This window comes from Myotis yumanensis, unplaced genomic scaffold (assembly GCF_028538775.1).
Source record: "Myotis yumanensis isolate MYYU_CA2020_CCGP unplaced genomic scaffold, mMyoYum1.0.hap1 SCAF_2, whole genome shotgun sequence".
In the NCBI taxonomy this organism is placed as follows: Eukaryota; Metazoa; Chordata; class Mammalia; order Chiroptera; family Vespertilionidae; genus Myotis; species Myotis yumanensis.
The window spans coordinates 184,565,591-184,637,679 of record NW_027223753.1 but is presented as its reverse complement, the minus strand read 5'-3'; the positions used below and the strand labels follow the sequence as shown (position 1 = coordinate 184,637,679).

The 72,089-nt window shown below is 37.8% G+C and overlaps 1 protein-coding gene and 1 non-coding gene across 3 annotated transcripts; both read left to right on the top strand.

The window, feature by feature from the left end:
• The first annotated feature begins 5,633 nt into the window (after positions 1-5,633).
• LOC139004509 (U6 spliceosomal RNA) lies at positions 5,634-5,740 on the top strand. Its single transcript, XR_011470391.1, has one exon. It is a non-coding gene; the product is annotated as a U6 spliceosomal RNA (small nuclear RNA).
• An 8,467-nt stretch (positions 5,741-14,207) lies between these two features.
• ECT2 (epithelial cell transforming 2) lies at positions 14,208-66,308 on the top strand. Of its 2 annotated transcripts, XM_070403629.1 has the most exons (24): positions 14,208-14,344; positions 15,018-15,097; positions 15,203-15,295; positions 17,065-17,247; positions 18,206-18,295; positions 19,490-19,597; positions 21,136-21,209; positions 22,110-22,240; positions 22,931-23,046; positions 23,145-23,207; positions 25,547-25,769; positions 28,884-29,020; positions 37,068-37,187; positions 38,112-38,180; positions 40,495-40,605; positions 41,233-41,329; positions 42,949-43,030; positions 46,064-46,142; positions 46,308-46,427; positions 50,345-50,483; positions 51,638-51,792; positions 59,136-59,243; positions 60,620-60,766; positions 65,150-66,308. In XM_070403629.1, the coding sequence occupies exons 1-24, from the start codon at positions 14,218-14,220 to the stop codon at positions 65,237-65,239; spliced, it is 2,742 nt and encodes a 913-aa protein (XP_070259730.1). In that variant the 5' UTR covers positions 14,208-14,217; the 3' UTR covers positions 65,240-66,308. The 2 variants fall into 2 exon arrangements, with proteins under 2 accessions (XP_070259730.1, XP_070259731.1); XM_070403630.1 differs by lacking the exon at positions 15,203-15,295.
• The last annotated feature ends 5,781 nt before the right edge of the window (positions 66,309-72,089 follow it).

The following is a 72,089-nucleotide window of genomic DNA, read 5'->3' as shown; positions in this document are numbered from 1 at the left end:
ACTGCGAGAGGGCACAGGCCGGGCTGAGGGACCCCCACTTCCCCCCTGAGTGCACAAATTTTTGTGCACCGGGCCTCTAGTAAATGTAATAATTACTTAATATCATCAAATATCCAGTCTGCATTTACATTTCTTCTATACTCTCATTTTAAAATAAATTTTTATCAAATTTCCCTCCAACATTTTATGAAATTTTTCAAACAGCAAAATTTAAATAATTTCATAGTAAACATCTGTTCACAGACCACCTTAAAAGTGAAATCAGACTATTATTAGGGTTAAATGTTCAACAGCCAGGAAAATAATAATCGTCTACCAAAACACTCATGATAGAGAATTTGAAAAGTGCCCCAAAAGTAGAAAGGAGGAGAAATAATCTCCAATATTTATGTAAGAACATTTTGTATATTTCTGTACAGACAATTGTTTTGTATGTATAGGATTTACATAGAGTTGCATTATGCAGTGGAATATCACTTGCAACACTGTATCTCAACTTTAAAATATCTTCCCCAATGCATTTCTATTGTTTCTTCTATGTGATTTTTTCCTTTCATTATTAAACCTTCAGTTAATCTGCTTTTGTCAAATAGGCATACAATTGAGGTCAACTATCCACATTTTTTTTGGATGACTTGGGTTCCATTTTTATATCAACTGCACTAGCAATTACATTTTTTCCTTCATTTAAACAGCAGCAACATAAATATGGCTAAGGACAAGTAAAGCATTCAAATTGTCTTAGCAAATACTACTCTACAAAGATGGAGTTGCAGTCAAAACTAAATTGGCAGGCAGTATAACTTTGGGATATCCTAAATGTTTGCAAGTCAGTTGGTAGTAAGGAAAAAACAATTTAAGAGTGTCAGTGAGCGCCGAAACTGGTTTGGCTCAGTGGATAGAGCGTCGGCCTGCGGACTGAAGGGTCCCAGGTTCGATTCCGGTCAAGGGCATGTACCTGGGTTGCGGACACATCCCCAGTGGGAGATGTGCAGGAGGCAGCTGGTCGATGTTTCTCTCTCATCGATGTTTCTAGCTCTCTATCCCTCTCCCTTCCTCTCTGTAAGAAATCAATAAAATATATTTAAAAAAAAAAAAAGAGTGTCAGTGAGTAATACATGGAAGTGTAGATTGTAAGAAAATTAAATTTTTGATATGGGTAATTGTCTATGTGCATAAACAGTGGCAAGTCTTAACTGAATCTATTTAGTACCATTAACTTTCTTCCACTCAGCTGGACTAACTATGGTACAAGAATCATTCAATTCTTGGGTAATTTATGCAAATGTCAAAGATGTAAATTATTTTATCCTCCTTTAAATTTATTAATTTTGAAAATATGCCACTCATTTTTTTTAAGTCATAAATAATGGGTTAGAAAGAAGTAAAATAATAGAAACTTTCTTTAGTGTCTTTAAAAAAATTTTTTTTAATGTGTATTTTTATTGATTTCAGAGAGGAGGGGAAAGGAAGAGATAGAAACATCAATGATGAGAGAGAATCATTGATCGGCTGCCTTCTGCATGCCCCACCCTGGATATCAAGCCCACAATCCTGGAATGTGCCCTGACCGGGAATCGAACCAGCAACCTCTTGGTTCTTAGGTCGACGCTCAACCATTGAGCCACACCAGCCGGGCTTTAGTATCTTTGGACAAAGCACCACTGATATTATCTATAATAATAAAAGTGTAATATGCTAATTAGATCAGACAAAGCTGTGGCTGCGAGGGCCAAGCCCCTTGCACGAATTTCATGCATCGGGCCTCTAGTCCTATCTAATAATAGACAAACATGGTAATTGACCGTACCTTTGCTACGCTTCCCATTGGCTAATCAGCGTGATATGCAAATTAACCACCAACAAAGATGGCAGCTAATTTGCATACTGCAGGCAGGGTGGGACAGTGCCAACCGCCAGCCTGCGGCCATTCAGGGCAGGCTGGCCACCCCAGAAAGCCCCAGCAGCCAGCTGTGCCTTGCCACCCTGGGACCCAAGATCGGCAGGTCCCGGGGCAGCAAGGCACACCCACCCCAGAAAGCCCCAGCAGCCGGTGAAGATTAACAAAAACAAAGTAAATGGAGTAAGTAACATTAAAGAGATTATAAGAAAAATATATTCCAAATTTTGTTAGTTGTATAATGGTTATGTTTAAATTATTAACACCTAAGAAATTGGGTGAAGGATACATATAATCTGCCGTAGTATTTTATAGTTTTTTTTACATGTATGAGATTATTTCAAATTAAAATATTAAAAAATTAAAAATTAATAAAATAGTAATTGAAATGTGTATGCATTACATGAAAAATCTCCTAATTGCTTCTAGCATAATTTATTAAATTGTGCTAAAATTTACAAGGGTTCAATTAAAAATATCTTAATTCTAAATGATATAATAGAAAATATATAATAGTGCAGTTATAAGCACTTATCTGAAAATAAAAATTTAAAGAAGTGAATTTAAAGAACGGATTAGCCAAAGAAAATATATGCACAACCCATGGACACAGACAACAGTATGGTGATGGCCAGAGAGAAGTGGGGGGCAAGAGCTGGGTAGACGGGGCAAAAGGGGGGCAATAGGGACATCCTATATAATAATAATAAGAGGCTAATATGCACATTGGCTGAACGGCAGAATGACCGGTTGCTATGATGCACACTGGCCACCAGGGGGCAGACACTCAATTCAGGAGCTGCCCCCTGGTGGTCAGTGCACTTCCATATGGGGAGTGCCACTCAGCCAGAAGCTGGCTCATGGCTGGCCAGAGCAGTGGTGGTGGCAGGAGCCTCTCCCACCTCCGTGGCAGCACTAAGAATGTCCAACTAACGGTTTAGACCTGATCTCTTGGGGGCCTAAGACTTTAGTCGGACATCCCCTGAAGGCTCCCTGGCTTCCAGAAGGATGTCTGAGTACAAGCTTAGGCCTGATCCCCCGGGGAGTGGGCCTAAGTCGACAGGTGGACATCACCCAAGGAGTCCTGGACTGCAAATGGGCGCAGGCTGGGCTGAGGGACCCCCCCCCCCAAGAGTGCACAAATTTTTGTGCACCGGGCCTCTAGTCTACACTATTAAAAGAGAAACATGGTAATTAGCATACGACCGCTACCCTTTTCATTGGCTAATCAGTGAGTATATGCAAATTAACTGTCAGCCAAGATGGCGGCAGGCAGCCAGGCAGCTGAGAACAGGATGCTTGGTTGCCCCAGCGATAGAGGAAACCAACGTTCCCGCCTGTAGCTGCAGGGCTCTGAGCTCCTGAAGCAACAGCTCCAAAAGATACAATGTTTCAATTATAGAAGCTAAAAGATGGCGGTTAATGTGCATACTCAGGCTCCAAGCGGTAGAGCGAAGCCAAACAGCCCTGAAGCTGCAGAGCAGAGAGGCCTCACTGCTCGAGGCCTCCCGGCCCCGGGATCAGTGGAGCCGAGAGGCCTCCCAGCTGCCTGGATCAGCAGAGCCGAGAGGCATCCCGGCCCTGGGATCAGCGGAGCTGAGAGGCCTCCCGGCCCCGGAATGAGCGGAGCCGAGAGGCCTTCCGGCCCTGGGATCAGGGGAGCCGAGAGGCCTCCTGGCCGCCTGGATCAGTGGAGGCTGATGGAAGCCCTGTGTGTTTATGCACCCTGAGGGTTCAGAGGTCCCGTCCTAGGCAGAGACCTATGGCGAAATTTTCGACTCTGAGAAGCAGCCTGCGGGCTGGAAGGCGGCTCCTCTGACCTCAGTGCTGGAGAAGACCATTAAGCAGAAAACTAAAGAAACCGATTTTACATCATTTCCCAGGTGGAGAACAGTTGGCATGTAAGCCCCTGACCAGTGCCCAGCCTCTCCTCTGTCAGTCTATCTCACTCTTAGGTACCATGTTCTTTGTTCTGTCTTAACTGCAACTCATTTTTAAACTAGATTGCTTTTAAAAGAAGACTAAAACAAGTTTCCCTTAAGTTATTTAGGTAGTGCTGGGGCTGCTGGGGCTGCTGGGGGCCTGATAGAAGACACAAACACGCAACGGGGGGCCTGTACCCAGCAGCCCCAAGGCCCGCCACCTTGGTGCTGGGGCTGCTGGGGGTATCAGAGACACAAACCCGCAGGCCCGGCACCCAGCAGACCCAAGGCCTTCGTGGCAGCACTAAGGAGCAGCAAGCCAAGCGGTAGGAAGCAGCAAGCAGGTGGGCAGTAACAAGGGAGGGGTCCCGGGCTGCAAGAGGGCACATGCTGGGCTAAGGGACCCCCCACCCATCCCCAGTGCACGAATTTCATGCTCCGGGCCTCTAGTCCTATATAATAAAAGGCTAATATGCAAATTGACTAAACAGTGGAACGACCGGCTCTATGATGCGCACTGACCACCAGGGGGCAGACGCTCAATGCAGGAGCTGCCCCCTGGTGGTCAGTGCACTCCAATAGGGGGAGTGCCACTCAGCCAGAAGCCCTGAGCCAGGCTCACGGTTGGTGAGCACAGTGACAGTGGTGGGAGCCTCTTTCATATCCAAGGTAGGACTAAGAATGTCCAACTGCTAAGTTAGGCTAGTGCCTGCGGGGAGTGGGCCTAAGCCAGCAGTTGGACATCCCCCAAGGGCTCCTGGATTGCAAGAGGGCGCAGGCTGGGCAGAGGTACCTCTCCCAAGTGCACAAATTTCGTGCACTGGGCATCTAGTAATATAATAAAAGGATAATATGCAAATCGACCGAATGGCAGAATGACCAGTCACTATGATGTGCACTGACCACCAGGGGGTAGATGCTCAATGCAGGAGCTGCCCCTGGTGTTCAATGCGCTCCCACAGGGGGAGCGCCGCTCATCCAGAAGCTGGGCTCATGGCTAGCGAGCACAGCGGTGGTGGCAGGAGCCTTTCCCACCTCTGCGGCAGCGCTAAGGGATGTCCAACTGCCGGCAGTTGGACATACACTGAGGGCTCCCAGACTGTGAGAGGGCGCAGGCTGGGCTGAGGCCCCCCCCACTCCCCCGGCCGAGTGCAAGAATCTTGTACACCGGGCCTCTAGTCTATATACATAAAAGGCTAATATGCAAAGTGTCCCCTCGGGAGTTCAACCAGGAGACCGGCAGACAGGGGGTTTGATCGCTTGCTAAGACATGCACTGACCACCAGGGAGCAGCGCAGAACGAAGGAAGGCTCCAGCCGGCAGCTGAAAGGCCCCGATCGGCCCTGATCGCCGGCCAGGCCTGGGGACCCTACCTGTGTACTGGGCCTCTAGTATTATAATAAAAATAAGTTAATTCATTCATTAATGTATTCACTTGCATTCCAACAAATATTTAATTGAGTACCTTCTATGTGTTAGGCCTTGTGATAGAAGTGGTGGATAAAAAGATGTTTTCCCTACTTTCAACTAGTTTAGACAGTGGAGGAGATAAACATTAATCCAATAATCACATCTTTTATGAGTACCACAAAAGAAATACTCATGGTGCTGGGTATTGTGTAATGGTAGTTCTGATAGTGTGGGTAGTTAGAAAAGACCTTCCTAGGAGTGGTAAATGAGAAAATGCTAAAGGATGAGTAGAAGTTGTCTACCATAGGTTAAAGGGATGAGAATCAGAAGGATTGGTAAAAAGAAGAGCAGGTGTGAAAATCCTTGACAAGGAAGACAGAGAACTCAAGAGAAAGAAAGTGGTTCTTTCTTCAGCAGCACATATACTAAAATTGGAATGATACAGAGAAGATTAGCATGGCCCCTGTGCAAGGATGATATGCAAATTCGTGAAGTGTTCCATATTTTAAAAAAAAGAGACAGAGAGAGAAAGAAAGTGAACATTTTGTAAGATGAAGCTGGAAATGTAGATAGAGGTCAGACCAGGCAGGTGGTGATATGATGAATTAGGATTTGCATAATGTCACTTTGAATGCAGGCTGGAGAATGGACTAGAAGGAGATATAGATTCTTGAAGATCAATTACAATGCTATTCATGCAACTTTTTTTTTTTTAAATATATTTTTATTGATTTTTTACAGAGAGGAAGGGAGAGAAATAGAGAGTTAGAAACATCGATCAGCTGCCTCCTGCACAGCTCCCACTGGGGATGTGCCCGCAACCCAAGTACATGCCCTTGACCGGAATCGAACCCGGGACCCTTCAGTCCGCAGACCGACGCTCTATCCACTGAGCCAAACCAGTTTTGGCATCTTTTTTTTTTTAAATATACATGCAACTCTTGAGAACATATTATGTACCAGGAACTGTTGCTAGGTGCTGGAAATACATTGATGAACAAGTTCAACAAGGCTCTTAGAGAACTGAAAGCACTTTAGTGATTTCGAAGGTAAAAAAAAAAAAATAAGCATTATGAATAAATATATTGGTACTTTTATAAGTAAAATGTAAAATATAAACATTAATATCTTTAATAAAAAGACAGAATCGATTAATGGAAATAAAACTTTTGATCTTAGTTTTGCCACTAATTAGTTACCTGACCTTGGAAAAGGAATATAACCTCTCTGTTGCTACCCTTAGTAAGACTCATCTGTAAAATGAATGAGACTAATGAGCTAAGATATTTTTCCACATCTAAAATTTTATTAATCAAATTAGATAATTTGAAATAATGGCCTCATCACATTTGGAAAATTCTTGCTCCATCAAGGAAAGTGAATTCTATTTGTGAAACTTTAAGTATTAAATCTGTACACTCTTGTAAATCTATGTCAAGTGATTTATAGCCCATTGATTCATATGAATAAAGCAATGATTCATATCTTAATTACTGGCTATTGAAGTGTATAAAATAGCTTCGTTTGGCTCAAAGTGATTATAATTTCTGAAGCTTGTTTTTCAGGCAGAGATGACAGGTTAGAAGATGCTGTATTATAACCAACTTGAAAATATGACATTTTAATTGGAAAATGTTAATAATTCCAAGATAGAACAGAATTCCATGGCTATTCATTAAACATTTTAGAATAAAAATCTTAAGTGATAAATTCTTAGAAGGACTGAATCTTTGTAACTGTACCTAATGTGGCATTATATATGGCTATGTACTTCCTAAATGTCTTGAGGGGTTAAGAATGGTGATAGAGGAGAAAAACAATTATGTGAAATCTATGTGTCATTACAGTGTTAATATTTAGTTACAATAAAACATTTAATCCTATGAGACATTCAAAATTATTATAAAACTAGAGGCCCGGTGCACAAAAATTTGTGCACTGGGGGGGGGGGGGGTCCCTCAGCACGGCCTGTGCCCTCTCGCAGTCAGGGACTCCTCAGGGAATGACCACCTGCTAGCTTAGGCCTGCTCCCCAAGGGATTGGGCCTAAGATGGCAATCAGACATCCCTTTGGCAGCCCACCAGCCTTCAGGGGATATCCACTTGCCAGCGGGGAGCAGACCTAAGCTGCAGTCAGACATCCTTAGTGCTGCTGAGGAGGCAGGAGAGGCTCCCACCACCACCGCTGTACTGGCAGCCATCAGCCTGGCTTGTGGCTGAGCAGAGCTCCCCCATGTGGGAGCGCACTGACCATCAGGGGGCAGCTCCTGCATTGAGCGTCTGCCTCCTGGTGGTCAGTGTGTGTCATAGTGGCCAGTCATTCTCAGTCTTTCTGCTGTTAGGGTCAGTTTGCATATTACCCTTTTACTATATAGGATAGAGGCCTGGTGCACGGGTGGGGGCCAGCCGGTTTGCCCTGAAGGGTGTCCCGGTTCAGGGTGGGGGTCCCGCTTGGGTACCTGGCCAGCCTGGGTGAGGGGCTGATGGCTGTTTGCAGCTAGTCACACCCCCTTCAGAGTGGGGGTCCCCACTGGGGTGCCTGGCCAGCCTGGATGAGGGGCTGATGGCTGTTTGCAGGCTGGCCACACCCCCTTTAGAGTGGGGGTCCCCACTGGGGTGCCTGGCCAGCCTGGGTGAGAGGCTGAGGGCTGTTTTCAGGCTGGCCGGTGACTGAAGCTCCCAGACTCTCCTTTTTTTCTTTTATTCTGGGATTTATTTACCTTCTATATTTGAAACTTTGTTGCTGTCACTGGAGCTGAGAGCCGGCTCCAGCTCCGTGGCCACCGCCGGCTGAAAGCAGGTATCTGGGGTTTGTTTAGCTTCTATAATTGAAACTTTGTTGCGTTCGGAGCTTAGAGCTGGGCCGTGGCAGGTGGGGAACCTTGGCTTCCTCCAACACTGGAGCAAGCAAGCCTTCTGCTGGTTTCAGCTGCATGGCTGCCAGCCGCCATCTTGGTTGGTGGTTAATTTGCATATCACCCTGATTAGCCAATGGGATGAGTAGCGAAGGTATGGTCAATTACCCTTTTTGTCTTTTATTAGATAGGATAGATACTATTATAGGTTGATAACATAACATTTCATATTTATAAGTAACATTAGACAATCTATCTATATATATATATAAAAGCCTAAGCGACCATTACAACCAGTCAAGCAGTCGCTATAATGCACATTGACCACCAGGGAGCAGACTCTCAATGCAGGAGCTGCCCCCTGGTGGTCAGTGTGCTCCCACAACCAACCTCCCATGGCCAGCCAACCACTTGCGGCCCCTCCCCCTGGCTGGCCAACCTCCCACAGCCCCTCCCTGTGGCCGACCGGTCCCCCGTAGGCCTCAATCGCCGGTCAGGCCAAGGGACCCCACCTGTACATGAATTCGTGCACTGGGCCTCTAGTTATAATATATTTCATCATAATTTTAGGTAATAAAAACAAAGACCATTACAACAAATGTTGTCCATTTATTGAAACAAACAATAATTTTTCAGATATATTAGTAGATTCAAACACACTAGAAAAGTGAGAAATCTTGTGCACTCTGATTTGAAGAGTGATTGCATGGGCAGTGTGCACACTTGTGATTGAGGGTGGGTGGAGAAAGACAGTCCATAACCCAAAGCTAACTTTCCCATGCTCTGATTCTCTGCTGCCCCGAAGGAGTATAGATTAAAAAAAGAACATGGAGATGGATGGGGGATGGAGGGAAGGAAAGAAAGAAACTATGAATAAAGAGGAGAGAATAAACTGGAAGAAGAGCAAGTGTGAGAGGGAAGTCAGGAAAGATGGTCCAGCCTGTCATCAAATTCAAAGATGGAGGTGGGGAAGTTGATCCTCCAAAGGAATAATCTCAGTAATTCAATCTTTTACATTTCATTTTCCCCACCTCAGAAATTATTTTATTGCTTGGGGAAAATATGTCACACACTTCAATATACTAAGTACTGAAATTCAGTTCAATTCCTTTAGTATTTTTTGTCTGAAATCTGTTCATTCAGCATCTTAGGAGTTGTGGATGACACTAAGAATCTATTGAATGGTTTATTCTTTCAAGGAACTTCTCATCTTAATTTATCTATCTACCTAGTTAGCTTATACTTTACACAGTTCTGTCCCCTTGACATATGAATTCAATGACTGTATTTCCAGTGAAGGGTCCTGGAGAAAGAGTGTAGCATTTAACATAAGGAATCTTAGCTAGGACCTGCCTTGGAAAGGGACAGAAGCCTGGACAAGGGCACCAGGAAAAAAGCCAAGTCTGCTAGACAAGATAAGATAGCTTGAGTACACAAGGCTTTCGCTTAAAAGAGAAGAGGGAGATTAGGTTTCGTATAGAAGAAGGACTGTCCACCTTCTGGCAGGAAAAGAATGCAATGGAGGTCTTTCTGCATCAAGATTGGTCTGATGTGGCCGGGGGTGGGGGGGGTGGGGTGGGGTGGGGGGGGGCGCGGAGGGGGGAGAGGAGAGGAGGACTTGGGGCTGGAGTAAGGTGAGGCAAAGGGAACAGAAACAGCTGCCATAGCTCCTATGGTCAGGGGTGAGAAGGCAATGTAGAGAACCATCGGTGCCATCAGGAGGTTACAGGGTCTCAGCTGAGAGAACAGGAGTAGTAAAGTAGTAGTGATATTAACAGCTAACATTATTGAATGCTTATGTGCCAGAGTATGTTCTAATCACACACATATAACTCTTTTTTAAAAAAAATATTTTTATTGATTTCAGAAAGGAAGAGAGAGGGAGAGATAGAAACACCATGTCCCCCTCCTGGGGATTGAGCCTGCAACCCAGGCATGTGCCCTGACTGGAAATCGAACCGTGACCTCCTGGTTCATAGGTTGATGTTCAACCACCAAGCCACACCTGCCGGGCCACACATGAACTCTTTTAATCCTCACAACAATACTATGAGTTCAGTACGAACATGCCATTTTATATAAAGATGAACAGGCACAGAGGTTAAATAACTTGCTTGAGGTTAGATGGCTTGGAAATGTTATAAGATTGCACTGCCTGTTTATTTGGTAGTCAAACTGACACACATCCCTTTAGAGGAATCAAGCAGAACTTTTGTTAAGCTAGCATACAACTTGTGCAGTGAAACTATGTGCTCAGTCATTAGGTTTGGGCGCAAAACCTGTCTGATGAGGGAAATAGGCTGCTCTCCTTGCTGGTGTAATGTATTTTCAGTGATGAGAATGTTTGACTTTTGTGTGTGTGTGTGTGGTTAATCCTCACCTGAGGATATCAACCAAGGTACGTGCCCTTAACCAGAATTGAACCCAGGACCTTTCAGTCCTCGGGCCGATGCTCTATCCACTGAGCCAAACCAGCTAGAGTGTGATGAGAATTTTTGGAATGTTGGGCACACCCTAGTTTAAGAATGCAAGCACATTCCAAAGTGAAATTTCAATGACTGTTTTTCTTTTCTTTTGCCATAACAGTTATCTTGGCATTATAATGAAGGGCAGACTGCAAATAGTCTTCAGTTATAAACAGGGAAATCGATAATAACTAGACTGCTTCACTCATTTAGTGTACTGCATTATAAACTTCTCAGGTATTCTAAGGTGGCCTGACAAAATTAGAAAATATTATAAACCCCCATGTCTTGTTTGAGATATTCAGAAGTGTTCAATTTTTTTCTTTTTAATTTTTTGATTTCAGAGAGGAAGGGAGAGGGAGAGATAGAAACATCCATGAGAGAGAAACATCACCCATCTTAGCTGCCTCCTGTACACCCCTACTGGAGATCGAGCCCCCAACCCAGGCACGTGCCCTTGACTGGAATTGAACCCGGGACCCTTCAGTCCACCGCCCGATGCTCTATCCACTGAGCCAAACCAGCTAGGGCCAAAAATGTTCCATTTTCAAGTGTTATGGAACAGTAAGAAGCTAGGAAAATTCCAGGACGAGGGGACCAGGGAAACCAAGACAGACAGTTAAATAGCAATTTGCAGCCACCTAGTAAATCCTATCTTCCCTAAACCAAGGACATTTAAGCGTAAACAGTTTGAGGGACATATGTAATACTTTCAACAATATATATATATATATTTAAAGAGTAAATGGTTTGCACTTCTCCTCCCCAACCAGAGGGTAAATAGCTTAAATCACCCTATTCGGGGAGACAGATAACAGAAATCCAATTAAGTGCCATTTGCCAACCGCATCCAAGGACAGACAAATTAAGAGAATAAATCTTATTTTGGTACATCAGCCTGCAGCTGATGAATATTCTATTGCTCTGCCCCTAAAAGCCCCCTTACATGCCCCGCCTTCAAAACCCCTGAAAATGAAGGCGCCAGGGCACTCCCCCGTCAGGGAGCACACAGGAGCCATCCCCACCCCCCGCGCCCCCCCCCATTTCCCACATGTCCCCTAACCTCTAAGGGACCCCATGCGACCTGCCCCGGGGCGCAAAGGCCCGGTCCTCTGGCTTCCCAGTGAGCTAAGGCAGCCCAGCCTGGGCTCCCCTTCCGTGTTTCCCTCACCTGAGCATATTTTTGCTGCGGTCAATACATTCTTGTTTGCTTTTTTCCTACACTTTGTCTCTTGATTGAAATCTTTCCCTCAGGAAGACAAGAACCGAGGGCTCCTCCTCTCACAGGTAACAAAAGTACAAGTGTTCTTCCTCTTCCCGGGATTGAGTGGGATTCCCCTTTCTTCTTTAGAGTAAACCAGTGAGCAGGTGGGGACCATGCAAAACCCACCTGGGGAGACACAGGGTGTTGTGTTCAGAGAATGCAGAAAACGAAAGCGAAAACAACCTTCGGTTTCATCATAACAACAGTTATTACAGGTAAAACGATAAATTCTTGGCTAGACTTGTAGAGGAAAGTAACAAAAGTTCTCCCGGTGGGGGCGGGGAGAAGACGTCAGGAAGCGACTTACTTTGGCTGCAGGAGAGTAGAATCTCCATAGTCTTCCATTTGTCCAAATGGAAGCGTATGTTAAGAAAATAAAAGCCCAGGACGCATTAAGGAGCTTATTCTGATCTACGAAATCCCCAGCCCCGAGGGCAGGGCTTTACATCAGGGTTTCAATGGGCGGGCTGCCGATTTAAAAAGTGCACCTGCAGAGGCCGAGTTACCCTGCGCTGGGCCCGCTGCGCGCAGGGCTCACCCCACAGCCACCGCAGAAAGCATTCGGGCAGGAGACTACAGATCACAGCCATCACTGAGCGGAAAACCATCTAAGGAGGTCCTGATTTCGTTTAGACTCTAAACTGAGGATTTGGAGCTCTTGGGGGGAAAAAAAAAGCTGCAGGAGAGGCGCGTCCGCTCAAACTTTCCTCGGGAAACGAGCTGTTTACTGAGTAAACAAGCCGTAGCCACAGACACACCTGCTACTCCCAGGGGCGCCCAGGACCCGCCACCGCCACCTGCTGGCCACATCCGGGCACTTCTCTCTACAAAATCCTGACGTCCCGACGTCCGAGACGTTGGGTTCATTTGAAACACAGGCACAACCAATCAGGGGCGGAGGGCAGCGACCAATCCCCGCCCCCTTGGAGGCTCCAGCCTATGGGAAGGAGGTTGACGCCACGCGCCAATCGGCACGGCTTTTAGAGACAGCGGCTCCCTTTTTGAATTGGCCGTGGCTGCCTCCCGCGAGGAATGGCGGTAGCGGTGAGAGGAGCCGGAGTTTGAAGAAGTGGCACTTCCCGGGCGCGTGGTGAGAGCGGTGAGGCCTCTGGGCGGGAGCGGGGGAGCGGGCGTGGGCTCGATCCCGGCAGCCGCGGGCTCCTTTGCGGAGGTCCGACAGCCCCGCCCCGGCGACCGCGAAATCCGGGCTCCCCTGCCGGGTCCCGGCGCCGGGGCGTGGCGCGGGGTGGGAGCCGAAGCCCACCAGGTACCGTGCCCTTCGCCGCCGCTCACCTGCCGGCTGTGTCTTCCGGAGGAGCCCGCGGGTGGAGGGAGGGAGCGGGTGGGGAAGGGGCCTGGGCCAGCCTCGCCGCACCCGCTGGGGCCTTGTCTCAGGACGCAGTGGTTTCGCTCCAGGATCTTTCGGGGCCGGCTTGTCTGCGGGCGGTTCGGTTTGCACATAAAACGCCAGCCCATCCCGCCCCGTCTGCCCCCCCCCCCCGCCCCCCACCCCGTCCGCGCCCGCCGCCCTCCTCGGCGCAGGTGTGCATGGCTTAGCGGTGAGAAGCGCAGTCTCTGGGGTCAGCCCCGGGTTGAACCCCAGCTTCACCACTCACGTGACTTGGGGGAAGTTACTTAACCTTTCTATTCTAGGTTTCTTTCTCAGCTGGGAGCAGTATCAGGGCCCGCCTCTTAGGATTGTTGTAGATACGAAATAAACACAAGGGTGAGAACGATGTCTGCCGCATGTGAAGGGTTAAATAAGTCTTGTTCATCGTAGTGTCATGTCATGTTGTCAGTATTATTGAAGTTGTCAGTTACACCAACGACATACCCACTATTGCATTTAGCTCCCCCACCATGAAAGACGATTGCCTAAACACGAAAAAGAAACCCAGAGTGAATATTTTGGTTAAGTGACAATTTTTAAAAAAATATATATATATTTATTGATCCAGAGAGGAAGGGAGAGAGAAACATCACTGATGAGAACCATTGATCGGCTGCCTCTTGCAGCGCCCCCTCCTGGGGGCAGAACCTCAGGCACCTGCGGAGACCGGGAATCAAGCCGGGACCCCCTGGTTCCCACCTCGATGCTCCACCGCAGAGCCTGCGCGCTTTTGATTGTTATTTGTACCATAGCCCACTGAGTCAGGTACTGGTGGATTTATGTTACAGAAGAGGAAACCGAGGTTCAGAGACGTTGAGTGCACTTTCTTTGGTTCAATATTAAGAAAAATGGGTGCTGATGCTTTTTATTCTTTTATTTTTTAAATTTTTCTTTTGCTGATGCTTTTTATAAACTCTAGTATAAAAGCAGAGTTTTCCCAGAGATCATGTTTGTTTCATGTGTTCTTATTCAAATGTATTCTTTCCCTAGTGAACTTAGAAGAGTACAAACAATGGCTGACAATAGTGTACTGACATGTGCTGGGAGGACAAGCTTGGCAGACTCTTCCATTTTCGATTCTAAAGTTACCGAAGCTTCTAAGGAAAACTTACCTAATGGACCTACTTTGTATGTTGAAGGTAACTGTGCTTTCAAACTGCAAATCACTATTTTAATACTAAACTTATTGACTGGAGACTTTCTTTTCATTTAACTGTAATGCTGTTAAGTTAGAGTACAGGTATTCAGTAAATATTTGTTGACAATCTTTACACGACATAGCTTTAAAAAAATTATCTTTATTGTTGAAAGTATTATAGATGCCTCCTGTCCCCTAACCGTCAGTGACCCCCCTACACTTTTTACTGTATGGATTAATGCGTCCCAACTTTGAAGGGAAGTCATATTGGATATTGCTTTTTCTGTATGTGAGGGCCATCTAGCTGCACCATTGTTAGCTAGACTGTATTCGTTATATCTGGTTAGGTGAAAAGACTTCTTCCCTTACCTCACTATGTAAATGGGTCTTTCCTAAATTTGCATGCACTGTTGATGAAGATGATTGTACAAGATATGGAGTGCTTTCTTTGGTTAGGAGGAGCGTTGATGTTTGTATATATGTTCTCTTCCTTAAAATGGAATGTGGCCAAAATATTTTTTAATAAGCTGGGAATTAAGTAATTTTAATTTTAGAGAATGTTATGATCTCAAAGATGGAAATATATAGTAGATATAGCCAAAAATGGGAATAGGAACTGCTTATTTTGATGTTAATTCCTGGTAAATATATTTAAACATTTTTAATTTTAATAGAAGAAATGCCTCAGGTTGAAACAAGAGTGGTATTGGTTCAAGAAGCTGGAAAACAAGAAGAACTTATAAAGGCCTTAAAGGTATGGAGTTTTAAGTTTTTAACTTTTTTAAAAGGCTGTTTTTCTTCCATTAGGATGTAAATAATTTTATAGTTTTAATCTCATACTTAAGTCTCTTTTCCACAGACTATTAAAATAATGGATGTACCAGTTATAAAGATAAAAGAAAGTTGCCCTGGAAAATCGGATGAAAAATTAATAAAAAGTGTTGTTAATATGGTAGGTTCAGCATTTCATTGCATGTGGCATGCTGCACTTCCCTTGATTGTATTCTTATATTTCACTTATGGTGACGACCTAAATTAGGTGCAAGGTATATTGTGCACTCTGAAACTAGACAAATAGAAACAATTTTAAATTTATTTCTAAAATTTGGGTGTTTCTGAAACCCCAAACTATTGCACCTATTGCAAATAATGAAATCCTTATCATTTGTCATTGTTAAATTTAAATGGCCTATCATGAATTTACAAAGATCTGATACTTTTCTCTAAATTCTTTATCTTTTTTCTCATTACCTTTATATTTATTCTAAATTCTTGCTCTATTTCCAAATTATAAATCATAATTATTGGCAGTCATTGGGGAATTTGCCTCAGCATATGAAATATATTTAATTCTCTATACCAGCTGGAATAGTTTGTGAGGGGTGCCATACAAAATACCACACACTGGGTGACTTAAACATCAGAAATATATTTTCTCATAGTTCCTAGGTCTGGGAGTCCAAGATCAAGATGTTAGTAGGTTTGGCTTCTCTTGAGGCCTTTCTCCTTGTCTTGCAGGTGGCCGCCACTTTCTTACTGTGTCATCACATGACCTTTCTTCTGTGTCAGCACATGGCCTTTCATCCTGCTATCTCTGTTGTATGCCCCCCAAATTTCCTCCTCTTTTAAGGACACAAGACAGATTGGATTAGGGCTCACCCATATGACCTCGTTTTACCTTAATTATCTCTTAAAAGGCCCTATCATCAAACATACAGTCACATTTTAGGGTATAAGGGGGTTAGTTTCAACATGAATCTTGGGGATACATGATTCAGCCCATCACATCAACTACCAAAGAAAGCCCAAATCATTTAACCATTCAGAATTTTGCTTTAAATGGTTCTCTTTTTTGTTACATGGGAGTCATATAGGTACTTAAATATCTTCATTCTTTTTCATTGATGTACAGTATAAAGTGGTAAACAGTAACTTGCTTTTCTATATATCCTTGCCTTGCTGCAACTGCCTACATAGTTCACATCTTTCTCTTATTTTCCTCATATATACTGAAATGATTACATTAATCTATACCCTTTTGGAAGATCTCAAGTGCCATAGTTTTCTATTTTTTCTGAAGACTTGTTTGTACAAGAAGGAACCATATGTATGGCATCATTTTCTTGGTTAGTTTACAGTGGTCGGCAAACTGCAGCTCGCAAGCCACATGCAGCTCTTTGGCCCCTTGAGTGTGGCTCTTCCTAAGCCTTAGGAGTACCCTAATTAATAACAATGTACCTACCTATATAGTTTAAGTTTAAAAAATTTGGCTCTCAAAAGAAATTTCAATCCTTGTACTGTTGATAATTGGCTCTGTTGACTAATGAGTTTGCCGACCACTGGTAGAAGAAAAAGCAATAGCGGTTATCTTAATGCATCCTACTGTCAAAATGTGTGTGCTTAAATTCATCATTTTTATTTTATATGCATACAAGATTTATAATGACTATTAAGTCAAAGCTTAGGCCTTTATAAGAGTAATCTTCAAAATTTAAGATCTTAATATAGATGGAGATATATGTATATGTAAAAATGCAAATCAGCAACTAAAGAAATGACTGTTCACTCTTGAATATAATGTTCATTATGGTATGATTTAAAACTTAAGTTTAACAAATATAAAATTAAAATTTTGGTATTGAATTTGTAGGTCTTATTTAGAGTTATATGAATTAATTATATAATACATTTTATCTCTATAACTACATAAAAAAAATCAAGGAAATTAAAGTGCCCTTTGTAAAGATGGAATCAGTAGAAGAATATGAAAGTTTGGATTCTCCAGAATTTGAAAATGTATTTATAGTCATGGACTTCCAGGATCCTGTCTTTACTGAGTTATACAAGACTGATTGTAGAGTTATTGGACCACCAGTAGTATTAAACTGTGCACAAAAAGGAGAGGTAAGAAGAGTATACATTTATTATGACTTTTCCAGGTTAAATTTTTATTAATGAATGTTGTGAAAATTGATAACTAGAAAATTCCATTAATTGTTGAGAATATGAAATATTTAAAATAGGAATAGTAGTAGCTAGTGTATAATCCTTTCGTTTTTTTTCTATTGTAATTTTCAGTAGTGAAAATCTAAGACCTTTGAAAGTTAGGCAATAAAAACTATATATATAATATATAAGAGTGATAGCAGAGTTAGTCCCTATTCTTTGGTTTTATTGCTATGTTTTGCCATTCTAAAGCTTGCCTTATTAACTTAAAATTGCTGAAGTCATTGTGTTTTTGTTATAGATACTAGTAAGAAGCACATGACAATCTTTAATTCTCTGTTTTGGTTGAGAAATGTTGCTTTCAGTAGCCAAGTAAAAATTTTAAAGCCCAAAATTAAATATACATATATTAAATGTTAAATATCTGTATATTCTTATTCTGATATATATGTGTTAAATTGGTTAAAATATTTACTGATTACTTCCATCTTTTTAGCCCAAAAATTGGGAGCATATTTGGTTCAATTTTATGTTATATATCTAATATTTATAAACATTTGACCTGTTTTAACTTCAATTGGAAGCATTTACAGTAATCTATGGAGTCGGAAATCTTTATTGATAATATTTCACATGTGACAAAGTACATTTTAGAACTAAAGGTTTGAATATATTTGTGTTTAATTTGCAAATCAAAGTGTGCTTAGATTATGTGTATCAAATATGATTTGGGAATTGTGGAAATTTTAATGTGAAACTAGCAATTTTTTTGCTATTTTTATTGCATATTGAAAAATGCAAGTAAATCTTTGGATTGGGATAGTTGATTGATAAGAGGGGAGATATTTTTAACTTGAGAAAGATGTATTCTATTTTCTACTATAAGAAAGCTCATAGATTTAAAATTATTCTTCAGCCTTTGCCGTTTTCATGTCGTCCACTCTATTGTACAAGCATGATGAATCTAGTACTATGCTTTACTGGATTCAGGAAGAAAGAAGAACTAGTAAGTATTTCAAAACATTCTATTCAAAGAATATTTTTTCCAGCAAAATATATTTAAATTGGTACTTTTTGATCATTGTATTCTGGTTTTATTTTCAACGTTTTGGAGAAATTACTATGTCTATACCAGTTTCAAATTTTGTGAAGAAATATTGTGAAGAGCCTTATAAAAAAAACCAAATATTTTGTCTAGGATGGCTAGCATATGAATTAACAGAAAAACTTAGTAACTGTCCAATCTGTTTAAACTATCTTTTCAATATCCTATTGGCCACATTATTTGAAGTTTTTGTGCACACAGTACAATTTTTTTTTTTTCACACAAGTTCAGCCTTATTCTTATTACCCTGGAGAATTCACAGAAACTGCTTTTCTTTTTTTTGTTTTGTTAATCCTCACCTGAAGCTACTTTTCCATTGATCTCTAGAGAGAGTGGAAGGGAGGGAGGGAGACAAGGAGAGAGAAACATTGATTGGTTGCCTCCCACACATGCCCCAACTGAATGTGTTGGGGGTCAGGGATCAAGCCTGCAACCCAGGTATGTGCCCTTGACCAGAATCAAACCTGGGAATCTTCTATCCACTGAGCCAAACTGATATGCTAAGGCCGCTCAACTGTTCACTATGATATGCACTTACTACCAGGGGGCAGACTGTTGACCAGTTGACCAGTCGCTATGTCGCTATGATGTGCACTGATCCCTAGAGGGCAGATGCTCCGACCAGTAGGTTAGCTTGCTGCTGGGGTCCGGCTGATTGAGACTGGGCAAGACAGGCCAGACACGCCATGGAGCCCTCCCACGGTCCCTCTGTGGCTGGCCAACCTCCCACGTCCTTCCCCGGGCCCAATCGTGCACCGGTGGGGTTCCTTGGCTTGGCCTGCACCCTCTTGCAACCCGGGACCCCTCGGGGGATGTCGGAGAGCCGGTTTCGGCCTGATCCTGCAGGCCAGGCTGAGGGACCCCACTGGTGCAGGAATTCATGCACCGGGCCTCTAGTCACTATATATAGTTTTGTGCCAGTAAAACAGATTTTCAATTTTTTTGACGTAAAGTTTATATATACCTTTATAAAAATTCCTATATGTACTTTATAAAATAGAATGTATTCAGTTAATGCTAAATAAGTTGTAAACATAGTTTAAATTTTTATTTAAATTAATTATAAAGCTAATGTTGCTTAATTTTTCTTTTGAGGTCAGATTGGTGACATTGGTCCATCACATGGGTGGAGTTATTCGAAAAGACTTTAATTCCAAAGTAACACATTTGGTGGCAAATTGTACACAAGGAGAAAAATTCAGGGTATGTAAACTTGGGTATTTTTGTGTATTTCAGTATTGCATCATTCAGGATTAGATTTAATAACAACGGTCTCATCTATGTCCTATAATTTACTGAAGTTCAGAAATTCAATTTTTGCTTTATGTACATGTAGCAACATTTTTTTCTTTTTTCAAACACTGTTTTTTGTTGTTAATCCTCACCTGAGGATATTTTATCTTTCTTTTCTTTAAAGCATTTTATTTATATATTTATTTTTAATCCTCTCCAGAGGATATTTTTCCATTGATTTTTAGAGAGAGTGGAGGGGATGGGAAAAGAGAGAGAGAGAAAAAAAAGAGAGACATTGATGTGAGAGAGACATATCAGTTGGTTGCTGCATGAGCCCCAACAGGGCCAGGAATTGAACCTGCATCCCAGGTACCTGCCCTTGACCTGGAATCGAACTCCTGACCCTTTGGTTCTTGGGCCGATGCTCTAACCACTGAGAACACTGGCTACAACACAAAATTTTAAATCATAGGAGTGTGGTCTCAGGTTTTAAGGTGGCAATGGAACTTGATTTAGGTCTTCAAAGATGAGTAGGATTTTGAAGGTTTGTTGATGGATAACATTTCAAGCAGATGAATACTATTTGCAAAGATTACTATGAGCATTAGTAAATGAGGGGGGTTGGGAAGTGTATCTCTCTCATCAAATAAAAGTGGTCTTTTATAAGAACAGAGCAGAGTATCTTCCTATATAATAAAAGGGTAATTTGCAAATTGACTCTAATGGCGGAATGACCAGTCACTATGAGGCACACTGACCACCTCTCAATCCCTTTCCCTGGCCGGCAGGCTTTGATTGCCTGATCGTGAATGGGGAACCGGGGGATGGGTGGCGGTGCGAGCTGGGGCCGGCTGTGGGCAGCCGGGGAAGATGGCCCTGATTGCAGGCCAGGCCTGGGGACCGTACCTGTGCGCTGGGCCACTAGTGTTTTTATAAAATGCTCCTAAGTTTTAACTTGTGGAAATACTAAAACAAGAGAAAGTATCTTTATTAGGATTAAAATCTTAGTTAAGATTATACTTGAATATCTATCTTAGGGAGACTTTATCTCTCTGTTCCAACCCTCTATCAGTGTATTTATAATTTATGTAGCAAATGTTAATTTCAGTTAATTCTAGGGAATTCCTACTTTCTAATTCATACTGAAGTTTTTAGTTAATCAGATGTTTTTTTCTTTAGTGCTATCATGGGAGTCAGTTCTTTCAAGAAAGTAAACATGAAAGGAGAAATAAACTATAATAAAGGTGAACTTCATCAACTTCAGAGATACATTTATTTAAAGTACTAGTAAAATAAGGAAATGGTTTGCACATCATGGAATTTGTTTTAACCTAAGTTGTATGATTGAGAGAGTTTTTTTCCTATTAACTTTTCTTTATATTATGTTACAAAGTAGATGAACAATGATCTAAAACTGCAAAAAAAGTATGTATGTAATTGCTTAGAACTTCCATGAATGCAGTTATTTAAAGTAAAAATTAATAGTAGTTTAATGTTTATATTTTTAGATTGCTGTGAGCCTGGGTACTCCAATTATGAAGCCAGAATGGATTTATAAAGCTTGGGAAAGGCGGAATGAACAGTAAGTGTTTAAAAATTCAGTAGTTCATTATGTGAATTAAATGTGTGGAAGTAATCCCATGTGCTTCAAACCCTAAATTCATAACTAATATAGAAGAAAATGAACTCAGTCTTGGGGTAGCTTGGGGAATAAAGGTTAGGAAGAGTGAAGTTATAAAAAAAAAGTTATGGCTGGTCAGTGTGGTGCAGTGGTTCAGAGTCAACCTATGTACCAGGAGGACACAGCTTGATTCCTGGTCAGGGCACATGCCTGGGTTGTGGGCTCAATCCCTAGTAAGGGCCATGCAGGAGGCAGCCAATCAATGATTCTCTATCATTACTGATATTTCTATCTCTCTCCCTCTCTCTTTGAAATCAATAAAAATATAAACAATTATGAAATATTGAAAATTGGAAGACATCTGAGAAATGATTTTTATTGTCATAAATATTCTAAAATTATTAGGTAATAGCTTAATGCCTCTGGATATTTGGATCATGTGTTTTTTCTTATTTTATATTTTTCTGGTTACATTTTAAGTGGTAATTGCAATTCATAATCTTTTTAAGCTTTCCAACCTCATAATTCCTTGCTGTTGTGCTTCTTCATTACTTAATATTTAATGAAATTTGAACCCCTAGCACACAATAAAATTTCACGTACAGAGTAGGAATTTGAATCTTGTAAAAATTACCCATGATCAAATTTTGTCAGAATTTAATTCAGGATGACGTGAGGACACATCAAAAAAATTTTTTTTAGCTTTTGTTATTAAAATGTTAAAGTTTTGTTAATATTTCAGGATCTGATGTAAAATATTTTCAATAAATGGATTATGCTAAAACCTTGAGGATTAGAAATTGATGTACCTAATTTGTTGAATTTAAGTTAAGCTGTTTTAGAAGAATATATATTTTTTAGGGATTTCTGTGCATCAGCTGATGACTTTAGAAATGAATTTAAAGTTCCTCCATTTCAAGATTGCATTTTAAGTTTCCTGGGATTTTCAGATGAAGAGAAAACCAATATGGAAGAAATGACTGAAATGCAAGGTAGAATTTGGCATAATTAAAAAGTTTTATATATGTGTGTGTGTGTGTGTGTGTGTGTATGTGTGTGTATTGTGTGTGTATATATATTCCTCACTCCTGCCTAAGGACTTCCTGGTGAATATGCCTCTTAAAAAAAAATTTTGGGTTTGGCCCTGACAAAGTGTTTCTGTTGGTTGGAGCATCGTTCTGCTTCAGTGTCATGGGTTAGATTCCTGGTCAGGAAATATGCCAAGGTTGTGTGTTCCGCTCCCAATTGGGGCGGGTATGGGAGATAACCAGTCAATGTTTTTCTCTTTTTCTTTCTCTTTCCCTTTCCCTTTCCTTTTCCCTTTCCCTTTCCCTTTCCCTTTCCCTTTCCCTTTCCCTTCTTTCCCTTTCCCTTCCCTTTCCTTTTCCCTTTCCCTTCCTCTTCCTCTTCCTCTTTCTCTTTCTCTTTCTCTTTCTCTTTCTCTTTCTCTTTTTCTCTCTCTTTCTCTTTCTCTCTTTCTCTCTCTCTCTCTCTCTCTCTCTCTCTCTCTCTCCCTCTCTCCCTCTCTCTCCCTCTCTCCCTCTCTCTCTCTCTCTCCCTCCCCCTTTTCCTCCCCCTCTTCCTCTTCCTCTTCCTTTTCCTTCCTCTCTCTCGGAAAGAAAAAGGATTTGTGTTGAAGGTAGTTTGCCTTATTTATATGTTTGTATGCATTTTTTCTTTAGGAGGTAGTTGTTTACAGGTTGGAGATGAAAGGTGCACTCACCTTATAGTTGAAGAGAATACAGTAAAAGAACTTCCATTTGAACCTTCAAAGAAACTTTATGTTGTCAAGCAAGAGGCAAGTAATTAAAAAATGAGATTGGTTTTCTAAAAATATTACAATTGGCATTTCTGATAATGCAAATTCTTAATTAAAATGTTGTTTTTCTCACCTAGTGGTTCTGGGGAAGCATTCAAATGGATGCCCGAGCTGGAGAAACTATGTATTTATATGAAAAGGTATGCTTTTTAAAAAATGTGTCTTAGTTATTTGTTCTGTGAATTTGATTGTATAAAGATGACACTTTTATCTAAAAAGAGCATGGTATAATTAGCATACAGGTCATCTTTTACATCATGTTTAGGAGTTTGAGAACAGTTGGAGTAGTCATCTGTGTCTATTTAGGTAAAACCACTCATTGTAATGGATATTGTTGTAATCTTATGTCACTAGAGGCCTGGTAAACAAAATTCTTGCACTAGGGGTTGTGGGGGGGGGGTCCCTCAGTCCAGTCTGTGCCCTCTCACAGTCCAGGAGCCCTCAGGGGATGTCTGACTGACGACTTAGGCCTTCTCCCTTAAGCTGTCAGTTGGACATCTTTAGCACTGCTGCAGAGGTGGGAGAGGCTCCTGCCACCACCATTGCGCTCAGCCATGAGCCCGGCTTCTGGCTGAGCAGCGCTCCCCTGTGGGAATGCACTGACCATCAGGGGGCAGTTCCTGCATTGAGCATCTGCCCCCTGGTGGTCAGTGCGCATCATAGTGACTAGTCGTTCCACCGCTCGGTCGATTTGCATATTAGCCTTTATTATATAGGATTCTAATAATTGGTGGTATTATTATGAACACTAATATCCCTATCTTTAGAAACTTAGAACCCTAAGGGGAAGATAGATATGCAAACAGTTATAATGAAGAATTATATATGCCATAATTGAATAATGTATTTTAACTAGCCTCATTCTGAGAGACTTGGGTAGGATTAAAAAGAGCAAAGAAGTGTTGAGCCAACTTACTAGGCTAACCTGGTAAGGACATTCAAGTTAGACAGCAAGTGGGAGTGGTAAGAAAGCTTGAAAGTGTGTTAAAATGGCAAGTAGCTTAGTATGGCTTTAGAAAAAAAATGTGAGAGAGAAGGCCAACAGATAAAGCTTACTAAGTGGGCAGAATTAAGAAGTTTTTAATATATTGAAGAGGTTTAAATTTTATCCTATAAGTCACCGACTTTCAACCTTTTTTATCTCATGACACACATAAACTGATTACTAAAATTCTGCAACATACCAAAAAAAAATTTATTTTTTGCCAATCTGACAAAAAGTAGGTATAATTTTCATTCATTCCCACTGGATGGCTATTCTTGTATTGGCTGTTGTCATTTTTTTATTGGACAGTCTAAAGCAGTGGTCGGCAAACTGCGGCCCCTTGAGTGTGGCTCTTCCACAAAATACCACGTGTGGGCACGCATGTACAGTGCGATTGAAACTTCGTGGCCACACTCGAGGCCAAAGAGCCGCATGTGGCTCTCGAGCCGCAGTTTGCTGACCACTGGTCTAAAGGAAATGAGGCCAGTGCCCCTGACTAAATAGGTATTGTGAGATTAAAAATTCTTTTAGCGCCGAAACCGGTTTGGCTCAGTGGATAGAGCGTCGGCCTCCGGACTGAGGGGTCCCAGGTTCGATTCCGGTCAAGGGCATGTGCCTGGGTTGCGGGCGCGTCCCCAGTAGGGGGTGTGCAAGAGGCAGCTGATCAATGTTTCTCTCTCATTGATGTTTCTGACTCTCTATCTCTCTTCCTTCCTCTCTGTAAAAAATCAATAAAATATATTTAAAAAAAAAAAAAAAAATTCTTTTAGCACACTAGTTAAAAATCACTGCTATAAATATTGGGAGACATTTAATATTAAGGGGGAAGATGTCGTTAAAAACAATGACTGTAGTAGTAGAATGTAGGCAAGGAAAATCCAGCCTCCATGCTGGATCTTGGTGAAGTGTGGTATTCACCAAAATGTGGCATAAAGCTATAGAAGAGGTTTTATGGGAAGATTTACTTCAGTTTGGGATTTAATAATTTTGAATAGAACACTGAAGATGTGTGGGTTTAAACAGGTAAATACTATATTGTGTTCTCTTCTCAGTGTTAGGTTCTTAACATAAAGTTAAAATGCTTTAGATATCGAGAGAGAGCTTTAAAAATCTAGTGTTGTTTGACAGATGTTGGAGAGCGGTGTGTCTAGCACCGTGCTAAATGCTAGGGATACAGTGAACAAAATGTGAATGGCTCCTGCTCTGCTGGAGTTTATGGCCTAATGGGGAATAGATAGTAAACAAGCTTACAGACGAATATGTAATGGTGATAGTGCTATGAAGAAAAGGAATGAGGTGCTAGGGCTTAGACAACTACAGTGGTCCCTTGACTATTATGTTTTATGAAGCTTCTGAATTACCTGGCAGGGTATATAGTTGTAAATTATTGTGCAAAATCCAGGTTTTATCGGACTCAAATATATTTTTCTTTTGTTCCTGTCCCAGTAAAGAGCCGTGGAAGTGAAATTGAGGTTTTTGTGCTTTTGATTGCAGGCTAATACACCTGAGCTCAAGAAATCAGTGTCACTGCTTTCTCTAAGTACTCCAAACAGCAATCGCAAAAGACGTCGTTTAAAAGAGACGCTTGCTCAGCTTTCAAGAGAGACAGACCTGTCACCTTTCCCTCCCCGTAAGCGCCCATCAGCTGAACATTCCCTTTCTATAGGGTCACTTCTAGATATCTCCAACACACCAGAGTCTAGCATTAACTATGGAGGTAATTCACATTTAACATTTATCTTTAAAATTTAGTGGAATGGCATATTGTTAAACTATAGGTAAATCTCTGTTTATAGTGAATATGAAAGGCTCTGCCTTTAATTACTTTTGTTCTAGTTGAGAAAAGGCACATGAAAATGCTCCTATTTAATGATCGTTTACTGTATGCTAAGTGCTTTTGTGTATTTTTTGTATTTATAAGATTGATTTCATTTCTCCTATTTTACAGATGACTAGACTGAGGTCAGAGAAATAACTCATTAAGGGTCACACAGCTAGAAAGTGATGGAACCATTCAAAGAGCATTCTTAGCACTAGCTAAATAAAATTATAGATGTATTATGGGGAAAACAGATACAATGAAGTCAGAGGAGGCTGAGTTTACTTTGTTCTAAACTGATACAGGAAAGCTACAATGAGTTCTCTGTTGATCATCAATTTTTAATTTTTTAGTCAGCATATAAATAATGTTGTGTTTTCTAGACTTGATAAACAATCAAAACCTTCCACTGATCTCATGGCACTCTCCATTTATTATTCCCTTTTTCTCTTCCCTTTCACATGAGTACTCTTCAAAGAATTACCTTGGTCCACTAACTCATTTTCTGCTGTTCATTGTCTTTTCAACCCATTCCGGTTGAACTTCAGTCCCCCTCCTACTGTGACATTGGATCTTGCTAGAGAGATGACAGTTTCTATGCAACCAGTAGTATTCAGCACATGAACACCTACTTACTTCTGGACTCATTTTTTATCTTGGCTTATGTACATTTCTCATTCTCCTTTGCCCAGCTTCACTCTCCAACTCTGAATGTTGAATGTTATTCCTTTGTTGTTTCTTTTCTTTTTTTATTTTCCCTAAATGATCTCATTTAATTCCATGGCTTTAACAACATTTATATGCTGATGACCCCAAAATTTGTTGTCTTCCCTCTCTAATTGCCTACTTCATGCCTCCTTGTCTGCATCTTAAACATAACATTATCAAATTAGAACTTTGATTCTCTCTACTGCTCTCAACACTATTCCTTTGCCATACTTTATCAAATTTTTCTGTAGAAAAGATCTCTCTCAGACAACTGCAGTGGCCTCTTTATATCTAGTTTTGCCTTTCTACATTAGCATTTAACAATGGTCTCTAAAATTATATAAATTAAATCAGCAGTCACCAACCTTTTGGACCTCCCGGATCACCAGTGGTCTGTGGTCCACTGGTTGGCGACCGCTGAATTAGATCATGCCACTCTGCTTAGTCATTGAGTGGCTTTGTATTACCATAACTTTCAAGTTCCTATGTAATCCTTCCTCATCTACCTCTAACCTCATGTGGTATCATGCTTTCCAGTGATAATCTCTAAGCTTCAGTCACACTATCTTTGTTATTCTTTGAATATTTCTACTACATCCATAGCTGAGGAACATTAGACTTTCAATTAGGAGATTCTGTATATAATGTTGCAATATTCTAATCATACTGATAGTAAGAAAATGTATTTTAAGCTTTTATAAAATTTATTTTAATTTTTCTTGAAATATATGAATGCATCCTCCCTGCACTTTGGGTTGGACTAGATGTTTTATATTAACATACTTTGAACTAACAACGAATTTGCAGTTGATGTTGGGTATTTTTTGAGGGAGGATTTCTTCATATATACATTGGGGCCTTGACTTATAAGTGTCCCGACTAACGAGTTTTTCGAGATACGAGCCATCTCTCGGCCAATTTTTTGCTTTGAGTTGCGAGCTAAAATTAGGGTTACGAGCCAGCTTCAGATACCCCACTGCTAGTTGGCGCAGTGAACGTCACAGTGAACGCCACAACATCAGCCCAGCATCACGTGTCTTACTCGTTCACTTTTTGATTTGACATACGAGTAATTTGAGTTACGAGCTCCGTCATGGAACGAATTAAACTCGTAAGTCAAGGCCCCACTGTATATATATTTATATATATACTAGAGGCCCGTTGCAGGAAGATTCCTGCAAGAATATGGCTTCCTGCGGCTGGAGCGAAGCAGAGAAGGGAGCAGAATCCACTGAGGCGGGCTTCGCTCCCGCTCCCAGCCACTGCGGCTGGGTTTCCCCTCCCGCCTCTGCAGCCTTGTCTCCGTTCCTGTCTCCATTGCCTCTACTTTGCTCCCTTCTGTAGCACTTTGCTCCCTTCTGTAGCGCTTCGCTTCCACGTTGTATTCAGTCTTCGCTCCCAGCCGGTATATGCAAATTAACTGCCATCTTGGTTGTGTTAATTTCCATATGGCCGCTCTGATTGGCTGGTGGGCGTGGCTTAAGGCATAGCAAAAGTACAGTCAATTTGCATATTTGTCTTTTATTAGTGTAGAAGATATATGGAGAGTGTAATCATAGCCTTTTCCTTTTAACTTAAATATTTCTATATGTTGCTTTTTATTTTGAAATAATTTCAGATTGCAAAAATACTGCAAATATAAAGATTCCTATATACTTTCTACTCAAATTTCCCAAATGGAAATATTCTATGTTTGCTTTAACATTCATTCATTCATTCATTCATCTTCTCTTTGTCTCCACACATATTTTTAATGTTTGAGAGTACATTGTAGATAAGTTGTGCCTTTATGTCTAACACTTAAATTTATGTTTCTTAAAATATAGGGAGATTTCTTGTATTTTGTAATTAGGAAGTTAACCTTAATGCTATGATCTACCCCACAAACCTTCAAATTTTATCAGTTGTTCCATTAATGTCCTTTTTAGCAAAAGAGAAAAGTTTTCTTTTCTTTTTTTTGTTTTGTTTCCCCTCTCATCTAGGATCCATCCCAGGATCACAGGTTATGTTACATCTCTTTAGTCTCTTCTAATCTGGTACAGTTCCTCAGTCTTTGTTTTAATGACCTTGGCATTTTTTAAGAATACTGGCTATCTGTTTAGTAAAAAGTCTGTCAATTTGGAGTCATTGATATTTTTGACAATTTTTTTCTGGCCTCATGAGGAAATTTTAGCGTAATGAAAATCTATATGGTGATGTATTTATAAGAGTTAGTATGCTTCCCTTTTCCTGTTAAATCTATGCAATGTTTAGTACTTATATCTGGCCTGCATTTTAAATCATTCCTCCTTTTTTATCTTTTAGAAACACCAAAGTCTTGTACTAAGTCTTCTAAAAATTCCACTCCGGTTCCTTCAAAGCAGTCAGCCAGGTGGCAAGTTGCAAAAGAACTCTATCAGACTGAAAGTAATTATGTAGATATATTGGCCACAATTATTCAGGTAAGAGTTTGGTTGCAAAATGATTTCTGTTCCAGTGTTTCTACATAAAAAAATCTAAGAGATGTTATTTCTTACAAGAAAATTACATAAGCATAGAATTTGAACATAGATATTAAAAATGAAAATGTGTGACAAAAATTGCTCTTAGGGGAAATACCATAACTGTAATAGTAATTTTTATTCATGCAGAAATAGCACCATACTTTAGAGTGACTTTAAAGAGAGAAGGATCCTGATTAGATGATCATAGTGGGCCAAGAACTTTGCAGGTTCCTTGTCAAGATTCTGCATTTATATTTATATTTGGAAGTTGGAGATAACTTTTTCTGAAAGTGTGTGTTCTCTAGAGTCATTGCATTAGATAGTGCTATATATATGTGGAAAAAAGCCATAACAATAAAGTGTAACAATATGGATGTCAGTACTTCTTAAAAAATCCTTTCATATGTCAAATTTTCTTAAACTTTGCAATGGTTAGTCATAAATAAATGTTAACTCCTTGCTTAACACTATTAAAATGTACTATGAAGTTATTTCTGAAGAAAAAACAATTCTAATGAATCCTTGTAATATGAGATTGAAGAAAGTATTAAGGAATAAACCAAAATTCAAGGTTCTGCAAGACATAATAATAGGACTTTTTTGGGAATCTGTAGAAAGAAGGAATAAATTTCTTTTAGGGAATGACAGATAGTTTGTCAGGAAAATGAAGTTAATACCATCAAACTTATCTTTGAATAGAAAAATGATAGTGATAAGAAATGGAAATTTCTTGGTAGTAATGGAGAGATTATTCTTCATAGTTAATTTGTTTAATAGTAGTCAAGGTTTCATGAGGCCTCAGCTGTATTAAACTTTACTTGTTTTAAGTCATCCTTTCTCTTCCTCAAGGGAAATATCCTGGATGACTTTCTAGTTTAAGTTTTTATAGTCAGCCAAAATGTAGTTGAGTAGCAGAATATCCTTGTGGCATACACTGTTCATATACTTTGGTAACATTTATTAACTAGAGATGTAAATTCTTTCAAGCCATGGTAAATGTACTGGAATTTCAGAATTCTAATTTGCATATCAATTAAATTTTCCAGAACTCCTCTTTAAAAAGCCCTTGAAATTATTAAACTGCTTACAGAATTTCATACCTCTATGCTTAGTATAAGCTCACCTAAACTTTTACTTAAAAGATTATGGTCTATCCCTGGCCTGTGTGGCTCAGTTGGATGAACTTTGTCCCATGCAACAAAAGGTCACAAGTTTGATTCCAGGTCAGGGCACATGCCAGGGTTGCATGCTCAATTCCCAGTAGGAGGCATGTAGGAGGCAACCGATCAATTTTTCTCACATCAGTGCTTCTCTCCCTTGCCTTTTATCTCTCTAAAATCAATAAAAACATATTAAAGAAAAAGATTAGGGTCTAAATTCGTGATAGTGTTTTCTTGAAGCTTTATTTTAGGAAAGTGTTGGATTGGAATTTTTGATAGGTTGAACATCGGAAAAAGCATGATAAGGAAAAAAATTGAGTTGGATTTTAAAGTATGAGTCTGATTGGGACATGCAAAGAATATTGTTGGGCTGTGTATTTGAAATTTTGCAAACAATACAGATGATTGAAGATGTATATTCAAGGTATTGAGAATAGTCTAGGGCAGTGGTTCTCAACCTTCCTAATGCCTCGACCCTTTAATACAGTTCCTCATGTTGTGGTGACCCCCAATTTCATTGTTACAAATGGAACATAATTAAAGCATAGTGATTAATCACAAAAACAATATGTAATTATATATGTGTTTTCCGATGGTCTTAGGCGACCCCTGTGAAAGGGTCGTTCGACCCCCAAAGGGGTCTGAGACCCACAGGTTGAGAACTGCTGGTCTAGGGGGATTAAAGATTAGGGTAGTATGAAGGGAATGAGGGTGAGGATAGGGTTTGGATACAGTGAGAGTTGAGATAAGATGCCTGTGCCATAACTAGGAAAGCCCTTTGTCATCTGGAAGCTGTAGAATGGGAAGATAACATCTGACTAGCATTTTAGAAAGATAACTTGGTTCAGTTTGAAGGAGATATTAAAGAGGACAATTTGTGGAGGCAAGGAGACCAATGCAGAGGTAATTTCAGTAGTCTCGATTAGATTTTGATGACCTGAACTTCTTAGGATAGTATCAGTGAAAATGAAATGAGGATAAATTTAAGAAGTATTGGAAAGGTAGAATCAATAGTTTTTTGCCTCTCTAATTTTATATGGGGATTAAAGCAAACCCAGAAAGGTTTTAGAATGGTTTAACATATCTTAAGACTATTGAAAGATTTTTAATGAAACTATGTATTTTGGTTGTTTGAATATTTTTGTTAAGGATTTTAAATTAAATGTTGATTAGATAAAGGAATATTTATAAATGATTACAAATATGTTTGAAATCTTTATTGTGTTTCTTTACCTTCGTCAGAGATAATCATCATCTCAAATTTTGTGCTTATTTCCTTTAGTTCTATCATATATCTTTAGAAAAAACAAATTATAACTATATTTATATATTTTTAGTGATTTGCTTTTTCTCTTGAGAGTAATGTTTTTGAGACACATCTGTGTTGTTGCAGGTAGCTATAATTCATTTTTCTGTATGAATAAGTCAGTTTATTTAACTTTTCTTTTTAATGGACATTGGAGTTAAGTTTTAGTGTTTTGGTTTTGTTTTTACTCTTACTTGTAGTCTACTGTGAATATTCTTACTCATGTCTCCTTGAGAACATACTCTGAGTAAAAATTTGGAATTTCTGACTCACACACATTTTTAACTTTACTGGAAGTTGATAGTAGATTAGAAACTAGGTTTGTGTTAGTCTTCTGTGCCTACTGAGGTTTTCATAGGTAAAGCTTAACTTTCATCACTTTAGGCAACTGTCCTTGGAAAAAGTGGGTTTTAGTGTTCAACTCTCTACATTCACTTAGATTTTGGCCTCTGAAGGTATTTCACTGTCTTGTCAGTTTATTGGTATATTTAGAAAGAAGTTTTTCTTACTTCAGTATTTTCAATTGTTTTCAGCAAGGAGGGTTCACTATACTTAGAATTGGAAGTCCTCAATAGAAGAGAATGAACCGTTGTAAAATTCTAGTTCTTAAAAATAGTAACAATTTGTAATCTTCATGTCATTTCGTAGTTTTTATAATGTACTTTCTTTTTTTACATTTCTTTTTTTTTCTTTTTTAATTAAATCTTTATTGTTCAGATTATTACATTGGTTCCTCCTTTTTTCCACCATAACGTCCCTCCACCCAGTTCCCACCCCACCCTCAGCCCTCCCTCCCCACCCACTGTCCTCATCCATAGGTGCACGATTATTGTCCAATCTCTTCCCGCACCCCCCACACCCCTGTCTCCCCCCCCCCCCCCCAACCAAGAATAGTCAGTCCATTCCCATTCTATGTCGCTGATTCTATTGCAATCACCAGTTCATACTGTTCATCGGGTTATTTATTCACTTGATTTTTAGATTCACTTGTTGATAGATGTGTATTTGTTGTTCATAGTTTGTATCTTTACCTTTTTCTTCTTCCTCCTCTTCTTAAAGGATACCTTTTAGCATTTCCTATAATACTGGTTTGGTGGTGATGAACTCCTTTAGCTTTTTCTTATCTGTGAAGCTCTTTATCTGACCTTCACTTCTGAATGATAGCTTTGCTGGATAAAGTAATCTTGGTTGTAGGTTCTTGGCATTCATCACTTAGAATATTTCTTGCCACTCCCTTCTGGCCTGCAAAGTTTCTGTTGAGAAATCAGCTGACAGTCGTATGGGTACTCCCTTGTAGGTAACTGACTTTCTTTCTCTTGCTGCTTTTAGGATACTCTCTTTGTCTTTTGCTCTTGGCATTTTAATTATGATGTGTCTTGGTGTGGTCCTCTTTGGATTCCTTTTGTTTGGGGTTCTCTGCGCTTCCTGAACTTGGAAGTCTATTTCTTTTACCAGGTAGGGGAAGTTTTCTGTCATTATTTCTTCAAATAGGTTTTCTTGCTCTCTCTCTTCTGGCACCCCTATAATTCTGATATTGGTACTCTTGAAGCTATCCCAGAGGCTCCTTACACTATCTTCGTATTTTTGGATTCTTTTTTCATTTTGCTTTTCCGGTTGGGTGTTTTTTGCTTCTTCATATTTCAAATTGTTGACTTGATTCTTGCGATCCTCTGGTCTGCTGTTGGGAGTCTGTATAATATTCTTTATTTCAGTCAGAGTATGCTTAATTTCTAGTTGGTCCTTTATCACAACATCGAGGGTCTCACTAGATTTCTTGAGTATCTCACTACATTTATCGGCGGTCTTACCAGTCTTTTCGAGGATCTCACTACATTTATCGGCGGTCTCACCAGTCTTTTCTAGGGCCTTACTCAATTTATCAGCAGCTTCTAAACAGTTCTTTAAAGACCTTAAAAGTGTGGTTTTGAACTCTATATCCAGCATTTTGCTTTCCTCTATTTCTGTCATTTGTGTCCTGTTTCTTTGTCTCGGCATTTTTTATGCTTCGCTGTGTCAATAGAGTGCCTTTCTGTGCTAAGTGTTCCAATTACCTGAGGTAGACACTCTTGGTGCACCCCCTTGTGGGCTTTGTGCACAGTCTTGTAATAGTTACACCTTGATTGTTGTAGTTATCACTGGGAGGAATTGACCTCCAGGCCAATTGGCTATGAGAATCAGCTGTGACTGCAGTGGGAGAACTTCTGTGCTGGAGACACCCCTCTGGGACAAGACTTGCTTCAATGGGGCTTTGGTGCTCACTGAGTCTGCCCCCTGAGTATATCTTTTATGGTTCCACAGAGCTGCAAACTGGATGGTCCCACTTTGACCTCTGGGCTTCCTGGCTCCTGGCTCTCTAGGGAGGTGCTAATCTAGCCTTTGCCTGAGGCTATTCAGCAAAAGTCTCCCTGCAGGGCATGGGTGGCAGGATCAACAGGGCGGGGCTAGCAGTTATGGCTCCTCTGAGTCCTGGCCTCAGAGGTTTGCTTCTCAGTGTCCAGGTAATCACTGCAAGCCCCTCGGAGAGAAAGCTGCCCTTGAGTTCCGACAGATGCCAGACAGTCCTGCTTCTCCCGTATGAGCCTGGGTCCCTAGAGACTCTCCCGGAACTGGAGCTTAGCTTGAGACTCCCTCCCGATTGAAAATAACAACCGTGCCCTCAGCGGGCAGCCCACTCCGCATGCAACCTCCGCACCTTAGTATTTCACTTCCGCACTGTGCCTCTTAGTCTCCGTATGGTTTTCTCTTTCCTTCTAGTTGTAGGATTTCCACTCAGCCAGCCTTCCTGTGGTTCTGGATGATGTCCGTTCCGTCTTTTAGTTGTATTTTTGAAGTGGTTGTTCGAGGCAGCAAACTCCGGTGTTTACCTACACCGCCATCTTGGTTCTCCTTTTTACATTTCTTAAAAAACAACTTCCATTAATTTCCTGGCATATGCGCTATTATTGTAATTCATTTTACTTCTACATATATTAAGAACCCAACAATACTGTTATTTATTATTTTTAATTGGGTTGTTTCCTCCTGAGTTTGAAAATTTTATATATATATATATGATACTATTCCTTTGTCAGATATGTGATTTGCAGATATTTTTGTTAATCTATAGCATGTCTTCTCATTCTAAGTTTTTTGCTGAAAAAAAGTTCTTAATTTTAATGAAGTCCAATTTATCAGATTTTTAAAAATAGATCATGTTTTAGTTATATTTAGGCTGAGGTTTATTTTTTTGCAAGTAGTGTTCTAGTACCATTTGTTGAACAACTAGCCTTCCTCCATTGAATTGCTTTTGTACTTTTGTCAACTATTACTTCATATTTGTGTGGGTTTGTTCCTGGAATGTATTCCCTACTATTGATCTTGTATGTTTCTCCCTTCACCACACAGTCTTGAATACTGCAGTTTTATACTAAGAAGTTCCTTTGCTGTTTCATATACATTTTTAGAATCTGGTTTTCTTTATTTACAAAAAGTTCTGGAATTTTGATAAGTATTGGGTTAAATCCATAGATCAATTTGAGGGAGAATTAACACACACTGTGTTGAGTCTTTCAATCCGCAGCCATATGTCTTCTTTGATCAGCATCCTTAGTTTTCAGCATAATTTACATGTTTTATTATAGTAAGTCTTCATTTAACATTGTTGATAGGTTCTGGCACTTTAAGTGAAATGACTTATAATAAAACCAGTTTGACCATAGGCTAATTGATATAAGTAAGAATTAAGTTCGTATGGCATCTAACAATATTATAATGAAAGGATGTTTATTCAAGGATCTGCTATATATTTATACTTAAGTACTTTAATTTTTTATTGTACATGATACTTTTTAAATTTTGGATTCTTTTGTATATTACTGGTATATAGAAATATGATCGATGTGTCTGTGTTCTCTGTGCATGAGTGCATGTGCATGCTGACCTAGTATCCTGTGACTTCGCTATATTCACATATTAGTTCTAGGAGCTATTTATCCTTTAGTTTTGTGTGTGTGTGTGTGTGTGTGTGTGTATTTAAATTGAGTTCAGAGCGGAAGTGTGGGGGGAGAGAGAGAGAGAGAGAGAGAGAGAGCGAAGCATCAGTGATGAGAGAGAATCATTGATCAGCTGCCTCCTGCACACCACAGGCATGTGCTCTGACCCAGAATCGAACCTTGATTTCCTGGTTCATAGGTTAACACTCAACCACTGAGTCACGCTGGCCGGGCTCCTTTATTTTTTATTTGTTTTAGATTAATACAAGCAACAACATAAATACAAAGAGGTCTTTTGTTCCAAATCTTGTTTCTTTCCCCTACACCAAGGTTCTGTGCTACCATTTAAAAACATTTAGTACTCATAGTAAGTGTATGTCTGGAAATAACTGATTGCTTATTGCTTTCTTCCTTACTTACTTGAATAAAAATAGAAATTACTCTTGTATCATACTAAGAGTTTTAATGATTTGTAGAACTGTGTGGTAAACTTTTGTTAGATGCTAACATAACATTTTATTACAAGAGCATATATACACATATACACAGATCCTATATAATAAAGGCTAATATGCAAATAATCCCCTCGACCGGGAGTTTGACCAGGGGGTGGGGCCAGCCGGCCAACCGCCTGCAGCCCCTCTCCCCGGCCAGCCCTGCCCTCGATTGGCCTCCCCATCCTGATTGGAGGCGGGACTGGCCAGATTCCACTTGTGCACGATTTCGTGCACCAGGCCTCTAGTCTATATATATATTAAAGCGTAAGTGACCGAAGGACCGGTCGACCAGTTGCTATGATGCGCACTGACCACCAGGGGTCAGATGCTCAATGCAGGAGGCTGCCCCCTGCTGGTCAGTGCACTCCCACAGCAGGAGCACCACTCAGCTGACCTACGGGCGCCAGATGCCAGGCTCATGGCTGGCAAGCGCAGCTGCAGTGGTGGCTTGAGCCTCTCCCACGGACACTCCCCCTGTGTATCCCTCCACCATCTGGACGGGGATCGGGACCAGCATCCAGACTGACTGGGCACGAGCTGGCCGCTGCATGAGGAGCAAGGCTGCAATGACAAGCAGCAGCTGCGTGGTCATGGGTGCGCCGGTAACGCCCTAGGATGGGCACATGGAGACCGCTGCGGAGTGGCAGCGAGCCTACTGAGCAGCAGTGGCAGGTGCAGCGTGGCCAGGATGAGTGGGAGTGGTATGGCACCTGGCCTGGGCCCAGGCTCAGGCTCCTCCCCACCTGCCTGCTGCTTCGTGCACTACTTCCTGCTGTGTGGGATGGATGAGCTGGCGGGTAAGGCCGGGCTGCGGAGGTCCACAGATCTCCACAGGCCAGGCCACGGGACCCCACTGGTGCATGAATTTGTACACTGCGCCTTTAGTATATAAATAAATGGGATAAAGTAGAATAGAAAATGTTAGTAAAAAGGCCTCAAATTTAGATAAGTGTTTTTAAATCATTTTTCTTTTTCATCAACTTTTCATCTCCCCTTTATCACTATTTGTTAGTTTCACTTCCTTCCCCTTCCCCACAGTCTACCTAAACTAATCTTTTTTTTACCTTTTAGTTGTTTCAGGTACCTTTGGAAGAAGAAGGACAACGTGGTGGGCCTATCCTTGCACCAGAAGAGATTAAGACTATTTTTGGTAGTATCCCAGATATTTTTGATGTGCACACTAAGATAAAGGTAAATTTGTATATGTTAGGCTCATAGTAATTCTTTTTTATGTATATTTTATTATGTATATTTATTATGATTTTTCAGGTACTTCTGATGAACTAAATAAATTTTGTGTCTAAAACTTTTCATTTATTCCTTCAGATGATTTATTCTTTGCTGTAATGCATTGTTAATGTTTGTTGTTTGCTTGTGTTGTTTTTTTTAAAATTTGAATTAATCCTGAAAATAAGGAATTAAGGCCTCACAAAGTCTTCTATAGAGAAATGTAGTTGCCAGTGTTATTTTTCTATTGTTCCTCTGCTCTATGTTTTTTTGCTTCAGTTTGTTTGTGAAACTGTAAGGGACTTAGAGTTTATTTCATTCAATTCTCTATAGTTGGATAAATGCTAAAATCATATAAGACAACCCTATTTTCTTTTTAATGATTTTTTATTTTAAGTGAAGGATCCATGATTTCCAGGTATCAATCAATCATAGTAAAGTAAATTTGGGGAGGATTAGCTGAGCTTTTGAAAGTGGTTTAAGTTTATTTCTTTTTATTTTTTCTGTGTGGTTTTTGAATTAAATTTATCATTTTTCTCAAAATTACCCATATTAGTGTTTATCCCATATTCCAGGAAAAAGATTAATCTGAATTATAAAATGTTTCAAGCAAATATATTAACTTACTTTTGATATTACTGTACATTACAAATACAAGTATAAAAGATCTATAAGTTAATAAAAATGCAATTTATCAAATACTTCTATTTTACATTTTATCAAAATCCTTGGATATTTCAGTTATTTCTAGATATAAAGGGGACACACTGTGTAAAGTACCTTCAAAATGACTATCTTTTTTTTTAAATGACTATCTTGAAAATGTTAAAAGATATTTAAGAGATTGTCCAGTATAATTTTAAATGTCTTAATTTGTGTTTTTTTCAGGATGATCTTGAAGACCTTATTGTTAATTGGGATGAAAGCAAAAGCATTGGTGACATCTTTCTTAAATATGTAAGTATTTTATTTCTTTTTAAAATTTCCAGATTAAATATCATAAGGTATTGGCAGGAAATGAAAGTTACATGCTTAAATATGAAAGCTTTTAAAATTTTGACATCATTGTGTTTGTTAAATATAAAACTTAACATTATCAATAGCTCAAGGTCATCATTAGGAACACTGTAGTACTGTGCTATAATTATTTTATTATATATCAAGTTATTTGCCTTTCACAAATGGCCATAGATTAATGATTTTTCTGAAATTTTCTTTAAATGAGTTTTCATTTTTATTTTTCCTTAGTTGATATTACTTCTTGCTGTCATTTTGTCTGCTCTGCATAAAAGCTTCTAATAGACTACTTCTCTGTTTTCTGAGGCCTTCTAACTTCCATTCTTATCATGTAGTCGCTCAGATTTTTTTGTTGTTGTTATTGCTTGAGAATTCCAAATATGCAAATTATTCTCACATTCCTTTTGATACCTTTTAGTCTCCTCAATTAGCCAAGACATTTTTCCTTTTCTTGTTTGCATTTCTGGCTAATAGTTAATCTTTTAATGGTGGTTTGGATCCTTCAATAAATAATAGCATGTTCTTAGGTTCTGCATTGATCTATTCTAATTATTATATTTTGAACTTACAGACTTTTTTTATTATATAAGTTTCAGTTCTACAACATAATTTAGCATCTGTATACACTTACAGAGTGATGACCAAAAGTCTAGTTATTATCCATCACCATGACATTGACCCCTTCCCACTTTTTTACTCACCCCCGAACTCCCTTCCACTTTGATAACTACTCATCTGTTCCCTGTATGTATGATTTTGTTTTGTTTGTTTGTTTCTCTCTTTTTTAAGAAAAGATTAAACATATGAGTGAAATCATATGTTATTTGTCTTTATCTTTCTGACTTATTTCACTTAGCATTGTACCCTCAAGTTTCATCTATGTTATTGGAAATGGTAAGATTTCATTTTTAATGGCTGAATAATGTTCCACTATATATAGAGGGTGTCTCACACTTTAACAGCTGATAGCTCAATTTTGAAAATGAAATGTATTTTAATAAACACTGTCTTTATAATTATTCAGAGTGTGTTTATACATTTTTTTGGGAATACACACACACACACACACACATACACACATCTTCTTTATCTATTCATCCATTGATAGACACAGGTTGTTTCCACATCTTCATTATTGTAAATAATGCTGCAATGGACATAGGGTGTGTATATCTTTTTGAATTAGTGTTTTCAAATTCTTTGGATAAATACTCAGAAGTGGAATTGCTGGATCATATGGTAGTTCTATTCTTAATTTTTTGAGAAATCTTCATACTGGTTTTTATAGTGGCTGCACCACTTAATCCCACAGATAGTGTACAGAGTTCCCTTTTCTTCACATCCTCTCCAACACTTGTTATTTCTTATCTTTTTGATAATATTCTAACAGGTATGAGATGATCTTTCATTGTAGCTTTGGCTTGTGCCTTCATAATAGTTAGTGATGTTAAACATCTTTCCATGTACCTATTGGCCTTTGTATGTTTTCTTTGGGAAAATGTGTATTCAGATCCTCCTGTAGCCCCCTTTCCCTTTTTTTAAATCAGGTTGGTTTTTTTTTTTATGTTGAGTTGTATGTCTTTTTATGTGTTTTGGATATTAATAACTTATTGGATATATGATTGGCAAATATCTTCCATTCAGTAAGTTGCCTTTTCATTTTGATGATGGTTTCCTTCACTGTGCAGAAGCCTTTTAGTTTGATATAGTCCCATTTGTTTATTTTTGCTTTTGTTTCCCTTGCTTTTGGAGTCAGATCCTCAAAAACATTGCTAAGACCCCTGTCAAGGAGTTTAACCTCCTATGTTTTCTTCTAGGAATTTTGTAGTTGCAGGTCTTAGATTTTTAATTAATTTTTGTGTATGGTGTAAGAAAGTGGTCTGGTTTCATTTTTTTGCCATGTGGCTGTCAAGTTTTCCCAGCACCATTTATTGTAGAGACTCCTTTCTCCATTATGTTCTTGGCTCCTTTGTCGTGAATTAAATTCATAGATTTTAAACTTGTTACGTTTATATCAGTACAACAAGTTTTAATATACTTTTGTTTCTTTACGGTGTTTACTTTTCAGGCTGTGCGTACCAATTGATGCATTTTGTTTAGCAGTTAACTCACTTAGAAATTTTTGTATTTAACATGAGAAGAAACTTAAACACTTGCACTCTGTCAGATGTGACTATTGATCATTCAACTTCAAGTTTTATTGTCTAAGGGTGAAAGGTGTTACAAATTAATGTTTGTTTTTTCTTCTTTCTAGTCAAAAGATTTGGTAAAAACCTACCCTCCCTTTGTTAATTTCTTTGAAATGAGCAAGGAAACAATTATTAAATGTGAAAAACAGAAACCAAGATTTCATGCTTTTCTGAAGGTAATGTAGTCTTTAAAATAAAAATCTGAGAATAATTTCTGAAGGAATTCATTAAAGTTATGCTTTTAGTAAAAATGAATTTATGTAAGAACACCTTAATGTTACCTGTTAACTTTAGCTATACCTTCTGATAGTAGCAATGATGTTTAGCTTCTGAAGATTTGACATACTAGGTAGCAGGGTCTAAGAAGCAGCTAAGTGAATGAGAATGTTGTTTATGATTTTTTTTTTTTTTTTAGGTTATACATGTTTTAGTTCTCAAACACCTAAATATTTCTAGGGGAATTCTGTCTTGCCTTTAATGTTTCCCCTCCACCCCTCTCTTACCAATGCCTTATTTTGTTTATCCAGTCAACACAATATTTTAAAAGTTTTTTTCTTATGAGTCATGTAGATTTAAGACTTGTTTAAGAAGGAATATATAGTAGTGTGTAGAGTAACTCACTTTCTGGTTAAGATGTTAATTAACCCTTGGCTGGCCAGGAGGTCATTTCAACCACAGTAATCTGCCAGAGAACATTGCTACCCCAGCTTTCCTGTTAGTCATCAGGGCACGAATAAATGTAGGGTGGGTAATGTTTGGGAAAACCATTTTTAAAAACTGTTGAATAAATTAATTCTTTTCAGATCAACCAAGCTAAACCAGAATGTGGACGGCAAAGCCTTGTTGAACTTCTCATCCGACCAGTACAGAGGTTACCTAGTGTTGCGTTACTTTTAAATGGTACTTGTCTGATCGTTTTTTAGACCATTTGGATGTTTTTATAGAATTGTTTTGTTCTAAAAAATTTGAAATTCTTTCTGTTTTAAAATTTTCTTAGATTTTAGCATTAAAGTTTATATCTTTTACATACAAAATATCTTTATGGATAATCTTAATCACTGGTGCTACAAAAATTCAGTCTGGTCTAGAATGCTTTATTTGTTCTGATATCAATTATATTGACCAGTATTATACTTTTTATCTTTCCACTAAAAGTCTCCTTAAATTTCTTGGTGTGTCACTAATGCAAAATCAGTTTACATTCATGTAAACACACCATTCACCCACAAAAATCCCAAGACAAGAGATGATTCCTATGTCTCTAATTATTTGGTTCTTTTCTGAGTCTTAGTAAAATTTTACATATTTGGTCTTATGCTCAATTTTTTGTTAGATTGTGTAGAACACTTGAAACATTAATTTATTTTAGAAAGTAAACTATGGATATCAATGGAAGGGAGTTTTATAGCGGAGAGTTAATTTTTTGAATAAATTTTGCTTGCAGTAAAAGACAAGCATATGTATATGCCTTTACATTTAGCTTACTGTAAAGTGAATATTTTTAGGACAGTGTCGTTTTTTATATTTTAAAAATTTAAGTATGAAAACTAAATTAGTAATAGGAATAAGTCTGTAAAAAAGCATTTTGATCCTCAAATTTTACTACAGTGGTATGTGTAGCTGACAAGGAAGCTGATTTTTTGACTATTTAATCTATTTCTTTCTTTAAAATATTTCGGTTAACATGAATTATAGTAGTAACTAAAAAAATTGATAAGTTTTGTTCCCTTTACGTTTATCTAATGTAGTTTAGAATTACTAGCATATAAAATTATTTCCTAGTTTTTAAAAGCTGTCCTATTTTATAGATTATAAAGAAAATATATGTGCAAAGCAGTGTATTTTTTTTTGCTTATCTTCATTATTGTTTCATTAGTACTTATAGAAATCCATCAAATGAACTTGATTTCAATAAGTAAGTAAGTAAGTAAGTAAATAAAATGAACATGATTTCTAAGATTTTTTTCTATCAATCCATTTAAAAGATTTAAGTGGGTGTGGTACTAGGGAATCATTAGGTGAATACAGCATAGGGAACATTATGAGCAACCTGGGTAAGAACAATCAAGGCTTAGGCATCTCATGAATCCGTATATTAAAGAAATCTGCACTAAGGACACCAAAGGCTCTCTATGATGGACTCATGGGCCCCAGTGTGAAATACAGCTATATAATGATTTCTCAGCCTATTGAGGACCAGGTATTTTCATTCTTAGAGGGAGTTTAAGGAATCTAGCAGTTCTCAAACTTTACTAGAAGGAAATTGAGAGAGCTGTGAAATAATGGGTCACATATTATTCTGCAAGTTTAGTAAATAAGAAAAAAATGTGGGAACCTTAACAAATGTGTAGGAAGAGAGCTCTTAAGGGAATGCTACATATATAAAAGTAAAGGTTGGATATTGTCTTTAAAAATTTCAGTCTCTGTCTATTAAGATAGATGGTGTTTTTTAAATTAAGTCTTAGATGGAAAACCATTGAATTTTTGTTAATCATGGAAAAAACATTTTATTATTACAGATCTTAAGAAACATACAGCTGAAGAAAATCCTGACAAAAGCACTCTAGAAAAAGCTATTGGATCACTAAAGGAAGTAATGACGTAAGTGCATTATTTCAATTTTTTTATTGTTCCTTGGATTTAGAATGGAATTGATAGAACAATTAGAATCATAAATGGAGAAAAATATCAACAAATATTTGTAAAATATTTATTTTTCTTTTTTTTAAAATATATTTTATTGATTTTTTACAGAGAGGAAGGGAGAGAGATAGAGAGTTAGAAACATCGATCAGCTGCCTCCTGCACATCCCCCACTGGGGACGTGCCTGCAACCCAGGTACATGCCCTTGACCGGGATCGAACCTGGGACCTTTCAGTCCGCAGGCCGATGCTCTGTCCACTGAGCCAAACCGGTTTCGGCTGTTATTTTTCTAACAGTGTAGTTACACATTAAAATGATGAGAAAGTATTATAAGAATACATTGATTAATCAAAAACATTTCTTAGGGTATTAAACTATTATGTACAGAGAGTAACAATGCTTTACAAATTTGAAAACGTTATAATTTACTAATAGCCATTTTCTTCATATACCTCTAATCACAACTTGTTTGTCTTCATATTCATATAAATTGCCCAAATGTAACTTGGGAATTTGACCATGGTGAAATAAAAAAGAAAAGATTTATAACACTTTTTTCACTTTACATTTGGCTTTTGGCTTCTTACCTTGAATTTTAAGGAATTAAATTATTGGGATTGTTTGGAGATGTATGAAAAGTATAAACTCAATGAAATTGCCTTGGGGCTTTGATTGTTAAACTTGTAGACATAGTTCTGATCAGAAATGATCTTTCCTGACTATTATGATCAGAAGTGAAAACTATGTTGGTATTGCTTTGACTCATGGAGGGTGAGGGCACTTCAGCTCTTTGGACTTTACATATCATCATTAATAGATACAATTAAAATATTTCTGAGATTTCATGAGGTGCTTCAATCTGAAATAGTTTCTTAAATTACTTGAAAATGCTCTGGCCAGTATTGCTCAGTTGGTTAAGTGTCATCCCATGCGTTGAGAGGTTGCTGGTTCGATTCCCAGTCAAGGCACTTGCCTGGGTTGTGGTCTTGATCCTCAGTAGGGTGTATGCTGGAACCAGCTGATGTTTCTCTCTCTGTCTCTCTAAAAAAAATAAAATAAAAACAACAATAAGAAACAACCATATTTAAAAAAAAACACAAAAAACTTGCAAAGGCACGCTTAGCAAGGAATTTTACTAGCTGTAAGAGTGAGAGGCCAGCGGTAAAATAATGCTCAAATTAAGAATTTCTGTTGCTATGGAGTTTTAGGCATGTTTTGTTTTTTGCTTACATTCATATTTTATATGTTTATCAGCCAGGATAATAGTTTTTTTTAAGCACTTCATGGTTTAACAAACTCTGTCATTACTTACCTTGATTCTTTCAACAACTCTTTGAAGTAGGCAGTCAGTGTTAAAACATATTTTCACAAAAGAGAAAAGCTGAGAGCTTGTTACTTGGCCTATTTGCCTGTTTAGTGATGATAGCATATGCTATTTATTATTTATATATAATATATTTTGGTAAACAAAGATTTATAAAGTAACCTAACTAGGGAGTAGACTTGTCATTTGACCTGTTGCCTCCTTTGGACTAGTGTCAAGTGGGCTGCTTTAGGAATAATGAGCCAAATTGATGACTGGTGATTAAAGATTTCTTTCTTTTTCAGCATTTTATTTAAGCTTCCTCAGAATTTAAAAAATCTTTCTAATATATCACTACCCTAAATGGCTGGCTCAGAGTAGATTTTAAATAGATGTTGAACTAAGGAAGCTGCGATCTTAATGTTGAGTTGTGATGCTGGTTTGTAAACCTTACAGAATTTAACCACTCTTGAATTCTTAGGATTCTTGAACATTTAGCATAGGGATTAAATGCTTACTAGTATTGTGGTTGATTGAAACAACTATAATCTGTAAGGTAAAGGAAATAATGAGACAGCACCAAGTAACTAGTCCTTGCCATTTAAGCAAAACAAAAAAGAACCCTAAAATTGGATTCTAACACCATTAATTACACATACTTATAAACATTAATAATTTGTTATAGATCTATGTTTTAGTAGTTTTTAGTATGTTTTTCTTAGCAAATTTTACATGTTTAATATAAAGTTTTTTTAATTTTGTATAATTTGCATTTTCTTAGAATCAAATTGCATATTATATTTTTGTCAGGCTTTTTTTTTACTCAGCATAATTATTTTTAGATTAGTCCTTATTGCTGCTTATATCAATAGTTCATTCCCTTTTATTGTTTTCTGTTGAATGGGTATACCACATTTATCAATTCATGTGTTGGTGGATATTTTGATTGTTTTCAGTGTCTGTGTATAACAAAGCTGCTATAAACATCCGTGAATAAATTTTTATATGGACATATACTTTCATTTCTTCTGGATAAAAAATACCTAGTAGGAATGGCTAGGTCATAAAAGTTTTTAAAAAATTCACCCAACTGTATCCAAAGTGGTTGTATTATTTTGCATTCCCATCAACAGTGTATATTGAACACCAGTGGCTCGATGTTTTTACCAACGCTCAGTATGAGTAGTCATTTTATTTTGTGAAATTCAAATAGATGTGTAGTGAAATATCTTATTGTAGGTTCGACTTGCATTTTCCCTAATACCAAATGGTGGTAGCATTTTTTTCATGTGCTTATTTGCCATTCATATTATCTTCTTTGTGATATGTATGTTCAAATCTTTTGTCTGCTTTTTTAAAATTTGAATTTTCTTATTTTGAGTTTTTAAAATATATATATATTTTTATTGATTTTAGAGAAGAAGGGAGAGGGAGAGAGAGATAGAAACATTAATGATGAGAGAGAATCATTGATCGGCTGCCTCCTGTACTCCCCACACGGGGTTCTAGCCTGCAACCTTGGGCATGTTCCCTGACTGGGAATCGAACCGTGACCTCCTCGTTCATAGGTTGATGCACAACCACTGAGCCATGCTGGTCGGGTCATTGTTTTTGTTTTTTTAACCAGGGACCAGCTAAGTTCCACTAAGCTTTTAAAGTTTTAAAAATAACCTTATTAATTTTTCAGGCATATTAATGAGGATAAGAGAAAAACCGAAGCGCAAAAGCAGATTTTTGATGTTGTTTATGAAGTAGATGGATGCCCAGTAAGTATTCATCTTTGATAATTGTAAATTTATTTTCTCTTTCTTGTTATTTTAGATTCTGCAATTTTTAATGTAAATAGAATCTTGGCACCACTTTCTTTTAAATTATAACTTAAAAAAATTCTTTGCTCCCAAATGATCTATTAATATTTTCAATCTACACAGGCTAATCTTTTATCTTCTCACCGAAGCTTAATCCAACGAGTTGAAACAATTTCTCTAGGTGAGCACCCCTGTGACAGAGGAGAACAAGTAACCCTCTTTCTCTTCAATGACTGCCTGGAGGTAAAGTTGTACTTAATATAATATAATACTGCTGGTTTATATGACTTCCTTGAGTGTTTAAAACCAAGCTTTGATTAAAGTATTATAGGTAAGTTTAAAGTAGCTAAACTTAAATAATCACACTTTTTTAATTGAGACCAATTGTTGATTTAATACTCTTTATTAATGGAATGCTTTTCGAAGAAGACCTAATATTAAGAAATATGATAAATTTTCATGACTTCAAATTAAATCAGAATGAAAATTTAGTTTATTTCCATGCAAGTAAATGCTTAAGTCAAAAGAATTTTAGGAACTTCTTATTTCCGTGTATATGTATAAGAGATTTATGACATAGCTATGATTTTACTTTGAAATTTAAGTAAAGAAATCAGTATTTTGTTGAAAGAGTTAAATTGTGTAATATCATGAATTATGATTTCCTGATTCTTCCTTAAGTCATCAGGATTAAATGAGTGGTCAGTATATCAGATGGTATGCATTGATTCTAAAGTTTAATTTTCTCATCTAAGTTTAATTTTTTCCTCCCATATTATTCCTACAGACAAACTGAATTATATTTGTGTGCTTTTCCTTTTTATTTTATTTTTTTAACATTTTTATTGATTTCAGAGAGGAAGGGAGAGGGAGAGAGAGAGAGAAAAACATCAATCATGAGAGTGAATCATTGACCAGCTGCCTCCTGCATGCCTCCTACTGGGGGTTGAGCCCACAACCCCAGCATGTGCCCTTGACTGGAATTGAACCCAGGACCCTTCAGTCTGCAGGCTGACGCTCTAGCCACTGAGCCAAAACAGCTAGGGCTGCTTTTTCAACTCTTTTCTTTCATTCTGTTAATAGTGTACTTTCAAACATTAAAATAGCCTATGTGGGATATAAAGGAGTATATTTTCCTTCATCTCAGGACATAAAGCTATTCATTTTGATAAAATAGATATTAATTCACCGGATTCACCAGAAGACTAATTTGACATTTCTGTTATTTGGTATCTACCTGTTGCTTTCATTAAAGTAATTTGATGGGTTTCCTTAAAAAAAAAAAAAGTCTATACCTCTTTCTTTTTTCCTTTTCTACATGTCCTCTAGAGTTGTGCTCTTGTTTTATGTATATTATTATAAAACACAGGGGACTCTTAGAGAATAAGTCATACCCAGTCACCAAAAGTTCACTGTGTTAAATGCAGAGTTTTGTTGTTGTGAGATTAGTGAAAAATAATATTTTCATTTTTTCAGGAATGTTAGAAAATACAAAGTAACAACACTGAAAATACTATACATAATTGACCATGCCCAGAACTGAGAAAGTTATAATAAAAATTCATGAGGCAGATAAATCATATTTTACCTCAGTAGGCATTATCATGGATTTTTACTGTCTGTCCATAGTTGCTCAGTTCTTCTCTGTTAGGTACTATTAAGGTTTTTTTTAGGATTTTCCTGTTGAAGTCCTTGGTCTACTGGCTCCATTCATCTTATTGGTTAGGTTATCTTTACTTCCCAGCTAATCCATTCTGAGTTTTATCCCCTTAATCCCAAGAGAGTTGTAGTTAACTTTAATTTTTTTTTAATCTTACATCCCCTTCAAATTCCTTGAAGTATTCTATAACTGGCTCATTGACTCACCTTCCACTTTAATTCTTGCCATTTGTCATTCCCTGTAGCTTCCAGTCAGTTATGTAATACCCTGGCCTCTCATTTCATTCACCAGTGACTTTTTGTTCTACTCTCTCTTAGTTTTCCTGTTTCAGAATCATAGTAATTGGAACAATACTATTTCTAACATTAAATTTGGACTTAAAGATTTATAATCCTAAACTCTCATTCTTTAGCTTGTTTGTCTGAAAAAAAAACCAGTTCTGGCCAGATAGCTCTGTGGTTAAATTGTCATCCCAATATGCCAAGGTTGTGGTTTGACTTCCCCCATCCCCCGTCAGGACACATACAAGAATCAACCAATGAATGAATGAATAACTGAAACAACAAATCAATGTTTCCCTCTCTTCCTCCCTCCCTCCTCTCTCTGCCTTCTTCCCCGCCCCCTCTAAAATTAATAAATTGAAAAACCAAAATCACAAATAAATAACCAAACCTCTTAGCAAATTTGGAATGAAGAGTAAGATGAAAGTTAGAAACTATTAAAATAGATAAAATCTATATTGACTTCTTTTAAATATGGCAGGTGATGTTTTACTGAAGTTAAACTAATTTAGTATTTAAGAATATACTTTTCTTTTTATATTTTATTTGTTTTGAGTTTTTTACCTTGATGTACTAGCATATGTGTCTTTAATATTAATATTAATACTAGGTAGTTTGGCTCAGTGGATAGAGCGTGGACCCTCGTCTGAAGGGTCCTGGGTTCGATTCCTGTCAAGGGTACATACCTCGGTTGCAGGCTCAATCCCCTCAGTTGGGGCATACGTGGGAGGCAACCAATTGATTTGTATCGATGTTTCTCTCTCTCTGTCTCTCCCCCTCCCTTCCACTCTCTCTAAAAATCAATGGAAAAATATCCTCTGGTGATGATCAACAACAACAAAAAGTATTAACACTTGTCATTGCTTTTCCTTTTTAAAAAAACCTTAAAATTGTATTTATTCTGCTTAACCAAGTTAATTTAATGTATATTTAAATATTAGTGAAAATATTTAAGTTTTTATTGCTTATTTTCACTACATTAATGTAAATTAACTTTTAATATTTAATATAGATCTGAGTCATAGTTTTGCTTCAATATGAATATGTACTGACTGCCTTTTGATCTTTTCTAATTAGCCAACACTTAAGTAGATATACTTTTCAGCCATACTTTGTCATATTCATGAGGGTGACCGGTTAATCTCAATTCATTAAGTAACCTAATCTAAGACATTTTGTGTGGATGTCTTTCAGTTGATGATTATTACCTCAAAGGAGATGTTCTTTTAAAAAAGCTAAATAACATACCAGGCTTTTGTGGAAATGAAAACAATAAATTTATTTATTTATTTATTTTTAAATATATTTTATTGATTTTTTACAGAGAGGAAGGGAGAGAGATAGAGAGTCAGAAACATCGATGAGAGAGAAACATCGACCAGCTGCCTCCTGCACATCTCCTACTGGGGATGTGCCCACAACCCAGGTACATGCCCTTGACTGGAATTGAACCTGGGACCTTTCAGTCCGCAGGCCGACGCTCTATCCACTGAGCCAAACCGGTTTCGGCAACAATAAATTTGAAGACCTTATAAAATTCACAGAACTCAAATGCATCGTGAATCACAGGGTCCTTTCTGATTTTGCCCCTGGTTTTTCCAGTGTTATTTTACTTATCTCTTCCTTTTGCAGGAATCCCCAGTTTAGGTAAAGTTATATCTTAACATAGCACTTTGAGTTTATAATTTGTACCATTTTTTTAATTTATTGTTTAGTTGCCTTTTAACTGTCCCCTTTCTCGATGTTATGAAAATACGAGAGGCAGAACCATTTCTGTGTTATTTACTCCTTTATTCTCAGGATCTGAGATAATTGTGAATTCTGCTCTTAAACTGATTATCAGTTATCTTTTGTGCCCAATATAGAGGTCCCAGAGTAACTATTTTCCTTCCTGAACTCAAGAAAATTCCTCAGTTCTTTGATCCTATTAGTTTTCACAATGCTTCTAAGTTTTTTCACACCTCAAGGATTTTTTGCGTAGATCCTGTCCCTTGGCCTGGTTTCCTGTCCTTTGAACTCTTATCATATAAACATGAGCATACCCGTTACACAAGTACATGTATGATTTTTTTACATAGTTTCTTATCCCATAGTAATTCTGGAATGACTAATAGATGAACTGCATATAGATTTATGTGATTGGTGCATTTTATTTTTAAGTATTTTGTCTTTGTTTTTATTCATATTACTTATAATGACTTTTATTTTTCTATAATCAGATAGCAAGGAAACGCCACAAAGTTATTGGCACTTTTAGGAGTCCTCATGGCCAGACCCGACCCCCAGCTTCTCTTAAGCATATTCATCTAATGCCTCTTTCTCAAATTAAGAAAGTGCTGGACATAAGAGAGACAGAAGGTATGCTTATTGGATAAACTATTGCTAAATAAAAATAGTTCACACTCACTACTGCAGATTTGTTTCACTTCCTTATATTTTTTTCACCTGAAAGTGCTCTGTACCCTAACCCAGCCTATTCCCACACCAAAACATTTTATTTCTTCAGAATCCAAAATAAATCACCTGTGCTCTGCATCTTATACTTTCCTTGTTGCCACTGGCTGCATTGTTAAGGGTACAGTTAGGAGATGACCAGGAATGATGTGCATGAGTAAATGCACCCTAACTAACTGTGGTAGTCTTGGCATGGAGTTAAATGTGTATTAAGGGAAGCTTTCTCCCTCAACTTTGATAGTGTTAGGGAGGTTTCTCTGAACGCCTGAAATTGCCAAAAGTTTATACCTACTCAAAATAGTATCATCTGTTTAACTGGCACTAGTGATATGTCTTTATTGGTCATATTTTGGGTGTTAGGCATAGTTTTTACAGTGTAAGCTGGTACCATTACTGATCCCATCCTCTCATGATGAAAGGAATGATGTGCATGAGTTGATGTGCATGAGTTTTAATGCACCCTAAGTAACAATTAAAGAACATTTGAATAGTAACTTACATTGCTATCTTTATTCTATTGTCGAATTTGAATTATGGGTTATGTAGTACATTTATTTTAAATCATTTCCATATTTTTGGATTATAATAGTGGAAGACTTCATTGTTTAAAATAGGTTCTGCATCTTGGTCACAAAACATTCTGTAACAATTTTAATATTTGAAAATTATGTTTCTTTAAACTTGATTTAAATAGGTTGAGTTTATAAATTATTCTTACAATGCCATTTCATTTTAAAACTCAAATTCTAGGATACTAAGTAATGATACATTCTAATTGTTTAAAACTCCAGCATATAAAATATTAAATGTCATGGAAAATACTGTTTATATAATGTCAACTTATTTTTGGTTCTTCATATGGTACTTGCTGTTAACAGTTCTCTCTAATGTTTCAATGTAAAATGGTGATACTCTTTGTCCAATTAGAACTAGAGGGGGTGGGAAGGGTGGAGAAGAGATCATTCATTTCATTGGAATGTTGTAGATCTGAGGTAACTAAACTTGCATAAATCTATCATTTTCCAAGAATAACATTGTTTATAATTCTGGGACCCTAGATTGCCATAATGCTTTTGCCTTGCTCGTGAGGCCACCAACAGAGCAGGCAAACGTGCTGCTCAGTTTCCAGATGACATCAGAGGAACTTCCAAAAGAGAACTGGCTCAAGATGCTCTGTCGACATGTAGCCAACACCATTTGTAAAGCAGATGCTGTAAGTTCTTAATCTATTATGAAGAGTTAAAACTCCATGGCAGTGCATTCAAGCTAAACCTATGCATTTCTAATTGTTAATTGCTAATTGTGAATATAAGAGAGTTTCAGTTTTGTGTGTATTGAGGAAAGCTGGTTTAATAAATTGTTTTGGAAAAGATATTTTAAAAATATAGACACATGAAACACTCAGTTGCTAGTTTATGGAAAGGCCCTTTTAACCTTATAGCTCCTCTGACTCTGATTGGGTGAGGCTTTTGGGACTTGTACCCTGTGATTTTCATGGAAGCCCTTAGGCCTGGCTGTTTGTAAAATAGAGGGTATTCTGTTCTGCTGTTCCCTCAACTAACTGCAAGCAATAATGAGATAAAGCCAGTTGCGTTTCCTATCAGGAGAGTAGCCAATCCAGTTTTCTCAGTCCAGCTTCTTAAAATCAAATGTGAATTGTGAATATATACATATAGAATATATAATTATTTTTATACTATATAGATCAGCGGTTCTCAACCTGTGGGTTGCGACCCCTTTGGGGGTCGAACAACCCCTTTCACAGGGGTCGCCTAAGACCATTGGAAAACACATATATAATTACATATTGTTTTTGTTATTAATCACTATGCTTTAATTATGTTCAATTTGTAACAATGAAATTGGGGGTCACAACAACATGAGGAACTGTGTTAAAGGGTCGCGGCATTAGGAAGGTTGAGAACCACTGATATAGATTAATGTGAAGATACATGAGAAATTCAAATTATCAAAGTTAAACGACTATCAGAATTCAGGAAGCCCATAGTAGCTCTTGGGTAAAAGATAGGTCCTATAAAAGATAATTTACTTTCTTTATCATTAGTGGTGAGACATGCTGTAGATATAGATTATCATTTTTGCACAAATAACATAAGTTTATTAAAAAATTCATTTGTTAGTAGAATTATATTTTTCATATTGGAGATTAGAAATGTAATGGCTTCAGCAAAGCTACCATCTGACCTCAGGTGATATATGAGCCTTAAGAGTATGGACAACACAATTAAAGGTTACAAGTTGTCAAGAGACCAAAAATACACACCTAAGTATTCTGAGAAAAAAATTTTCCACAAATTAAAACTTTAACCTTTAAATTTGAAATAACAGAATATGGGACATCATATCCACAAGGAGAAAAACTATGGAGAGTTACAAGAATAAGGATACCTGGAATCTAATGTTAGCTTTATGCTCTTGGCCTTAGTTTTTACATGTAAAATAATGATATTAGATTAAATGTTCTTTCAGCCTGAAAATTTTAATTCTTAAGTCATTTACAAATGGGTATGACAAATGAAATTAGTCTATAATAAAATAGTTATACTTATTTTGCTCTTAATTATTTAAGCTACAATTATTTAGGGCACCAATGAATATATATTAGAAAGACAGAAACTACTGTTTCAAAAAAATCAGATTTTTTTGGTCTTTTGCATCTTTTGTATATATATTTAAAAATACATTCTCTTCAACATGGCATATGTTCTCAAATGATAAGACACATACAAATGATAAGAAGATAATGTATTGATAGATGACCCTTTTCAGTACAATAGTACTGTAACTCACATTGCTTGGACATTCCTATGACAGTAAAATGCTTATTTTATCATAGTTAAGTCTTCTTATGAAAGATATTGAGGTATAATTATTGTGGTTTATAAAGTAGATAATACATGGCTAGAATGTCCTACCTAAATGTTTAGAACAGTAAATAGACCTTTTTTTTTTGCTTTTGAACATTTCTGTAGGTCAAAAATATGTTGTAAATAAAGGATGTTTGTTCTGCAAAATGGTTTATAGAAGTAATGCAATGTTAATGCATAAAACAAAATGTTGGCTAGAAAACTGATGGAGACAGTTTTTGTTATAGAGCTTACAACATTGCTCATTATATGGAAGAATTTTTTTTCATTGGTCTAGGTATTCATATACAAAACAGATCCTTGCATTATAGTGATTGCCTATTTTAGAAATTACTCCTTCATTTATCAAGATGTCAGAGTAGATGACTTAAGCAGTCCTTTTTGAATTTATAACTATAAAACTGAAGGATAAACAGTTAATGGAAAATTTTTTAAAAAATACAATCTATTGAATTACTAGCTACAAGATAGCTAATAATTCTAGAATCTATCTATCGATCCTATATAATAAAAGGCTAATAAGCAAATAATAAGCAAATCGACCGAATGGCAGAGCAACTGGTTGCTATGATGCACACTGACCACCAAGGGGCAGACGCTCAATGCAGGAGTGCCCCCCTGGTGGTCAGTGCGCTCCCACAGGGGGAGCGCCACTCAGCCAGAAGCCGGGCTCACGGCTGAGCAGCAGCGGTGGTGAGAGCCTCTCTCGCCTCCATGGCAGTGTTAAGGATGTCCGACTGACAGCCTTAAGGATGTCCCATGGGGAGCGGGCCTAAGCCGTCAGTCGGACATCCCCCGAGGGCTCCTGGACTGCAAGAGGATGCAGGCCAGGCTGAGGTTTTCCCCCCTTCCCCACATGCACTGATTTCGTGCACTGGACCTCTAGTATATATATATAAAAGGCTAATATGCAAAATGTCCCCTCGGGACTTCAACCAGGTGAGCAGGAGTTTGATTGCTTGTTATGACATGTGCTGATCACCAGGGGGCGGCATGGAACAAAAGAAGGCCCCGGCTGGCAGCCGGAAGGCCCTGTTTGGTCCTGATCACTGACAGGCCTAGGAACCCTACCCATGCATGAATTTCGTGCACCAGGCCTCTAGTATATATAAAAGCCTAAGCGACCAAATGACCAGTCGATCGGTCACTTTGACACACACTGACCACCAGGGGACAGATGCTCAACTCACATGATTGGGCTCCCTCCTGTCTGGATCAGGCCTGCAAGGATCAGTCTGAAACTGGCTATCTGACATCTTCTGAGGGGTCCCAGATTGCGAGAGGGCACAGGCCAGGCCAAGGGACCACACCGGTGCACAAATCCATGCACCAGGCTTCTAGTTTTATGTAATAAAGCCCTAATATGCAAATCAACTGAACGGCAGAATGACCAGTTGCTATGACACGCACTGACTACCAGGAGGCAGACGACCAGTGGTGGTGATCGGGAGTCAGGGCCGGCCAGCTGGCAGTGCCAGGCTGCCAGCCAGGACAGGTGCCAGTGGGGGCCCCTCCTGATCGCCCCGCTTATCGGTTGCCCCACAGATGGCCCTGATCGCCAGCCAGGCCTAGGGGAACAGTCTCTTAGATTTAAAAATTAAAACCTGACAAGGCTACTCTAACACTGAAAAAACAGGATGATGCAGAGATGACATGCATGAACTCTGGCTTACACATTTTATCAGCCCTGATTCTGACACTTACAACTCTGTGACAAAGCTAATTACTTAACTTCTCCTGCTTCAGTTTTTCCTCCCATAAGATGGGGAAAATGGTACTACTGCCTCAGAAGGATCATGTTATGTACTACTTTTTATAATCAGGGTAAAAAAAATGTAGCTGCCCACACAATAGCAAGATGCCTTTCACCTGTATGAAAAGTATGGTCACTGGTGCATGCAGCGTCCCAGATTGCGAGAGGGATGTCTGACTGCTGGTTTAGGCCCAACATCCTCTGAGGGGTCCTGGATTGCAAGAGGATGCAGGCCAGGCTGAGGGATACGCGCCGCCCCTCCCTCCCCCCCTCAAATTTTGTGCACCCGGTCTCTAGTTTGAATATAAACAACTAATGAAACAAATTTCATAAAGTAAAATTAGCCACAAGATGGCAGCAAACATTTAGCTATGTCCTGATTTATACTGTTTTAAAGTGAATGTTTTTCAAGTTGTCACATTTTGTTACTAAGAAATATGTCTGTAAATTCACATATTGACTTCAGTTGAGATCTGTCTCACATTTAAAATACTGCAGAGAGTAAATTTTTTAAAAGTCCTGAGTCAGTGTCTTATCATTTGAGAACATTTGCCATGCTGAAGAGAAAGTATTTTTAAATATTTGCTTGTGTGTGTGTGTTTATTTATGTGTGTGTGTGTGTGTGTGTGTGTATTTATATATATATATACAAAAGATGTAAGAGATAAAAATATCTGATTCTTTAAATCAATAATTTCTGTCCTATTTATTATGTATCTATTGGTGCCCTAAATAATTCTGGCTTAAATAATTAAGAGTAAAATAAGTATAACTATTTTATTCTAGACTAATTTCATTTGTCATACCCATTTGTAAATGACTTAATTAAAATTTTCAAGGAAACTTATATAATACTTTGAACAGTAAAGAATTTAAATTAAAAAAAAGAATTAAAATTTTCAGGCTGAAAGAACATTTAATCTAATATCATTATTTTACATGTGAAAACTAAGGCTAAGAGCATAAAGTTAACATTAGATTCCAGGTATCCTTATTCTTGGTTAAAACTCTCCATAATTTTTCTGCTCATGGATATTATGTCCCGTATTCTGTTATTCCAAATTTAAAGGTTGTTTTAATTTGTTGAAAATTTTTTTCTCAGAATACTTAGGTACTATGCTTTTCAGTCTCTTGCCAACATGTAACCTTTAATTTCGTTGTCCACACTATACTCTTAAGGCTTATATATCACCTGAAGTCAGATGGTGGCTTTGCTGAAGCCATTACAGGTTTTTAACCTCTAATGTGAAAAGTATATTTCTAGTAACAAATGAATTTAAGCAATGTTACACTCCCCCTCCCCCAATTTGAATAGTTTAGAAGTAACTTGATAATTAAATGTCTTATGCTAACACTTAGTACTTTTATCACTAATTATTTATAGTAGCAGTATTCATTCAATATTCAATAATATTCAATATTGTAGAACTAGAATTTCTAACTACATGAGAAATAGATTGAAGATATAACATATACAAGAAGAGTTTGTGCTTCTGAGCCAATAATATTTATACTGGAGTTAATATAATTTCTATTTAAAATTATTATTCTGCTGGTTATTAGCCATACATAGTAAGTTGTTAATATAAATGCCTATTATTGGTATCATTTTAAATTGACCAAATCAGATCCTCTAAGCTATAAACATGATTACAAAGTTTGAGGAAATCCCTGTGGCACACACTAAAGGAGGGGACACAATGATACTAGATACTATCATAAGTGAGTGAGTTTAGCTGTTTTTGTTGTTTTTCTATGTGGGTAAATCTTTGATGTGTGGATGTTAATTTTGTAACCCATCATTTTTATTAAATTAATTCTCTTATTATTTCCAAATGCTTTTTGACAATTTGATTGGATTTTTCAGCTCTCAGTTTTAAAAAAATGTCACAAGTTGACCACTTCAGAGTGATGATTGATACATTACCTTGTAGTTTTAAAATGAGACATAATGGAAGAAAAATGTCAAAATTGTCTGTGTCAAAACATTTTCTGAATTTGTGTCTATGTCTAGGACCATATAAACCCAATATGAGATAGATTTTCAATATATTATTCACTGGATGAAATTCAAATTGAAATGAAATTAAACTTAAAAATTGAATGAAATGAAAACAAAATTAAGTTCATAAAACTAAAGTTAAAGCTTTGCTTAGTTTATGGTGCCATATGTACAGCATTTTAGGAAATGTGATCCCGTCTCCTGTGAGATGTAGGAAATCTTAATAATGCAAAACCTCAAAGGAGTATGTGAGTGGGGATGTTGAGAGACTCAGAGTTAGCCAGAGCTTAAATCATAGTCCTGACTGCTTTGTTCCTCATGGGTTGGCAAGAGGTGTTAACTATTGAGAATTATTTTTCACATGATTGTCTATATCAGGGGTCCTCAAACAACAGGGCCAGTTCACTGTCCCTCAGACCGTTGGAGGGCCAGACTATAGTTTAAAAAAAAACACTATGAACAAATTCCTATGCACACTGCACATACCTTATTTTGAAGTAAAAAAACAAAACGGGAACAAATACAATATTTGTATTTGCATGTGACCTGCGGGCCGTAGTTTGAGGACCCCTGGTCTATATAATTGACAAGAACCAATTGAAAACTACTAGCACTTAGAGTTAAGTAGCCAAATAAATATAAATGCATACATATCAATAGTTTTCATCTTTGCCAGCAATAACCAACTAGAAAGTAGGAAATAAAGAAGATCCCTGCCCCCTTTCCGGCAAGATTTGGTATACATTTAGAAAATTTTAGTATAAATCTTGGAATAGCCTTATAAGGAACAAATGAGGTATTTAAAGAAAACTATGATTCCAATTTTGTCACAATAAAGTATTTTATGCATGTAGGAAAATATCTGTAAGGAATATACCAAAATATAAATAGTAAATGGTTAATAGAGTTTATAGGTAATTTTATTTAAAAATTCTCCCCCAAACATTTTATAATGATGTGGTTTAAAAAAAAAAACTCAGAAAAAAATTATAATACTGTTTTTAAAAGTTACTGATAATTATAAGTACTCAGTTACCTGAATGCGATTAGATAAGCAACTGAGTCATTTAACAAGTAGATCAAGTGGAAAAGAGAGGGTCTTTTTTCTGATAGAGAAGGCAGGGTGGATTTGGTTTTTCTAATTAAATTAATTTTTGTGATACTGATTTTGTAGCAGACATTATTCTTAAGCATATAAATTATGCTAAATTTCTAACTTACTAGTTTTAGGGTTGTTAGTAAAATTACACACACACACACACACACACACACACACACACTAGAGACCCGGTGCATAAAATTTGTGCACTTGCGAGGGTGGGAGGTCCCTCAGCCTGGCCTGCGCCCTCTCACAGTCTGAGAGCCCTCGAGGGATGTCCGACTGATGGCTTAGGCCCATGGGGAGTGGGCCTAAGCCATCAGTCGGACATCCTTAACGCTAACGCTGCTGCGGAGGTGGGAGAGGCCAGCGCCACCGCCGCTGTGTTCACCAGCCATGAGCCCGGCTTCTGGCTGAGCAGCGCTCCCCCTGTGGGAGCGCAATGACCACCAGGGGGCAGCTCCGGCATTGAGTGTCTGCCCCCTGATGGTCAGTGTGCGTCATAGCGACCGGTCATTCCACGGTTCGATCACTTTGCATATTAGCCTTTTATTATATAGGATTTCCAGTTGCTTTGGTCTCCATTGTCCTTGCAATGGATTTTTTATTTACTGAGTGCTTATTTTCCACAATCCTTAAAATTAATACATTTTATAATAGAAATTATGTCAGGCATGTCAAAAATCTTGAGTAGCTTCTTTTATATAGTATACTCCCATATGAAGATAAGTGCTTAAAGGTTTGATTTTTAAAAGCAGTTGTGTATTTTTAAAATTTTATTTTAAAATAATAAAAATGTTTATTTTTTGAACAGGAAAATCTTATTTACACTGCTGATCCAGAAACCTTTGAAGTAAATACAAAAGATATGGACAGTACATTGAGTAGGGCATCTAGAGCAATAAAAAAGACTTCAAAAAGGGTGAGTCCCCTGGCATTATTATTTAACATATCTCCAAAAAGTATTTTTTAGACTACATTAAAATAATATTGCCAGAAACACCAGTGTAAAGATAGTCTATAAAACAAAGTTGGTTTGAGGGCTTAGGAAATGGTCCACAGAGATAATAGTTTTAGTTTAGTGAATTCTTTGGTACAGTAATTATAACCTGTTACCTTCATATTCTTTTTATAGCGATACTTCTATGAACTCTACTTCAGTAGAAGTGTTCTGATGGTGTTGTAGATGTAGGTTTGTGTGCGTTCATCTTAAATATCACCTCAGATATTGTTCAGCAAAGGGCACACAACAGAGATCCTGAACACAGTATGTTTCAATCTTGTAATGCTGGATATAACTTCCCTGCTTACCTTATTGAGGATTACATAAGAATATTGGGCCTTTTAGAAGTAGAAAAACAAGTATATTAATAGTCTAGATGAAATTTGCAGCCATAGTCTACTGCTAGATTTACAAGTTTTTGCTTTTGAAGGGAAGCTTTGTACTTTATTTAATCATCTTTATATCTCCCAAGATCAGCATGTTTGATATATGGTAAATATGTTAAATGGTGAGTCAAATTAACTCCTTCACTTTTTCAAAAAGGAAATTGAGGTTCAAATGGCTTTGGGTTAAAGATCTCACAACTAGCCGAAACCGGTTTGGCTCAGTGGATAGAGCGTCGGCCTGCGGACTCAAGGGTCCCAGGTTCGATTCCGGTCAAGGGCATGTGCCTGGGTTGCGGGCACATCCCCAGTGGGAGATGTGCGGGAGGCGGCTGGTCGATGTTTCTCTCTCATCGATGTTTCTAACTCTCTATCTCTCTCCCTTCCTCTCTGTAAAAAATCAATAAAATATAAAAAAAAAAAAAAAAAAAAAAAAAAAAAAAAAAGATCTCACAACTAAATTTTAGTGAAATCAGACACAAAAAAGCCACGTTTCTTCTCTCCCATGCCAGGTTTATCCTTGCACTTTTTTTCTTCCATTTGACTGTCGTGCTCTAAGAATGCGAGTATACAGCAGGTCTTTAAATAATGTTCAGCGTTGTTTCATTATAATGTTGATGAGAATGCTATAGGAAATTAACTCTTGTTTATATCAATTAGCCTGTGATAAAATTGGTTTTATTATATGTCATTTCCCTTGAAGTCACAGAACATATCGAGGACCACAATGTTGAGTGAGGACTATTACTGTACTACATTTTCTCAGTGTTTTGTCCAAAGAGATTCTAAAGCTATGATAATACTATTTGTACAAAAACTTTTCATGTGTATTTGGCTTTATTTATGTATATTTGTTCTGATCAGTTATATTAAACTTTTTTAAGGCTTAATTGTAACTTCTTAAAATTCTAGGTTACAAGAGCATTCTCTTTCTCCAAAACTCCAAGAAGAGTTCTACGAAGGGCTCTTATGACATCCCAAAGTTCAGTGGAGGGAAGAAGTCCCCTCAGCAGTGACAAGCATGTAATGAGTCGTATGTCTAGCACATCATCATTAGCAGTAAGTGACTTTGGTTTTATGGTCTAATGACGTATTCACACTTATGGAAGTTGGTATGGAATTTGCTAATGTGAAAGATGGAAATCTAATATCTCCATTTTTTTTTATACTTAACTTCTAACATCTTTTGTTAGGTAAAGATAACTGAGAAAACATCACTTTAATGAACTAGAAATAGAGACATACTTAATATGTAGTTTATTTGATATGAAATTTTATTCAGATTGAGATATGCTCTAAAGTCTCTAAAGAAAAAAGCATGTTTCAGTCTGGCCTCTCACTTTACTAACATAAATAGCAATGGTTCTGTTTATACACATTGGTCCCAGCAATATAACAGAGACTGAGTTTTTTTCCTTTTACTGTTTCTGTGATGAGTAGAATATTATTTCTGAAACTGTAGACTTCAAAGGATGATATGTGTTCTGAATTCATATGTATATTTTTAAATGTGTTCTGAAAAATACAAATTCCCAATGGTGTCTGAAGTATTAGACAATAAATATTAAGGACATTTCTAACATTTATTACTGTCACTAAATATATGAGTGATGTATGATTATAAAATTATTCACCTAACCTTCTAAGGTTAAAAAAAGCAAGTGCTGGTTATTCAGTTATGTGTCCTTTAGCAAATTTCTTGTTCTCTTATCCCCATTTTTGCAGATGAGGGAAAAGAGATTAATAATAGTACTTTATGGTGTTATTGTAAGGACTAAGTACACAAACACATACACATATACCTATATGATGTGATTATATAGTGAGAGCATTTTGAGTAGTAGCTAAGAGCATGAACTCTAGAACTCATGTGATCAAATCCCAACTCTGCTGTTTACTAGCTCTATGGCTTTTGATACATTATTAAAGATCTCTGTTTCAATTTCACTTTCTGTAAAATGAATCTAACGTAGCAGTTGTAAGGACTGAATAAGTTAATTTATGCAAAGTGCTTTGATCAGTCCCTGGCACAGTGTGTGCTCTAGTATTTTTTTTTTTTTGCTCCTTTTACCCCGTCCTCTTGCACCCTACCCATGGCTGCTAGAGAGAACCCCTGTTGTTCCCAGTTCCTCATTTATCTCCCTCCACCCTTAGAATACCAGACCTCTCCAAGGCAGCATACTCTGTTCTTCCACCCTTTCCTTTAACGCATGTCCTCCCCCACCCCCCCAATCCTATTTCAGCCACACTGGCTTTCTTGCTTTCCTTAAAAAACTCTAAGCTAATCCACCTAGAGCAGCCGTGGGCAAACTATGGCCCTCGGGCTGGATCCGGCCCGTTTGAAATGAATAAAACTAAAAAAAAAAAGACCGTACCCTTTTATGTAATGATGTTTACTTTGAATTTATATTAGTTCACACAAACACTCCATCCATGCTTTTGTTCCCTCTGGTCCAGTTTAAGAATCCATTGTGGCCGTCGAGTCAAAAACTTTGCCCACCCCTGGCATAGACTGAGGGATCTCAGAGGGAAGGGGCGTTGGGGGTGGCAGGCAGAGAATGACCAAAGAACTTATATACATATGCTAGAGACCCGGTGCACAAATTCGTGCACAGGTGGGGTCAGGCTGGCCCATCCCGATGGGGGCCCATCGGGCTGGTGTGGGGGGGGGGGCCGTGGGTGGTTGGCCTGCCAGGCCTGCCAGCCCTGCCCCTGATCGGGGGCGGGGTCAGCTGGGGGGAGGGGTTTTGGGAGGGGCCAGCTGGGGTGGGGCCATGGGCAGCCGGCCCTGCCCCTGATTGGAGTGTTGGGTGCCGGTCGGGGCCCAGATCAGGCTGGCTGCCGCAGTGCAGTGTGCGTCATAGCCACTGGTCGTTCCGCCGTTCCAGTCGTTGGGCTTTTATATATATAGATATGCATAGTCCATGGACACAGACATCCATGTGTGAAGGCCTGGGTTGGAACAGGAAGCAGGTGGGGTGGGCAATGGGGAATAATGGAGCACATCTGTAATACCCTCAAGTAAATTAAAAAAAAAAAAGCTAGTTAGGTCTTTAGTTAATACATCAAAGAGTTACAGCTGACTCAGCATGTTTATACGGATTTTTTTTTTAAATCCTCTAATTCTCACCTGAGGATATGTTTTTATTGATTTTAGAGATAGGGAAAAACACTGATGTGAAAGAGAAACATCGATGGGTTGCCTCCTGTACGTCCCCCATGCCCATGCCCCAACTGGGGAACAAATCCACAACCTAGGTTATGTGCCCTGACTGGGTATCAAACCCACAACTTTTTGGTGGGCAGAAGGGTACTCCAAACAACCAAGCCACCCAGCCAGGGCAGAGCATGTTTATAATGGTATTTGATCAAGGTTAAACTTCCAATACTTAGCTGATAATATAAACATGAATAGAAATTTGATTAATATATTAAATGAAATGAAAAATATATTAAAATTGACAAAAAACAGTAAGCATTTCTTTATTAAAATAGATTATAAGCTTTCTGAAGGCCAAAGAACTGTCCCTTGTTTATTTCCAATAATAACTATTATAAACACTGCTTTTCAAATGAAAGTAACTGGATTTTTTAGAAACTTTTTAGTAAGTTAATTTGTATTATTTGTGATTTTGTCACTTTTATGTAGACAATATAAATAAGAAGTACCTAAAATATCTTTCAGACATTCATGTCTTTTTCTCCATTGCTTATTTCTGTTCTAACAGATTATCCATTCAGTTTCCACAAGCAGTACAATTGGATTTACTAAGCATGTCTATGCTCAGTGCTCACACTCTACTGTTGGGCGCTCTCAAAACTCCTGGTTTCCATCTATACGTCATTCTGCCTCACGAGTTAGTTTCTCAGAGACACTGAAAGAAAATATTGATTTTTCAAATTTCAAAAAAAGTTCTATCCAAGTCATCTTTGGTATTTGTGAAGAATTAAGAGATATGCCAACCAGTAATGGAAACAAGCCTCAAGTTTAATGTGAGCTTATTAGCTATTTGAAATTTGTATTTGTGAAAAAAGGAAGTATTCTTTCTTCACTGAATTACCTATTAGATGGGTGGGGACTTTTGAATTCACAATTTTATAACTGCTTTACTGCAGATTGGCACATAAAAATATTTTTCAAGGTAATTATGCTCAAGTTCAGAAAAAAATCAATACTATTAGAAATTTTCTTATTTATGAAAGTGGACATTTTAAAGACTAATAATAATTGCCATGTAAAGTGGATTCATATTCCAAATCTGATTCTTAATCTTAGATTTATGGCATTTTACAAAATTTATGCTTTTAATATAGCAAATCATAAAAATTTTATTTGAGGAAATTTTTTTACTTTCTACTTAAATCATTGCTTTGTTATCACTTGAATGGTGATACTTGATCAATACAGCTCTTTAAACACTTCATTTTGCTCCATTGTAGGTGAGAACATTGTTGGCTACTTACACATAGCCTTTCATATATGCTAAAATAAAACACTAACTTTCTTTGTAATTCATTTTGATTTATACTCATTGTTGGTTTTTTTTGCATTCTTGTGTATGCTTATTTGTTATTGTTAAAAGCTCTTATGAAAAATTTAGTTTTGACCTCTGCAACAAGTTTAGACAGCTTAGTAACTGAATAATCTCTATTAACAGAAGTGCTGCTGTTTTGCTCAATTTATTTTATTTTTAAAATATATATTTTTTTATTTCAGAGAGGAAGGGAGAGGGAGAGAGAGATAGAAACAACAATGATAAGAGAGAATCATCGATTGGCTGCCTCCTGCGTGCCCCCTACCAGGGATTGAGCCCACAACCCAGGCATGTGCCCTTGACCAGAATCAGACCCAGGACCCTTCAGTCAGTAGGTCTACGCTCTGTCTACTGAGCCAAACCAGCTAGGGCTCAGTTTTTATATGGAGCAAAATCACAAACATACATACATACATACATATGGGTTGTATACATAATCCAAAACCTCTTTGGGAGTATATGAATTTCAAATTTAGAAAATTTATTTCTCATAAGATCATCTCTTTTAATTTTGCTTTATGGTTAAGTTAAGAAGAAACCACAAGGTTGTATCTTTTTACCTCAAAACTTGTTTACTAATTTGTAATTTTTTTAATAACCTGAAACACTGAGTCATTAGTATCTTGTAGAAGTTAAGTACCACTACTAGCAGTAAGCCAATATCTATTCTAGTGAGTTGATATGTAGTTAACTAGTGAATCCATTTGTTTTGTTTTCAGAATGCTGAAATTTCCTCCCCTCCAGTTTTAAATTCTTTTGTTATTTAAAGAGTTTAGGATTTTTAGATGTCTTTAAATTGTTATGGTATTTTGTGAAATGTAAAAATGATATGCATGATGCATAACTGTATGTTATAACTTTTAAAAAGAAAAAGTTTAAATATAAAACATTTGTCTTATCTTTACAGGGTATCCCATCGCCTTCCCTGGCCACCCTTCCTTCCTTCTTTGAAAGGAGAAGTCATACTTTAAGTAGATCAACAACTCATTTGATATGAAGCTTAAAAAAATCTTAATTTATAGAAACTTAACACCTCATACACAAATAAGGAACTGACTTATGTGGTACTTGTCATTAGCACTTGGTGAAAGCCGGAAAGAAGATGGATAACACTAAACTATGCCAGTTGGTTTTCTTCTTGAAAGAGTAAGGTTAACCTCTTACATTTTTCAAGTTAATTTATTAAAAGATTATATTGATTCTGATGTAATTTTTCTTTTTGCCTGAATCCTTCATTTGAAGACCAATATCTTAAGTTATTCATGATACCAGTAGTGCTGCAACCTGACACATACAGTAAATAAATTTCATTGGTGGATGCCAAATATTGCTGTGGATTTCTTTGTATAGTGCCCATGAATGAATTTCGGAAGTATATATTTGTGTATCTCAATTTGTGCAGAAATTAGGTGATATCACAGTACTTAGTTATAGTAAAAACCTGAATAGATAACTGATTAAATAGTGGAGTCTTGTTTCACATGTGCTGTTTGAAGTAGTTAACTGCTCCTTTTGCAGTTTAATTTATTCTCAAGTGTCTTTAAGATCTAGCGTGTGGATTTAAAAAGATTTGCCCTTATTAAAAAGAATAACTGTTAAAGGAGATTGTTTCAAAATACTTTTACAAATTGAGATAAGAACAGAAAGATTAAAAAAACAATGTATATTTTGCACTAACATGATATGGGTGTATACTTGTAGCTGCTTCAGAGCCTATATTTATGGTGATTTTTAGCCACTAGCAAATCTTGATTTAATTTGATGGTGTGTGGGGTTTTTGAAGGATGACCATGGGGAAATTGTAGTAAAGATTGTTTATACTCTTTATGAAATAACTCTAAAACTGGCATTAGTTTTCTTAATCTACTGTAAAATATTACATGGATATGTGTATGCTCAACTTTTTATTGTTGTCCCATATAAAATGTAAAATTGAAATACATTTATTTGTGTTGTAAAATATTTTTCAAGCCTTGATATTTTTTTTCACAATAGTTTTTTTTTGTTTTATAGTCAGCAATACAAAATAATCAAGTTCTTATGAACAAACTCATTTTTCCTACCTGTTTAGGGGTTACTACAAACATTTAATTGTCATTTAACAGTTCTTGGTTATGTTCTTAATAGTTTAACTGACTATATAGATTTTTCTATACTATGTATGTACCACTTTATTGCTATATTTTAAAAGCAGTTGTATTAGTAAGAACTTTGTAAATAAATACTTAAGACCCGAGTGTATTTTGTGTTTTAATTTTTAATTTGGACTCCACTTTGCAGAATGGGAATAGTGGATTCTATGATAGTTATATAAAATTGTGTTTATGTGCACATAGGCATTTTTCTGGTAGAAATTACACCACTTTTATCATTTTATTGGGAATGGAACTGTGAGTCCCTCCAAAAAATGGGGGGTTTCAAGTGAGAGGAAATGGCATAAGGCATGACATTAGAAACACATTGGATGTACACAGATAAGTAATGAGGTTAAAGTCTGATACAAAAATCAGTATACAAATATTATCAACTAGAGGCCCAGTGCACAAATTCGTGCACCAGGGGGTCCCTCAGCCTGGCCTGTGGGATTGGGCTGAAACCAGCTCTTCAACATTCCCCAAGGGCTTCCGGATTGCAAGAGGGCGCAGGCCTGGCCGAAGGACCCCACCAGTGCACGATTGGGGCCGGGAACACATGGGAGGTTGGCCAGCCAGGGAGGGACCATGGGAGGGCTCCAGGGCATGTCCAGTCTGTCTTGCTCATTCCTGATTGGCCAGACCCCAGCAGCAAGCTAACCTACCAGTCGGAAAGTCTGCCCCCTGGTGGTCAGTGCATGTCATAGCGAATGGTCAACCAGTCAAGTGTCTGCCCCCTGGTGGTCAGTGCATGTCATAGTGAGCGGTGGAGTGGCCCTAGCATATCATTAGTATATTACCCTTTGGTTGAACGGACAACCAGACACTTAGCATATTAGGCTTTTATTATACAGGACTAGAGGCCCGGTGCATGAAATTCACGCACGGGAGGGGGGTCCCTCAGCCCGAGCTGCACCCTCTCCAATCCGGCATCCCTTGGGGGGTGTCTGACTGCCGGTTTAGGACCGGTCCCACGAAGATCGGTCCTAAACTGGCAGCTGGACATCCCTCTGCCAATCTGGGACCGCTGGCTCCTAACCACTCACCTGCCTGATCGCCCCTAACCACCTCTGCCTGCCTGATCGCCCCTAACCACCTCTGCCTGATTGCCCCTAACTGCTCCCCTGCTGGCCTGATCACCCCAGTGGTTAACCTCTGCCTCAGCCCCGCACCCGGGACCCATGCTTCCCTCCTCTGGCCAGCCGCAGGCACCTGGGACCTGGGCCGGCTTCACCTGGGCTGGCTGCAGCTGCAGGTGCCCAGGACCGCGGGCAGCTTCACCCATGCCTGGCTTTGTCAGAAAGAATATTCAGAAGGTCATCTGGAAGATGTCCGGTCTAATTAGCATATTACTCTTTTATTAGTATAGATTGTATTTCTTGACACCAGCCACAAACATGTTGAAAATATATATTTTTTAAATTACTTGTTACAATAGCATAAAAATTATTGAAGTATTTAATAATCAAATAGAAGTTGTACAAGATTTTACAGAGAAGACTATAGAGTTATATTTACACCTTAATGGAGATGCTTTATCATAGTCATGGATTGGATACTTCAATATTGAAAAATAGCAGTTTTGCCCAAATTGAACTATAGATTCAAACAAAGCTGATCAAAATACAGGTTTTATGTGTGTATACCATGATAAATTGTTCCCAAAATTAATACAGAAATACAAAGGGTTAAGAATAACCAATCAGTTGAAGTACGAGGACTTGCTCTATCAGAAACATGGTTAATTATAAAGTGTAGAAATGAAGGCAGTGAGATGTTAGAGCTCTTGGTATACTGAACACAATAATAGATCACAATCAAAAACCCACTAATAGGTAAAAGTGAAACTTAAAACAGTGGGAAAAGAGTCTACTCAGTAAATGGTTTTGAGAAAAATGGATATCTTTATTTTAAAAAATAAACTAATCTCTCTTTTTGACACTCTATGCAAAAATGAGTCCCAAGGGGATTATAGACCTAAATCTGAAAGGTAAAAATATAGACTTCACTAGATAATATAGGAGAGTATTGTAATTGTCAGGTTGGAAAAGACTGCTTATATATGTTAACACGTAACTGACAAGGACTTATATACAGAATGCAAAAAGAACCAAACAGTCAGAATAATCAAACATCCCTATAGAAAAACAGGCATTTCACAAATGAAAATCCAAATGGATTTTTAAAGCTTATTAAGAAATGTTTTTATACATAATAAGAAAGTACAAATAAGATACCATTCATTGCACATGCACCATATTGGCTTGGCCCAGATGGAAAGCAGAAGTCTCTTCCATTGCTTGTAGGAGTCTGAATTGTGTAACCATTTTCAAAACACTTGGGAATTAACCAATGAGGTTTTAAGATATGCATACCTTAAAACCCAACAGTTTAAATCTTAGATATTTATTCCAGAGAAATGTAGACATATGAATACAAGGATCCATGTATAAGAATGTTCTTAGCTGTACAACACGTAATAACCTGAAACTGAAAAATCAGAAATTTATATTAGATTGATATATAGTGTTTTGGTCATGCATGGAATGAACTAATGAACTTGCAGTGACCTGGATAATTATCGAATGTAAGGAAGTAGATAGAAAAGAATAACAACTATATGATTTCACTTAGATAAGATTTAAAAATTGGTAAAGTGACACTATTGTGTAAGGTTAGAGAGTACACTGGCAAACATTCAAAGAAAAGCAAGAAAGTATAACATTCCTAAAAACCAACGTATATAACCTCCATGGCTAAAAAATGAGGAAGGGGTACACGGTTACTTATGTGCTGTTGGCAGCATTCTGTTACTAAACCTGTGATATTTATACAGCTCATAGTAATTCATTGTTTTATTCAGTTCTTTGAGAAGCCCATAACATTAATATCTCAAGGTTGAGGGAGAGATAGAGCAAATAAACAATGTTAGGTATGATCTACATCTGGACATAATATGAACAACTTTCAAAATTCAAGAAACACATTGAAGAGCAAACACTTTCCATTTCTTAATTAGTTTAACATGACCTTGATATCAAAACAAAGATAGAACAGGAAAGGAAAATGGTAGTCTAACCTCATTCAAAACTATCGTGGAACTATTCTAAAATTGCTACTATTCTAAGCAAAGTGGGTTCACATTGTATAAAAAAGATTATGCATCATTATGAAGTAGAGTTTATCTGTGGAATGCAAGGTTGCTTTAATCATACAAAAGCAATGTAACTCACCACAATAGTTAAGTATTTGGCTGGTTATATGATAGATATACAAAAACTAAAAGCTTTTCTCCAAGTTGGCTATATCCAGTTTGCATTTGAAGCAACACATTAAAATTTTTCCTTATAATAGTGACAAGTTTATAAAATCCTTTGGAATAAATTTAATGAGAAAGGTACAGGCCTATGTAATTACAAACTCTTATTAAAGGGCATGAATCTTGAATGACTGTAGAGACTTATTTTTCCTGGATGATAACACCTATTGATTTTTTAGAGAGAGGAAGAGGGAGAGAGAGTAACATCCATGTGAGAGTGGAACATCAATCAGCTGCCTCCTGTACACTTCCTACTGGGGATCAAGCCAAAACCTGGACATGTGCCCTGACCCGGAATTGAACCCTGACCTGGTTCATGGGTTGATGCCCAACCACCGATCCACACCAGCCAGGGTGACACTATTTAAAATAATTGTTCCTAAATTTATTTCTAAATTCACTGCATTTCCACTTAGTACCTTTTTTCTTATTTATTATTTTTGAGATATAATTTACATTTGTCTTAGGCATACAACATAATAGTCAATATTTATATATATTTGACAAATGATCACATATACCATCCATCACCACGTGTAGTTACAAAATTTTTCGTGTGTGATGAGAACTTTACAATTTACCCTTATTCTGGCTCTTGTGTATGCTGTATCCCCTCCCTCGAATGACCTTCTCCATTTTTGCTTAACTTTCTCAGGCCAGGTTAGTTCCCCTCATACATGTTCCAGCAGTACCCTATGTTTACCTTCACCATAGAATTAATATTCTGTTACTTTTGGGGGGGGGGGTTAATTTATCTGTTAAGCTAGGTTGTCAATTTCTGGCACAGAACCTGAGAGATAACAGGTACTCAAAAACTTGGAATTGTTCCAGTATCTAAAGGAAAGCTGTAAATTAGGGAAAGTGAAGCAACTATATCACTGAGAAAAAGAATAACCACATTCCATGTTTGTCTAAATACCTTTGGGGTTTTAGTTCCTCTCAGAAGGTGTTAATGTAACATGTTCCTGTCAGGTGTACTTTAGGAAGAATGCAAGTGTTAAGCATTGCATGAAGGAGTGCTAGGTAAAGAGATAAAAAGGCGTCAGCTCTGACATGCTTAGAATGGTCCAAAGAGCCGTCTTCTCACTACTGAAGGAAACAACACTTTGCAGATCACCTGAGGGGGCAATCAGGCAGGCAGGTAGGCGAATGGTTGGGAGCCAGCAGTCCTGGATTGTGAGAGGGATGTCCCAGATTGGAGAGGGTGAAGGCTGGGCTGGGTAGCCATCTCTTAAAGAGAGCTTATCAGCCCTCCAGGTACATGGCACCCACATGCTGGAACTGGAGAAGCAGCGCGTGAGCCTGGAGGAAATGGAGGGATAACATGTAGAGTTGGAAATTGTGCTGTAAGGCACTAATGTTGCACCTCCCCAGGATTTGTGTCTCCCTGCCAAGAGGTGTGGCACTGCTATCACCTTGGAAAGTGTGGCACAGATTTGGGAAAATATTGTTGGCTGAGAGGTTATTTTTTACTTCCAAATATATCTTTCAGACTGAATTCATTTGCAAAGGAATAGATTCAGCTTGATTTGTTTGGTGTTCTTGATTTTAGCATTTATAGAATTAATTTGTGCCAAAATATTATCGCTTAATTTTTTAAATGAAGAATTGTATAATTCTTGATTAGGAAAATAATAAAAGCTTATAAGGATTTCTAATTTTAGTGTTACTAATAGTTACCTCCTTAACTTTAAATAATACAAAACACTGCTTTTCTTCAATTATCCACTTCAGGCATTATATTTATTTGCTGAACTTCCAAGAAGCTAAGAAGTATAATTTATCTGCTTCTCTTTCTTCAATTGAAAGTTATTTTTGTTGCCCAGTCAGTGTGGCTCAATGGTTGAGCGTTGACCTAAGAACAAGGTGGTCACGGTTCGATTCTTGGTCAGGGCACATGCCCTGGTTGTGGGCTCAATCCCTGGTGCAGGAGGCAGCCGATCCATGATTCTCTCTCATCATTGATGTTTCTATCTCTCCCTCTCCCTTCCTCTTGAAAACTAATAAAAAATATTTTTTTAAAATGCTTATTTAAAAAATTTTTTTATTTTACTGAGGTAGCATAGAATAGCTCCCAATGATGTTAATGTTAAACATCTATTGAGTGCTTACTGTATACCAGAAATTTCTAAACATTTTTTACACACTGTACATTAACTCATTTTTTTTCTCACATTGGACCTATGAAAGAGATTAATTATCCCCATTTTTCAGACATGGAAACTGAGGCCCTGAGCAGTTACATAACTTACACAAGGTTACTAGTTAGTGGGTGGTAGAGCTGGGATGGCTCTATTATTTGTGCTGGTTATTGTGTCCTGCTGTTTCCTCACAGAGGAGGTATCAATACCTAGACTTCCCTCCACCTCACCTTTCACCATATATCTGCTGTCCTC

What these genes read in the sequence shown, in the direction of transcription:
- ECT2 (XM_070403629.1), top strand. Translation starts at nt 14,218, where the DNA reads ATGGCTGACAATAGTGTACTGACATGTGCTGGGAGGACAAGCTTGGCA. An exon ending in ACCTACTTTGTATGTTGAAG is followed by an intron (nt 14,345 to 15,017) that starts GTAACTGTGCTT and finishes TAATTTTAATAG; the next exon opens with AAGAAATGCCTCAGGTTGAA. An exon ending in CACAAGGAGAAAAATTCAGG is followed by an intron (nt 19,598 to 21,135) that starts GTATGTAAACTT and finishes TTATATTTTTAG; the next exon opens with ATTGCTGTGAGCCTGGGTAC.